This window comes from Tauraco erythrolophus, chromosome 27 (assembly GCF_009769465.1).
Source record: "Tauraco erythrolophus isolate bTauEry1 chromosome 27, bTauEry1.pri, whole genome shotgun sequence".
Lineage (NCBI taxonomy): Eukaryota > Metazoa > Chordata > Aves > Musophagiformes > Musophagidae > Tauraco > Tauraco erythrolophus.
The window spans coordinates 54,198-126,286 of NC_141491.1; the positions used below are offsets into that span (position 1 = coordinate 54,198).

At 40.4% G+C, this 72,089-nt stretch overlaps 1 protein-coding gene and 1 long non-coding RNA gene across 2 annotated transcripts; one reads left to right on the top strand and one right to left on the bottom strand.

The window, feature by feature from the left end:
- Positions 1-2,225: 2,225 nt before the first annotated feature.
- LOC147526805 (uncharacterized) lies at positions 2,226-53,960 on the bottom strand. Its single transcript, XR_015222894.1, has 3 exons — positions 53,861-53,960; positions 18,289-18,372; positions 2,226-2,341 (listed from the first exon to the last, which is right to left on the bottom strand). It is a non-coding gene; the product is annotated as an uncharacterized LOC147526805 (long non-coding RNA).
- NGF (nerve growth factor) lies at positions 38,913-39,638 on the top strand. Its single transcript, XM_009991275.2, has one exon. It carries the CDS (start codon positions 38,919-38,921, stop codon positions 39,636-39,638), a length of 720 nt encoding a protein of 239 aa, XP_009989577.2. The 5' UTR covers positions 38,913-38,918.
- Positions 53,961-72,089: the final 18,129 nt, after the last annotated feature.

The following is a 72,089-nucleotide window of genomic DNA, read 5'->3' on the forward strand; positions in this document are numbered from 1 at the left end:
CTTGCCACTACTTCATCCTCTGCAGCATCCCACATCTCTACTACAACTGCTACACTATCTCTCCTTCAAGCTTTGCATTCCTCCGTCTCACCCACCTCCCCGTTAACCCTTGTGGTCCCACGTAGCACACAAGGCAAGAAAGCCTAGGTCACATGAAAGTGAATCAGTTGAGAGCTTCGCTGCTGACAAAGGCTGAAGGATTTTAATTCTGCAGACTCTGAGAAGATTAACCCAGCAATACAGAGGTGAAAATCATGGTGAAGACATGACAATGAGCGAATTATTACTGAGCAAAAAACCCAGTGCATGAGTGTTACAGTCCTACCAGGGTTGACTCCATGCCTGGTTTTCCTCATAGTGAAACTGAAAAGCTGTGCGTTAATTCAGTTTTGAACTTAGAGTACTTCTCGCACACAGAACTACGCCTTTTACTACAGAACAACTTAACATACATAAGCATTCACACACTGGCTCAGTCCAAAGGTAGTTCTGGCCTGAAGTTCTGTCTCCAGCACTCTCCAGATGTGTAGAAAACAAATGCAAGAAACAGAGCAAGTGCAGAGGAATTCACTCTTTGATATACCCTCCCAGTTTACTGCCTTTTTTAGTAGTAAAGACAAGTTGTAACATTGGCAGGGAGTCCCAGCTTTTTACACTTTCACCAGTTCTATTGTTACACAATACAGAGCTCAGGTCCTGGAAGATAAGTATGATATGAAATACATTTAGAGCATTGCTTTAAATGTAACCATTTGCACTTCTTTTCAGTCTTCCTCCAAAGCCTCTTTAAGATTTATCTCTAAAGACAAGAAGATACTGGACACAGAGATGGTGAAGAGAAAGTCCATCCTTTGAGTCTTCTGGTGTCAGGGTAGGATCCCTCCAACTGAGCACATTCTTTAAGCTATTTTAAAATGTCCCACCCTCAACAGTCAAATGCATCACACTCTGAGTTTGATGTTAAGTTTACATTCCTAATTTCATAGCAGGACTTCCTACTACATCCTTTGTACCCCACGTGGATAGTACTGAAAGGACTACAGCTGAGTGCAGAAGCTAAAGTCAGTCATAGCTAGACGCTGAAATTTTTCCTTTGTGTCTGTACACATACATATAGTCAGAGAATACGTGTAAATGCAGGGGATTAGCCGCATGCTTTAAGATAATATTCAGTCTCATATCTAGTAGGAGAAAGGCAGTTTAAAAAGTTATTAGTGGTGACTACCTTAAAAAAATGGGCTCCCTCCAAAACAGACAGAACTACCGTCTCTTAGCAATGTGGAGTGGTGTTCAGTAGGGTAGGTTGGTGTCCAGTTTGAGGTGTAATCCACATGCCTGAAGGAAAACTGCAGTCAAGGTCTGACCTTACTCCTGTGACAGTGGACAGGCCTCGTCAGTATCTGCAGAATTTGAACCAACAGAAAAGCTGGGAATCAGCCTCACAAAGAGATAGCACTGCTCTTCTCAGTGAATAAAACCCACTACAGAAAAGAGACAACAACTCTGCAGCAACAACTTCATTGTTGTGATTCTGGTCTCTAGGTTGGGACAGTTTCTCTCAATCAGGTTATGCAAGCCTATGTGTCCCCAGAAAGTGGCAGTCTCTTCAAGCACATTTTCCTCTTTAATCAAAATAAAATTTTTAAAAGAAAATTGCCCTGTGACAAGAACACACGACAGAGCAGCAGCTGTAGTGATAAGCTTGTAAGAACTTGCATAAAGCAACACTAATGATCTGAAATATACTCTTGCAGAACAGCAAAATGATTTCTTCACATGGGAGAAGGAGTTCCTTGTTTTTTTTCATGAACATTTAGTGCAACAGATGGCTTGACTACTGTGGACATAAAAATGGTTTTATCAGATGTCTCCACGGCTTCCAAAAGTCAGACAGATATCTCAGAAAATATACATGCCTCAGAAGTCACCTACACAAACCTTGGAGCACCTTTCTGTATCCCCATGCTGAGTCTATGTGCAGTTCTAGTCTCAGGAAAGGCATAGCGGAGTTAGAAAAGGTTGACAGAAGGGCACATAAAGAGATTGAGATGATGAAACAGTTGCCTTATGAGGAGAGACTGGAAAGACTGCAGCTCCTTGGACTGAGGAGGAAGAAGGTGAGGCAGGACATAATGAAGGTTTACAAAATTATGAAGTTGGTGGATAAGGTGAATGTGGAACTGCTGTTCAAGAAACCTGACGTTACTGAAACTTGTGGAGATCATTGAAACTTACGTGAGATCAGTTCAAAACACGTCCCAGCAGGTACTTTGAAGAGATGGCAGAGAACTTCTGGGTATTGTTGCCGCAAAAGGTTGTGGAAGCAAACAGTGCCTGTAGGCTGAAAAAAGAACCAGACAAGTTCATGAACAACAGGTTCACCCAAATATAAATGGAATTAGGGTAGGGGTGTTTTTTCAACATCTCTACTTCAATGACTTGTGATAAATCTTACCTCCTGCTGCCACTTCTGGGGACAAAGTGCATTTTTTATTAACCTAGTTTTGCTGTAGTCATTAAACATTCTTTTCTGTTCTTAAAGCTTTAATGAAAAAAAGAAACAAACCCCACCACAAAAAAATCCCAACAAAACTAGTACATTTACCACAGAATACAGACTAATAAAGCTAATGCTTTCAGGTGTTGATATAAAAAGAGTGAATAACAGTACTGTTTTTAATTACCACCATGCAACAGCGCTAGGGACAGATAACCATGTTTTACAGCAATTCCTAAGTGTGCTCCTCCTTAGAAACATAGAGAAGAACTGGTCAAGAAGAATCCTGTAGATGGGATTCTTTTTCAAAGACTGAATTCAACTTAAGGAAATTAAATCTTGAATGACTAGGAGGTAATACATGGTTCTCCTCGAAGTATGGTCTCTAGCATGGTAATTGATTTATGGTAAAGTACAGGTAGCTCAAAAACTTTGACAGGGCATAAGTGTTTGAAGAAATTCACTGACATTGTAAAGCCTGTCCTGGTACCAGAGCTTGGACAAATCCTAGATGAACTTTAAAGCAGCCATGTAATAGCTGTTATCACAGAGTAATTGCTAACTTTATCGATTACTTTTTTTACCTTGACTCCATAGCTTGGTGAAATTTTGTTAGTTAGTACTTCAGTCTCCTCTGTTGCAGCACAAGTATTCTCTTAAAAACTTTCAGCAAAACTGGTGCCCCTGAGAAGGGAGTTTTAGGACCTCTAATGACCGTGTTCAGACCAAAGAGCAGAGGATATTTAATTAAAAGCCTAATTTTACACTTAAAAAAAAATTATGCACCAGCAAGTTAAATGCCAAAGTGTTTGTTCCATCTCCTCCAAAAGATTTAAGCAATGAGGCAACCTTTCCTGTCAGCACTGAGTTCTTTTGTGATCTACTTTAAGACAGAAGGTCAAGAAGCACCCTGAAATGTTTTAGGGCACACTGAAAAAAGAAGATACTTTCATGAGAGAATTTTTGGCACAGTGCTCATAGTTCCTGTAATATTTCGAAGCCCCTTGCAATTCAGGGCCACTGAAGCCTCCCTTCAGAACAAGTGCAACATGCTGCCTTGTGGGGGTTGCCTGTAGGTAAACTCTGATATATATTATATTCAACGCACCTGTGCCTCTAGTGAGACCTGCTGCTGTATATGAACATTCAGTATCAGAAGCCTGAAAGAAGGGAAAATTCTGTTATGATCATATTATCACTTGACCACTAACATGGCAAAAAGGATCAAATTATAATACTCATCCCCTGTCAATATAAAATCTCTTAAGCAGCTGCCAACTCCCAAGGTCATGAGCAAAGTATGGCCGTACTGGCAAATTATTCTCATTATCTCAGTGCGCATTATGCACACGTGATGAAGCCAGACTTTGCCAAGAAGACAGAGTTTCTATTAGAGCATAGTAGAAGAGTGGTAGAGAGCAAGAAGAGAAAACATAAGGCCTGTTTCACAGATCAGAGCAAAGAGGAGTCATTCTACACTAGAGTCGATACTCCTCTCTGGTCCCAAATCCTTCGCAGCAAGCAGAGGGGCAATGCTGGAAGCCATGGTTTCTCAGGGAATCTGCAAATGATAGTTTCGCTATCCAGCAACAGGTGGCATGTCCAGACCTCCTGAAGAATGGTCTCATTTCATGCTGACATTGGGTCAGAGAGCTTCACTGATAGTGCTAACACCCCCCCAAAAAGGATACCACTGTCAGACACTGTGGATCTCAGAAAGGTTAATGCTAGCACAGTGTTACTAGCATATAACCAGTCAAAACCAACCCAAGCCCAAAACAGGGGCAGCATGCCTTTCACTAGTTCTTGAAACACTCCTGTCATGAAGATGAACGTGAAAGGTACACCAGGCCATGTATGTTCCTTATAAAACTGCATCAAAGGAGCTTTTGTCCATGGAGAGAGACCTCATACAAAAGTCCAGAACTAGTGAACTCTGACTGACAAACTCTTCATGGTTTCCAAGGAGAATTCAGACTTGAACCCAGGTCTGGTTCAGCCAAGTGCAAAAAGCTACATCCTGGGAAAAAACTTTGCAGCTACTAAGCAGAATATCTTAAACCTTTTTATCCTCTCACAGAAGAGGATGAAATAAACATCTGAGTGCTTATTTTCAAAATCCATTGTTCTTTTAATATTTTAAATAGCATACACACTCTCGTTTGACTCTCACTGTCAGCCAATAGCTGAGCGTTAACAAAAAAGGTATTCCAACACAAGTGCAGGCCTTGTGTATTCCAGAAATATTTGTAGTTAGTATATCTTTCTAAAAACTATCAGGCAAAACCTCTGCTGAGTCTGAAGAGTAATGTAAAGCTTTTCTCATAGCTCTGCTCTGTCTATATGTCACTGTCCTTAGAATGATATTCTCTGTAACAGCACTTGAACAATCAACAGACATTTTGCTTTTAGTAAGCTCAGGCTTTTCAGATGTTTTCATTTCTAGTAAAATGGTTTCTTTCTACTGTGCACTATATAACTAAGTGCAAGAGAAAGAAAAGATTAGTGCAAATCACTTCCATAATTCACCATAAAATAACATTTCTAATCACTGCTTGATTTGAATTGGAGTGTATTGGAAATGCATACTGTACAGATCAATTTTCCAACGCGCTCAAGCTACATTCTCTATGTGTTATCGACTCAGCTGTGAAGCCATGTGGCAGAAACAGTTAAGAAAATATTTACAGGAGACTGAGTCCTACAGTAAATCAGTAATGAACTTGTTTGTCTGACCTATTTATTCATGACCCATAAGTGAGCTTCTGCCTTTTTCTAGTAACTTCTACCACACACATAATACTCTAAAGTAATGCTACCCAAACTAACAAAGACAAAATAGACCACTTAATTCCTGTATCAACTTTTCCATTTTTTTCTAATTAACAGAAGAAGCAGCTTAAAACTTTTTCTGCATTCACATCAAAGCACCTCCAGGACACCTAGGGAAAGCGGGTTATTTTTGATGCATCTTTTTTTGTGTATTACAAACTTAGTGTGTATATATATGTGTATATATATAGTGTATATATCGTGTATTACATTACTTAGTATTACACGGAAGTATTAAATGTAACTGTTCGCACACACACATGTAAATAAGCGTCTCTGAAGCAAAAAAAAAATTGTTAACCCCGTCCCATTCCCCTGTACTTTTACGAGATCTCTGAAAAGTGTTTGATGCTCCGCAGGTCCCTTTCTCAGCGACCTGACACCTCCCTGAAATGCCAAGATTTTAGCAAGAGCAGCTGTATCCACGTGTGTTACTTTCAAATCCATAAAGATTCCAGAAATAAATGAGGACTTTCATCATTTTGGGCAGCTTTCCTCAAAGAGTGTTGCTTTTAAACAGGAAAGTCCAGCTTCTTCTTCTCAAACACCTTCCCTGAGACTTTCGGCAGAACAAAAGACATTGACTCCAGCAGGAACCCACCTACAGTCCTCAAGCCCTCTTACAATCCTAAACATATCACATAAGCATAAGGCACTTTATTCATACACTATGCCTCCTCCACTCTCCAGCTTTCTTGGACAGAAGTGCTGATGTGGAAGGAAGACGCTGTGATGAACAACAGTTGCCGTTGTGGGGCTTAGGGCAACACTGAGCGCAGTCTAAGGGTCAGAACAGACAGCCCTACAGTCAGGAGAGCACAAAACATTTTACCTACAGTCATCACTCAACAGTGCTGGTCTTTATTTTGATCTGAGCACTTTTGTTTTCCTGAAATGAAATGTGTTAGTGCATCACATGGCAGTACTCAGGCACACACTGGACTGATTTACTCTTAAGGGGAACTGGAGATATTAAGAAAGCTCATACAAGAGATCATGGGAGACTTGAAATTACTGTAGTAGAGGCAGAGAAATAACTGGATGCAACTCTCTAGAGAACCAGGATTCATTAGTTCTGTGCTCACAGAACTTCTCTTCAGGCAGCTGCATCTCTGACTCCAGAGCACATCTTTCCCTTACTCAGTCTAACATTACCAGTCCCTCACCTTGTATGCAGTGACCTGCAAAAGGAAGAAGATCCTCAGCTCATGGAGGATAAGAGTTAAGTCACCATAGACATGGTAAGACACTTCTCTTTGAATCTGTGGTTCAGTTCACTGCTAAAAGAGAAAGACACATGACCTCTGTGCAATGTTTTCAGCCAGTCAGCTCGGAGCATAGTAGCCTACCTGGGATTAGGCATCCTTCTGCGCACTGCTAGTGTGCCTGTAGGGCCACACCTACTCCAAAAGCTAGAAATAGTGTTTGTTTGGGTTACATGGGAACATAGATTCATAGATTCATAGATTCATAGATTTCTAGGTTGGAAAAGACCTTAGAGATCATCGAGTCCAACCATCCCTAATCCCCATTAAACCATATCCTCAAGTAGCTCATCCACCCTATTCTTAAACACATCCAGGGATGGGGACTCAACCACCTCCCTGGGCAGCTTATTCCAGTGGCTGACAACCCTTTCAGAGAAGAAATACTTCCTAACATCCAACCTGAATCTCCCCTGACTAAGCTTATGCCCATTTCCTCTTGTTCTATCACCCATCACTAATGTAAAGAGCCCTTCCCCTACCTCCCCACCATCTTTTCTCAAGTATTTATAGGCCGTAATCAGGTCTCCCCTCAGCCTCCTCTTCTCCAGGCTAAACAGCCCCAACTCCCTCAGCCGCTCCTCATAAGTTTTATTTTCCAGCCCCTTGACCAGTTTAGTCGCCCTTCTCTGGACCCGCTCCAGGAGCTCAATATCTCTCTTAAAGCGAGGGGCCCAAAACTGGACACAATATTCCAGGTGCGGCCTCACCAGTGCCGAGTACAGGGGCAGGATCACTTCCCTGCTCCTGCTGGTCACACTATTCTTGATACACGCCAGTATCCCATTGGCCTTTTTGGCCACCTGGGCACACTGCTGGCTCATATCAAGCTGGTAGTCAACCATGAGTTTCATGAGAAACAAGAATACAAGATAGTGCTTTTTCCCAGGGACTGTCACAGCTGTCTTGCTTGCTTGCTTCTATCAGTCTGCTGGTGTAAACTCAAGGGATACAAGAATAAGGGACAAGAGGAGGATTTCTTCAAGACAGAAATAAGTGTTTGTGATACAGATTAAGTACAAACACAGTATATTATTGATTACTGTGTCCAAACAAGCTGTTGTGACCACAGTTTTAATAAAAAGCAAGCAGCTCTTGCCAAGAAATCAACTATAGAGATGCTAAACTAAGAGTGTACTAACTTTTAAGTAAAGAAAAAAAAAGCATATCTTTTTATATCTCTGTTTTGATGCTGTTTGCTAGAGTCACAAAGGGCTATAATGCTCTTTCAAATTTTCCAGCACAAAGTCCTAATCTGAGGATATTCTAATGAAGCAAGACAAATGCTCAACACAAGAATAGCCTGGCATTTCTGCAATGAAATATGAAGCTAAGGCCAAAACCCGAGGTCAAGTTTTACAGGCAAAACTTTCAGAAACTCTAATGGTTGGCTGTGTAAATGAGGACATCACACTTTGGCCTGTGACTGCTATCTTGCGTGGAAAGCATTTTTCTTTTAGAAAAACAAGGCGATCTGCATAATCCTGGCAAATTGGGAAGGTAATTTTAGCACTCACATCAAGCATTTTGTGCTGCAATTTCCTTAAGGATATTTCAGGCAATTTTAAATGCACACCACCTCCAAGAAACAGCCTAGCAATAAAGCCACTGTTATCTTGGCACTGTGAGAAAGAAATTTAAGGTTTGTCTACTAGTTTTAATAAAATACGAAGATATGCTTGCTTCAAGTTCAGAAAGCAGCACATCCATGGGGCAAATAAAAACCATTATTATCTCAAAATAAAAACCATTATTATCTCAAAGCTACTTTGCCTTCTTGCTTTATGCCTTTACATAGTACCTTCCACACATCTTTCCCTTTCCCAAAGGATTTTAAGGACGAGTCTCTCCGGACAGCCGCCCTCTTCTGGATGGAATCAAACACTGTTCAATTATTCCCATACAGATAAAATGCAGTGGCTTGCTTTTCAATGGAGGACAACTTAAATTTTTTCCTCATGTCTGCGTAATCACAAAGGTTCCACTATGCCAGAAGGAGAACTATGGAATTCTAAAGGGCTGCTTCCTAATTCTCTACACAGTTAGCCAACTTCTTTTAGAGTATTTAGCCAACTTGATTTTTTTTTTTGGTATCTTATGAAATTTTTCACTTTTGCATTTCTTTCCTATATTTATCAGTGCTTAAAACATACTGTTGTTCCCTTGTAAAGTACTTCATCTTCCTCTACAAAAATAATGGAAAACATTTCCATATCTCTTTGTTCCTCAAGGTAAGCATGTTAAATACAGAATATTACAGCTAGCAGGGTTCTTATATAAGCTTTTCCTCTGCCCAAGTCAGGGTCAAATATTTCTTTGCTACTCTAGATCAGTGTTTGGCTGACCCTTGTTAAAGACAGCTGATAATGGGGACTGCAAAATTTTTGCAGAGAACCCAGTTCACTGCTTCACCAGTTAACTATTAGTGTTCCTATAGGTTTGTTTATAGACTCAGGACATGAGTAAAGGGCTCTAGAGATGATTTTCAAAAGGACCCGTTCATCAGGGGCTCGGAGTTTCTTTCTCTGAGCTCTCATTTTAAATTGAGTGCAAGGATTTAAGATGTAGAGTTGAAACGCTGAAGATAAAACGTCCCTTAAAGAGAGTTTCAGTTCTTGACAGTGGAACCAGGAAGTCGGAGGTTTTTCTCGGCATTATGTATGCAGAGTCATACAACCAGTGCACGCTTTGAAACTTTCACTGCACATCTGTGTATCACTGCATGGACTAGGCACCAAGCCAAAGGCTGAATTCCTGCGAGTCCGTGCAGCTCCCACACGTTTACAGCACTAGGACCCAGAGGGAGCTTAATTTCTGTGAGTCAGTGCAGCTAGCTGAGCCCCGAGAGCAGTGAATGAGGCTGGAAAGGCAGAGGGAATGTGAATGGCTCTTCTGGCTTGGGAGAGTGTCCACGGACTGGGGTGCTACAGACTACAAAACAGCTTGGACAACCCTCCAGATTCCCTGTACCCCTGGCATCCAGCGATACTGCTCTGAGGTAAGTGACCCCACAAAGCCAGTTTTCACAAAGCAAGTAACGCGGCTGTTGCACCAGTTGTGGAAGTTTGCTATCTTCAAAATTAGCCAATGTGTTTTTGCTGTACAGTGATTTTCACTTTCGTGAGGAGGAACAGATCAAATGTCTTTGAAATACCGAGTGCTTGTTGCTTAAAAATAGCATTTGCAAGAAAAGCGTGGTATAGTGAAACTGAAAATTGCATCTATTAATGTGGGTCAAACTGCACGCACATCTGGAAGGTGTTCATAAAGCATTTGTGTTTAAGCTTAAAGCTTGAAAAAAATCTTTAGTAAAAATAGCTTAATCTTAGAGAAACGTTAAGTATTCGTCTCCTTTTTATCCAGGTATATGAGAACTTAGTTTTATTTGCATTGTACAGAAGTTACACCTATATGAAAATTCTTTACTGTCTTTGTTCTCACTATTAAGGCTTACTCAACATTTACCTTTTTTTTCCCTATGATAATTCTACTCTAGATAAGAACTCCTTTCTTTCTTTACTAATATAAATGAATAGGAATTCTGGTAAATTAAAGCATGATTGGCCCAAGGCAGAAACCTTTTAGCTACACGCAGAGCAGTAGTTCTCTAGAGACAGTGCTCCTCTAGGATGTCCACTTGGAAAAGCTTACGAACTCCCTGCTGCCTGCCTGTTAGTGACAGGATGAAACCGACAATGTTTATTGATTTATACCCGTGATAACACTGTTTTATCTGATACACTAGTCAGAGACAAAAATGGGGACCCCAGTCAGGGATACAGAAGGAATTCGTGTGCTGAGAACAAAAAGTTGGCATTTCAGATGCTTTTTTCACTTTAAATTCTCCTTATATGCTCAAGAAGTTTTAGAAAAACAGTGAAAGTGAGCATGCTTGTCAGGCTGGTTTTTCCAAGTTGTCACAAACTTCGAAGTTGCATTATAAGTGTTAGATAATTTATGGGTGTTTTCATGCATTAGATATCACAATAAAGTCTTTTGGGCACTTTTTTGCTAAGCCAAAATAAAACGTGCCAATTATCTGCAAAAAGATAGAGAGGAAGCTAACTTGCTTGTATGTTCATAGTCTTTGCACTTCTGAGCTATTTCAGATATTATGGAAAATAGGCTTTTTAAAATAACCCTGACAACTACTATTTCAGACATTTGTCTGAAACTCTGAAGGTTACATATATTTTCTGCACTTTCACAAAGAGGTTACAGAGATGGAAGTAAGAACCAAATAAAGCAGAGTGTTCACATAAGTATGAAAAGAAAGATTTGGCCTTTAAATATATTAATAATGGTATAGATGACTCATTTTCTAACAAATCTCAGCAAGGTCTGGAGAGGAGCCCTCCTGACGAATCTATGCAGTACAGTAATAGTGATTTCACACCTTGATCAATGCCAGGCACTCACCCTAAAGGGATCTGTCACTCTCACAATAAGGTAGTAAAGAAAGCAACTGTGGCTTTCTTTTTCTCATCCTCTTAGCTAGGCAGTGCTTCTTTTCTCAATCAAAAGCTTAAATTATCTTTTCACGTCTTCATTTATGTTCAGTGGAGAATTACAATGAGCACAAAGGATCATTCTAACCCACACGCTAAGGAAGCGATTGTTACATAGAATAACTAGGCAGACTGTGTAATCACTGTAAGATGTTAATTTAAAAAATCAGGTTAGAAAAATACCTAAAATATCTATTCAGATTAGCATTTTCAAGTGTAAAATGTCTTTAACAAGATACCTAGAACAAGGACCAGATAGAAAACATCTAAAAACTAGATTATTTCAATCAATAGAATAAGTCCCATAAATTTCCCTACTGCTCCACAGCTTTGGCCATAGAAAAATGTTCCTTTAAACACAAGTTCTATTAATTGGTTTTATGTTTCTATACAAAATGCCTTTAGGACTAACATAATATTGAATACATATTAATTACCATTAACTGAATTCAATTAAAGGCCTGGGGAAAAAATCTTGGTAATTTTAAGAAGTTAACATAATTTTGCCATTATTTAAGTCTGTATTTTAAGAACAAATTCTGGTGATAAAAAATAAAATGTTAATAAAATTAATGCTTTCATTCCAAAAGATTCAATATTCTAACAGCAATAGTCAATGCTGGATTGATGGGTTTAGAAATATTTGTCTATCCTTCAAATCCCAGTCCAACAAAAGCTGGTGAAACTCCTTTCAAACCGGCTACAGCAATGGTGACCTCTGCTGGCAACTGCCCTCTCATGAAAAGAAATTTTAAGGGCTTATTCAGTAAGTGACCATGAACTAAAACATTTACTAGATCAGCTGACACACTTAGAGAAATGTAAGATAACATCTCTTCCCACGAAACTTACCTCATGGCAAAGAAAGCGAAAGGTACACATAACGATGTCACTACAGCTGCATTTCTTTCACAGTAAGAAGGAAATTCTCCCTATGCTGACTTTGACTTGAGGCTGGTCACAGAGGCCAATGTATTTAAGAACATTTCTACGACAGAAGCGTCTCCTGCTCTGGGACAGATGTCCTACGGGATGTGTGTGGCTTGTTCTCCTGACACAAGGCCCTTTGTGCAACTCTGCTGAATTCAATAAATATTTCCGTGTGTGTGTATTTATATCAAAAATTATGTGGCCAAGCAAACCAAGATAATTTTTGCTGTTGCCAAGAGATCGTAGCATCTATTGATGTGAGTTATGTGCACTCTTATCTGCCTGGTTCCACTAATACCAGAGCTATGTAACTCAGCTGGCGGAGGAAAATCTCAGACCCGCAATACAAATCTATGCTGTCCCCACATCCTGAATATGGCTTGTAGTTCTGGTCACCATTTACATCTCAGAAAAAGAATAAAGTAAAACAAGAAAAGGTGCAAGACGATGAAAGGTCTGGAACATTTTCCATATTTAGAGAAACTACATAGATCATGATTTCTAAGTCTGGAAGAGAGACGGCTGAGGAGGGGGTATAATGAAGATATTTGTAGTCATAATTGTCCTTTAGATGTTTAAAAGGAAATGGCTGTTGTCTGTCTCCCAGTTCAAAAATCAAGGAGCGGGAAACAAAACTAGCAGGTGGCAGGTTCAAGGCAAACAAAAGAAGGTGGTTTCTCTCTCCATGCATAATTGAGATATGGAATTCTTTTCCACAGGATATTGTAGTTCGCAGGGGTTTAGAAAGTAATCACACAAACAAAAGATGCTACCTGTGGTTCAGGAAATCTGTGATTCAAAAATGAGTGGGAGAGGACAACAGGGAGGTGATCACCATATAGTCTGCCCTATTCGTACACCACTCCCTAAACATTATTAGCTACTGCAGGAGACAGAATAGTGCCCTGGATAAACTTCTGTTCTAGTACAGACACTCCTACCTTGTCCTCAGTGTTTCAGCCTGCCAAATACTTGACCTATCCTAGCAAAAAGAAAAGTGACTATGGGTTGCTAGTTCACCGATGAAAGAATGGTGATTCTGGAAAGAAAAAAAGGTGAAGATAGCATTCCGTATTTTTATTTTTGTTCAAGAATTAAGTGTAGGCATATGTTCACGTAAGTTCCAACCACAGACAGACATTAATGCTGAGATTTACAGTTATTCAGGCAAATCAATGTCTAAACAGATTACGACAGAGATACTGGAGAAAGGTCTATGAAAGTACATAACTGGTTGATCTCGTGAAATTCACTGAAATATACTGCAAATGGGAAAACACAATTTTATCCCAGATCTTTGTGACTTGTTTATTTGTGGAGCTGACACCTTATTTGAAAGTCATTATTGAACTCAAATCTTTTCTAACTGCTTTCACTAAAAATACTACACATACATTTAAGTAAAAAGTAGCATGGAAATGTTACATTATGAATTACACTGACAACATAGCTTTCACTTTGAGAAATGCATCACTCTGCAAAACGTAACAGTCCAGAAAATGGCAATGGAAATAGCGAAACGCCAAGAACCGCCAGCATATTCCAAGGTTGAAAGGCAGAGATGTGAGATGTCAACTCGACTTTGCTAACCCATCCTCAAGTGCAGCTGACTTGTTGTTGATGCATTAAATGTGGGGTTTAGCCTGTCGCATGCACAACAGAACACTACAATTACACAGAACTTCCTGTGCATAAAACTGGGATTTTGTGCCCACAAGTTTTGCTTCTCTGAGATTATTAAGTACTTGCAAATGAGTTACAATGTACTGGAACATTAACACCTGGCACTTGTAAACAACCATGGGGACACAGGAAAAGAGGTGAAATCAAATTTAATGGATACACAAGTGAAGACATAAGACGCTGGCTGCATTGGCAGAGAGCTGGGAAGTCATCAAGGATGGCAAGACTTCTACAGCAATTCACTAGTCAGCACGTCACTGAACGCATTAGCTCCAAATGAAGTACACCCAAGTGCACCACACTGCACAGCTGCTTTCATGTGTTTAGAAGAATGAGAGACAGAAAGATACAGTACTTCAGTACTTGACTACCTTCAGGCATAGTGTCTGTGTGACTGTACTAATGTGAAAGACATTTAGATTACACCATTGCTGTACAGCAGGAGAAAATATGCAAAGTGCTGCTCAATATGCTGAGCCTGCATACTGCTATTAAGATGAAAATTGCTGTATGCATGTAGACATCAGTCCCTACATACATATCTACATGAACGAGACTTCTCTGGCATATTATCTAAATCCAAAATTAAAATGATTGCATGAGGTAGTTTGAAATAACATGCTTGATAGCTTTGCTGTCAGGCTTCTGTAGCATTATTTGAATTTCCTGTGCCATTGTTCAAAGAATGAAACACCTTTGACTTTTCCTGATCTTGGAGGCAATGTAAAGAGCCTTATTTTTTCCCTAGGCTCTTGCATTTACAACAATGCTTTGAGATTTTATGGTACAGTAGTTGACACTATCAGATGATTCAAATCAAGACCTACCAGACACAGTCTCTGTTGCTGGGATCACTTTTATCACATGAACATGGTTTCCACATTTCATAGTGGTATTCCCTGGAAGAAATTGTGAGATGGTGACAACATATAGCAAAAGTCCTGAGGAACTGCCTGGCTTGGACTTTACAACCCAAATCCTAACACAGTCTCCCCTCAGTCTGACAGTCTCTACAATTATTTTCTGAACACAACTCTGGTCACCGTCAGAAATCACACCTGCAGTAGCCAGACCACCTGATGCAGCTCAAGACTTCTCTTGTTCAGGGGTTTTCTAAAACTGAACACTGAACACAGATCATTAAACTGATTCCAAAAAAAATCATTCCCTAATTTATGTTCCTGGCTCCACTATAAAATCTCCTGTTCCCACAGAGTCTGTAACAATGTGCTAATAAAAGATCAGATTCTGCTCCATCAAAACTCCCATTGATTTTAGTGGAAAAAGATTCAAACACAAAGACAGGAAAAAAAAAAACAAAACAAAACAGAAGGTAAGACAATTTCTTTGACTTTGTTTCGGGCCTTGGTTCACCTATTATTGACAAAATCATAATGACCATTTATGTTATGCAAATATAAAGCTCCTTCCAGGAATAAAATGAATGAATAATCGATAAAATGAATCTGCTTCTTACACTCAGGGTTGGTCATTTATTTTGAATTGCTATATTTGTGAGAAATGTTGCTGCATTAAAGAGTATGCGATAAAAATTAATTCAGCTCAGTTAGTTGCTAACTGCTTAGAAAACTAATAAAAGATTAGACTGACAGTTCAGACCTAGGAGTAAATTAGCCCAGTATAAATATCACTGGAAAGCAGATTGCTTCTTTGACAACTTTCTACTTGCTAAGTATGGCTTTGCTAGTTTAAAAATTACTATTTTGATTTTTTCCTATTCTTAAATCGTTTCATATTTTTCCTTCTGTATCGTATAGGCATAAAGGTGACACAGATTTTTTTGTGGTCTGTATCACTGATTGACTTTGATTGTATTGATTTGGTTCTTTACACAGCCATACACAATCCAGGCTCTTTATAAAAAAAAAAGGAGGTCTTCAGAAATTTTTGTGATAGAATTTTGCCAAGCACCTCATTGTTATACATTACTTCAATTATGGTATGTTTAACAGCTCTGGCTCACAAAATATATATTTTTCTATTTTGAAACATATCTTTTATTTTTTTGTGCCAGATGACTCAGGTATGAAAAAAGAACTGTGCTTGTTGAGAAAGAGATCTGCCCTGTGGTGAATGACACAGCCTGCATTTTCCGAAATGCATCACTTCCTGCCCATTGTTGCACGATCCTTTTGAGATGCTCTTATGTAGCATCTCCAGACCAGCAAGGTGTTTAAGACAATTGCACTACCACAGCTATGCAAACTTAGCTATTTATTGCTTAACACATTTCAAAAACAATTCACAATTCTGATTAACATAACTATAAATTTGGTCCTACTTAAGAACTGTTACTTTCACTAATCATGCAAATGATTACACTGTGGCCTTTAGGGAAGGTCAGCAGGGCAAGTCAGCTGCAGTGGGTCAGCAGGCAAGAATTAACTGCCAAGCTGTGCAAGCATGGATGTCTTTTGTCACTGCAGGTGTCCATATCCTTAATTTTCTGATGCTTTCGTATTTCAGACTGAAAATTAACAATTCTGCACAGCAGCCTTTCAACAATTGTATTTTCCCCCATTAATAACGGGCAAGGGGGCATAGAAGAGTCATCTCTGAAAATGTACACATTTTTCACCTTATTTAGATGGATGAATTGATGGACTGCTACATCGCAGTCTGCAGGCAGCTGCTGCTCACAGATTTGTGACTTCCAAAGACAATTTGCTTCAGGGCAGGATGATCTATGAAAGAAAGGGCCAATTTTTTTCAAAAGCAGCTACTAATTTCCAGTTGCACTGTATTTGTGTGTCATATTTAGGACCCACTTATCAGGTTCTGAAGAATCTGAAAATCAATACGGAGTTTGGGAGCACAACAGCTTTGGAAATTTGATCCCAGGAACTGAAAATTGGGCATTTAAAAACTGAGATACCCACAAGTAATGTGTTCTATAGGGCACGTGCTAAGACAAGTATGCCAACTTACATGTACATTACATTACATTCATTGTCTCAGCTTCCACTTGCATTTCTGAAAGTCCCTAGTGAACAAACTGTACATGCTGCTTTTGTGTTTAAATTTGCGTCCATTTGTTTCTAAGGTTTTAGAAAGTTGGAAACAAACAAAAGAAATGCTTTCTAGTAATTCACATTTAGTAGTGTTTCATACTCCATTCAAGGTACAGCATGGAGCCAGTTATTTTTCAATCAATTACCTAACATTCATTCAAGGTTGTATTATACTCACTTCTTCCAATAATAAAGAGTCCAGTCCTATAAATAAGGCTGGTATTCTTTGTTCATCTATGGATGACATTCCTTTATATTCCTACCACACACCGGTTGTTTTGTAATATGAGTTGTTTGCTTATGCTCAGTTTACCAAGTGATCCATAATGCTCTATGAAAAGTTTTTTCCTCTTCTTTGTTTGTCATACTTCTCATATTTACATTAATTGCAAATATTATTTGTTGCTGCAGGTCACGGACACATATGTTAAATAGCTCAGGGTCTACCCTTCTCAGTTCCTTTGGGTTCATGTTTTTATTTCAGTTCCTCCACCATATTAAAACAAGAAGTACAACAAGCAGCAGAAATAATGGAACCTTGTTCTCTGTGGTGGTCAGAGTTTCTGATGTCTACTAAGTTTGCAAGCGTCTGTGAGGTTCGAATAACTTTTAGGACATACAGGTACACATCTGCCCTAACATAAATTCTCTAATCAAATGGACCTCTAACATCATAGCTTTTATTTTGGTCAGGACCTCTACCTATCCCACATTTTCATCAAACTTCTAAAAACATATTATCTTTAACATATTATCTTTACGTAGGAAACTATTAGCTTTAAAATCTCTAACATTCTGTCAGATGTGATTGACACTCAATCATTTCAAGGGTCATTGGGTCAAGGGTTCACAAGTCAGCCTCATTTCACAAGTGCCATTTCTGTATCAAAACCGACTCAAAACAGTCGATGCTCTTTGTTGAACAGTTTGAAGTCTGTGCAGCAACAAGAACTGTGTACTCAGTTATGCATTGTATTTGTGTAGCAGCTCGTGTTTTATTTACAGAAATGTAAGTCACAGAAACTTGGTATGCTTTTATTTTCCATATCAAGAATCCTTTCCATTACTCACCTTGTTATTGGTGGTTTTTAGCAATGTTATAAATAATCAACACCTATGTTTTTGTTCTGCCTAGACCCAAATCCTCCCTGCCCCAGTCATTCTTGTCAAACTTTCCTCTCATCATTTTCTCAGGCACATGCTGTAAACAGAAGAGTGCAAAGGTTCACTGCTCAGCCTCACATTCCAGGACACTTAATAGATGCCAAAAGTGTGAGTTTCTGGCTCTGCCAAAGCATGCAGAATCACATGCATTTGAGGGACTTTGATCCAGGAGTTCTCCCTAGATGCACATTCCTGCTGTAAACTGCCTTTGTAAAATAGAATAGTGCTGTGAAGGACTGTACTAAAGACCACTTTTCTCTGTGTGTTTTGAGAGAGAAAAGCTCATGGCCCTTTCATTCTCATTTCTCCCACTCCTTCTTTTCTCTTTGAAAGGAAATAAATTAGAAAACTATTTAATGAACTGTAGAATTTCTTACCTTTGTTCAACATTTCAAATTTTTAAAAGAATTCAAGTCATCTGAATTCAGTCTTCAGCACTTGACTCACGATTGTGCCATCACCTGAAAGTGAAAGGAAATACTTTCTAAGAAAATAACACATTTCCAATGCCACAGAAAAACTGATTTAATATTGTTGGCCAGATTTAAAGCTCATTTTCCTATCTTTGAAATAAAACAAATATGCAAAAGCTCACTTCCAAGTGATATGTATTTAAACTCTTGACACTGTGCACAGAAACCAGGTACATATCTAATCATCAAAACTTCCCTCTGGTTTTGATTTTAAGCAGGCAGAAGATGATCTCGCAAGGTGTACAACTGGATTATCTGCTTTGAACCTAATATTAATCCAAAAACCCCCACAGAAAAGTGGAAGTATGCTAAATGCAAACACAATAGGTCTCTAAAAAGATTTTGAAGTCAGAAACCTGCTAGGCATATATTATTTAAAACAAACAAACAAAACGCGCTTTTTTCTTACATTAGACAATCTGAAATTGTCACATATTCTTAATCTGATGAAAACTGTAGTAAAAACAGGCAAATATCAAAGAAAAATCTATTCCTAATGTCATGATTCTGACAACAATCTGTGGAGTCCCACTCTTCAACAGCATTTAGGATTTTCATACTACAGATCACATCTGGCTATAAATGTAATCTTTTGTCTCTTTCCACTATATGCTCATGCATACTACCTTCCTTCCAATTCAGAATAAAATTGCTTTCTTGTAACTATTATGATCATTACTGACAACTGATTCAACAGACAAAAGCATCAACAAATAATACTGTAATAAGCATGACGAGGTGCACATCAAACATCCAGACAAAGGAAATAGGTGGTTACATGCAGTATTAAGTGATGTAATGACAGTGCATTTCAAATATGTCAACTTATTTGAGCTAATCAGTATCGACACACAAAATATGGAAATACAGATTTGAAATCAGACTTTTCTTAATGCTTTTTGTGGAGCTAGAGAATGTGTAGAGTCCAGACACAGTATGCTGTCCTGCCTGCAGAAGAGTGCCAAAGACTTTGTGAACGTGTTCACTTGGCACTTCACTTACTGTGCAAATGCATACATTTCACAGAGGATCCAATTTCTATTTTTGACTATGCTAAAATATTTTAGGTATTCTGTTCAGGCAGTTGTTCTCATTCTGTCCTGCACACTGCTGAGTGATCTGCACTAAACTAAAATACGAACTAGAGTCATAATTATGTGGAGAAAGGATTATGCATTTTATTATGCTTCCTCTATTGTGACTAATGACTAGACAACAAAGACCAAAACCGTATCAGATAACTCATGTGTATCACCAGCAGGTTCCCAGCTGACCACAAGCTGTAGGTGCAGTATAGAAGCTTCGGAGTAAATGTGCCTAGATTCTTCACGAAATCCAAATATTGTTCTTCACAGGGTTGAACATAAAGTTAGAAAAAGAAACAATTTTTGGTTTTCATTACCCAGTACAGGAAACCAGAATTGAAAATCAGTATTACAAACAATGAGGGATACTTGCTAGTAAAAGGTTCAGTGTGAATTTGGAGTAAGAATTTATATCCCTTTCCACCTTCCACACTCATATGGGAAAACTCCAAATTACCTGTTCTAGGAGCAATGCAGCATGAAATCGTGGTCAGGCACAAAGCAGAGGAAACAGAACTGAACACCAAAGAAGAGCTCTGACAAAACGCTTTAACTTCTTTCTCCTATTTCCTTCAGCTTTATTTCACTCTTCTCCCAGCAACGCCATCATTCAAAAACCATAAAACAAAAAGGGAAAGGAAGAATCTGCCATTTCCAGCATTTGTGTTGAGTGAAGCCTTAGCATCATGAGATAAATGTATCACCTTGATCCACTGGGGGAAAAAAAAAAAGCTAGAAAGAAAAGTAATTGCTTACTTTGTAATAATGGATCTTACCTAAGGTTCTACCATCTGCTCTGCACAGCCTGTGCTACACAGTATAGTATAGTAGAGCCAGATGAGAAAATATTTAATCTAAGTGCATGATTTGCAGCCAGATGTCTGTGTTGTAACTTTTATCTGTATATGATTGGTAATTAAAGACAACCACGGTGTCACATTGTATTGGGTCACGATTATGAATACATTAACTGTAACATTGTACGAAGGTGTTGAGTGTGCTTAGAATTTCCGATATTAACAAATGTGATGGAATAGCTTCACATGACAAATACCAAAATACTCATCAAAACAAGCAGTCAGTAAAATTGTGCAATCATGTGGGTGCAGGAAAAAAAGATGATTCATTTACATATGTGCTGATGATAAATTTTTCATCATTGCACACAACCTGGGACACATCAGGAACCAGACAAGTATTTAAACAACCACTGTTACTTTCAACTGGACAAACGCTTCCAAAAAATTCCACATAACCTGTCTTCAGCTCCTATTTGAAACAATTTTTGCTAGATGTAAGAAACAAAACCCAGAGAAATATCCTTTTGGGGTTAATTCTCTAAAAATAATAACTGAAAAACCTACTGACTTCACTCTAAAATACCCCATTTCCTTCCCAGGTGTGATTTTTGCTGCTAGTAGTAATATCTGTGAGAGGTTCAGTAGCTTGGTATTATTTATCTTTCTAAAAGTTTCTAAAAACTTGCTTTAATTCCCAGAGGTGCTGTAAATTACCTGTCCCAGAAATGAGACAGCATTGCAGTACCATTCAGAAAGAAGAAAGTGAGAGAGGCCAAGTGCCGTGTTGCAGCCCGTTCATCAGTACATTACAGTACAACCTCATGTAAACCTCTAAAACGGAAGTAAAGTTCTTCTACTTGGAGGGAGCTCTAGTGAAAATCTTCACATCACTGCAAAGAACAATACAAGTTTTCAGGAAGCAATTAACTGCTTGACTGAAAATATCTCTAGTTTTTATTTTATCTAAAACTCATGGATGATATTTTGAAACATTTGATTGAACTCAGTCACTCGTCTGGATTACTGTTCGGCACTTCCCCGTGCATGAGCCGACCCATGCAGAATGCCATTCATACCAACACTGAAGTAGAGGAAGATGACTCAGTTGATTAATCAGCTTTCTTTTTTCTTATTAAGAAGCAAGTATTTGGCTTCCCCAGCTGCTGAAGTGGATCATTGTCAAGCTCATACTATAACTCATGTAGTTTTGGTCACCCCTGGCTCACATTCCAAGAGAAGGAAAGCAACCTGTAACCTATGATCTGTTACACAGCTGTATGACTGATGAACGCAAACAGCAATGCCGGACCCAGTGTTTTCTGTTTGCCATAAAGTCCTTGTCATTTAGGGAAGGAATGTTTACGTTCCTGTTGCTTTCTGATCAAGATTTGTCCCTAATTTGGAATCAACCCTAAATCCAGGGTTTATGGGTTCTGACAGCTGTAGCAATTCCTATCTAGACAAGTAGCTACTCAAACCAGAGCACCTGTATTTTGCTAAATAAATCTAGCCAGTTCCTTAGCTAGAACATAGCGCAGAATCTGCAGATGAGCCATGTGTCTAATTTCCAACCCCAAAATTTGCTGAATTTATTAACCAAGTTAATAGCAGAAAAAAAAAGGCTACTTGTAAAAATCTTAAGTAAACATGGAGCTTTTTTTTTTCTTTTGTTAATAGGTAAATCACAACAGAAACGCAGCAGTGTACAGACAGAGTATGTGATTATTGTCAGGAAATGCCTTCAACGTAAATGGACTTAATGACGAAGTTAAACAAATCTCAATTAAAGGCACAATGACTCCAGACAGACACAAAACATCACTCTCCCAGCTTCGCACTAAAGAGGTCTCAAGCATGGAAAGGTTGCCAGCTATGGAGAACAGTTTAGAAAGTTAATGACAGTAAAAATGGGATTCACTGGAGACTGTAATCCTAACTCCAGTAAGCATTGCCAGAGGCCTGACATGAAGAAACAAGTACTATTCCAAGCAGACCGCAAAGCCAAGGGAAAGATTAACACGTCAGCTGCAATGAGATTCTTATTGATCCTTAAATGTCACGAGAATTTAGAAGGGCTAAAAGGAAATTTAAAGAAAATCACCTATCTGTGGATTTGGTTTGTAAATTTAAAATGCCTTTCCCTACATTTCAGCTATCTATTTTCAAATAGCCGTGTGTGACGTAGCTCAATGTTACAAGGCAGAAGAGGTACTTCTTCCAACTGTATGAAAAGCAGTAGCAGGGAGCAGTTTTGTTGCTGTAGCTAGCGTTGCTTTAGTAGCCTCCAAGCCATTGATTTTCATGTTTAGGTCGTGTTGCTTTGGATTTTCTTTGTGCCTTATCTATGTCTATCCCTATTAGCAAGATTAAGACTTTGCTCACATTCTTCTAATTAAAACGCTGTAATTCTGGGAAGAGCTTCCAAGTTGGTTTTCAGCAGAGTAATCAGTGTATCTGTGAGCTCAAATTACCATTTTTTAACATAAAAGTTTCAGCACAGATAGCACTCTTCGATGCAAGCCATAATAACTCTTTATCCACACTGGTTTGAATAACACACTCCATTTTGTAGTAGTGGTATCAACAGCATTTGCATACCATAGCTGCAGTGCTGCCTCTCGGTGATGAAATTACAGGTTTTGGAATTGCCATCCTCCTCAGTAGTTTAAGCAACCAAAGGCTCTTCGCATCTTGTCATGCTAGGAACATATATGCATTTATCTGCAATATTTTTCCCCTTATTAAACTGGAAGAAGCATGATCTGAACTTCAAGCTGTATTGCACTTAGCAGCTGCAGCCTTCAAACATTATTTACAAGTCATTTTTTCTGTAGCTTCTCATTCCTACAGCAAGTTTCTATTCCACTACTTTCAGAAGTACCTCCTCCCACTCTGACTTCTTCCCCCATATCTTCTATAAGGTATGTAATACAGTACTAGAAGAAGGGTTCTTTTGTCTAATCAGCTTCTGCGAGATTGTTTTGATAAACGTAGGGTGAGAAAACTTGTTACAGCAGTTTAGTCAGCTCCAAGAGTTCACACATTCAATCTATTGATTGGTCTCACTATGGAAATGGAAAAAAGGTTCATACCTAATATAATAAAAGACAGCAGGAAAATAATACGCTGGTAAACACAGTAACAGTAACTTTCTAAACCTGGCCTACTTTTATTAGAATTCCTACATTTCAAACTCTGCATACCAAGGAAGTCAGTGAACCCACAGAAAGTTGAAGTGTGAACAGTGCAAAGATGTGCACCACCAGTGATTAACATTGCTTTGCAATTTAGGCATTCAGATTTATTCAGACCTAGAACAAGGCCAAACGGAGTTCTAGAAAAAGTGGCAGAAACAGGCAAGTGCACAATTAAAAGAAAAGAGATGCATCTTCCCCATTATACTTTTTGACTGTAGCAAAAAATGCATTCAGCAACCAGATGATGCCGGAAAACAGAAAACCTGCAAATGTTCCTAACACAAGCATGTTGCCAAATGCAGATTTCTAAGAATGGTTGAGGCTGACAGGTTAGTCCAACTCCTTGTTTCCTGTTCTCATGCAGAGGTTGCTGAAGCCTGAACTTCATTTAAACTTCTTCGCACTTTCTTTGTTTAAAGGATTCCCATGTATAAGGGAGTGAACAGTGTGAGAAAGGATCAGATCTTTTCTTTACAAACACTTTCTAGTTTAACTGTCCTTTTGCACAAAATAACTGTATGACCAGAAGAATTGTTCAGAGACACAGGCATTTATTTCAGAGACAGCTGCAGACTGCCAGGAAGGGAGGACATCTTGCACTCTGCATCATCATTCAAGCTTTGTGTGAGGTAAGGATGATGCAGAGTGGTCAGGCTCCAGAGGCTGCTGATTCAAGATGCAGGCAAACCCCTTCTCACATTTAAATTTCACCTTAAATTTCATTTCACCTTAAATGTCTGGGAGAGTAAGAAAAATCTCCTATCTTAAAACATTCACAGCAGCTGCCTCCCCTCAAACTCAGACATAATACAAAGACAGAAAACTCCTACTCACCCACTGCTCACTGGGTCTGTGCCCAGAAGCCCACACCATACAGCTAAAATATGGACCTAGTTCAAACTATCTTTGCTCTCTGGGAGCATTAGTCAGATTTTTTTGTGCAGCAGCTGCCTGACACACTCAGGATGCTGGGAGCTTTGCACGCTGCAGAAGTTTGGACTGTATTTTTCTGATCTCATAGGTTTGGTGTCAGGGTGTCAACTAAAGCAGAGCTGAGATTCTCAAGAGCACAGGAATCAAAGTAACCTGTCACCGTACTTACCTATTCAATACAAGGAAATGCAGTTTGAATTAGTTTTTCTGAATACATATTTTGTTGCTAATGTGCAGAATCCACTACATTTTGTTACTACCTCTCTTTATGGTTGCCAGCAGTTGTCTAGCATTACAACTGTGTGGGTCACTGTGCAAGGGGTTAATACAGTAATGAGTAAATACCTTCCACAGAAGATGAAAGCCAAGACGCTTAAGAGAACGAGAGGTCCAACATGCACTGCAGCGAAGATTGGGTAGGGCAGCAACTCTGAGGCAGCTGGTCTCAACGTGTGAAAAGAGAAGGCAAGGACACTTGCAAATAAAGGAGGACACAGTCAGAAAGCACGTGGGGCAGATAGCACTTGGAGCTGGAGAGGAAACAAAAAAGAGTACAGGCATGACCAGGGACAGGACTGAGTTCCAGAGAAGACGATATTTTACCAGCAGGAACATATTGCTTGGTCCTTGAGTGTGCTGCCCAGCAAACCATCACCAGATCAGCACAAATGATGCACAGAACAGCCATTCTGTTTAGACAGGGAACACACAGGTCTGTCTGGCCCTGATGGAATGATTTAGTGCAAGTGCACACCATGTGTGTTTGCTGCTGTACAATTTAGTCATAGTAGCAGTTACAGGCTGGACTTGGGGATGGTCATCCCATTATACCACTGCTTTTTAATCCATTCATTGCATAGACAAAGGTTATGGTAGCAAGCCAAGGAACTGGTATTCATATGGATTACAAACACTGACAATGACATTGACATTGCTTTTCTACCACTTGAGGCACACACACATGCATACACAAAAGTACAATAAACAAATAAGGACAATAAGGCAAATAAAAGACTGTAAAGAAACAAGATCTGTTTCCCAAACATCCTGAACACTTATGCAGATCAGCTTTGCAATGGTTTACCATGCTGACAATCAAGATGACTTCTAAGCTGAAAACAATTCAGAACAGAAAACGTACAGGAAAAAAAAATGTAGGTATGAAGGATTTTGCATAATGTCAACACATTTACACAGAAACTATACTTTAATCCTAAGTAAGTACCGAGCATAAACACACAAAATATGGGTAAAAATTCCAGCAGCACCACAGTTTACAAAACAGCTCTGTCTCTTCATAGAAAATGATGTAGCTCGTTGATTCTGAAGTGCTAAAACTCAAAGATGAAATCCTATTTGCTTTGTTTCTGATCATGTCCAGTTGAGCCAAAGTATTAGAACAAATGGCTTAAAGGTCTAAGCAATAGTAAGGACCTCATGTTTTTCTTGGTAAACTACCCTAGATGTCAGGAGACTCATTTCTCTCCTAAGAACTACTTGTGCTTCCAGAGAACATTACAACAGTTACACAGATGATACTGCAATCTGATAACTCTTTCAGTGTTTGTGTTTTACTTTCTTTCACTTGGCAGAGTTTCCAGATTTTTTTGTGAACAGCTCTATGACCAACCCTGTTCTTAGGGGATTTTACCCTCTCATTTCAAGAATTAGATCAAGTTTTAAAGGGTCTTGCTGCACAGAAAAGTCTTTTTCCACCTCTTTAGTAACTTTCAATTTTTAAGTCACCAAAAACTACTGAACAGTCTTCCAAGCTGAAAGTTTTTCTTGCACCCAACTAAACTATTTGCTTAGTTTAGACAGCAAAACCCCACCGTATTTCACATCTCTGTAGCGGCATAGTTAGGAGTTCTCAGGAAATTATTTTGAACGCAAATTAAATGAGAGAGGCAAGTGGAGTACAATAGTTTGAGTCTCACTACATCTTTAAAATCTTCAGAACAAGCTCAGGCTTTGTAATGAGAAGATATACATATACCTATCCAAATCTTTGCATGTCACCTCATGTATAGCAGGACATAGCTCGTTGCTGTCCATTGCCTATGTCCAGTAGTCATCTAGAAATCATATACTTCTCAAATTTACAGGATCTATCAAAGAATACAGAAGTCAAACTGCTAATGAGCAACAGCCCAATTACTTAGCTTCTTATACAGTCAATTCAACTTGAGGCGTGTTGATTTTTTAAAAAAAATAACATTTTAAATTAAGTAAAAGTATTATTCCTACACCTTACGTGGACTTATTGTAACAAAATGAGTTAAATGTAGATAAAATAAGGGAGGCACAGAACGAATATGACTGCCATTGGGTCAATACCCATTGTCAACTGCAAAGAAAATAAGTCAACTTCTAAAGCTCTCATTTGAGTCTTCTTGTCCCCATTTCCATATTGTCATGTAAAATCATTAGAGAGGAAATTCAATCACTAAGAAGGTAATTGAATTCCATAGGTCTCATGAAGCTAAAATAGATCTAGAAATAGGAAAGAATATCCTACAGTTTTCTGTAAAACAAAAACAAAACCAAAAACCAACACCACCACAACAACAAAAAACAGGGCAAGGGAAAAAAGGAACATAGTTACTGCTTGGCAAGAATCCTATGCTATTCTTCAGGTTCTTCACTTGCTACAGAAGTAGCTTTTACTGACAGATCATAAGCTAGAAGCAAGGTCCATTTGATTAAGCACTTCTAAAATGACTTGACAGTTTTGGATGGAATATCCTACATATGCAAAGTAATACCCAGTTTCAGTATTGATTATTTCTCCACTATCTCAGAAATTTCTAAATGAACGCGAGACCACCTCCATTTAGTAAGGTGGGAGCTTTATTTTGCAATTCTTTTAGCATATCCTTAAGAAAATCCAACATATCATTTTGAACTGCTCCAGCTACAAAATTTTTTATCAAGCGCAGCCAGATCTTCAGCTTCAGTAGAACGTACATTTTAAAGTTCTCTCAACTCTAGCCTAAGATCTTTGCTGCATCTTTCCCTGTATTTTGACTTGCCAAATACAGACACACTTCAACTTCCCTCTGTATTTTCAGAAGTCCTGCCCCATTAAAATACTGTTGAGGCTTTTAAAATAGTTATAAAAACACTAGAAGATTTGTAGAAGATAAAATTCCTTTTTGATGTAAAGAACGAATAAAACAGGAAAGCCTGAAACACACAGGCATAAAGACATGGATGTGATGGATGGACCACTTGGTGAATAAGGAATTGGCTGGATGGTTGCACTCAAAGAGTTGTGGTCAACGGTTCAATGTCCAAGTGGAGGTCAGGGACGAGTGGTGTTCCTCAGGGGTCAGTACTGGGGCCAGTGCTATTTAACATCTTTGTTGGTGACATGGACAGTGGGATCGAGCGCACCCTCAGCAAGTTTGCAGATGACACCAAGTTGCGTGGTGTTGTCAACACGCTGGAGGGAAGGGATGCCATGCAGAGGGACCTTGACAGGCTAGAGAGGTGGGCCTGTGAGAACCTCAAAAAGTTCAACAAGACCAAGTGCAAGGTCCTGCACATGGGGCAGGACAATCCCGAGCACAAGTACAGGCAGGGCGGAGAATGGATTGAGAGCAGCCCTGAGGAGGACTTGGGGGTGTTGGTTGATGAGAAGTTCAACATGAGCTGTCAAAGTGCGATGGCAGCCCAGAAAGCCAACCGTGTCCTGGGCTGCATCCAAAGCAGCGTGGCCAGCAGGTTGAGGGAGGTGATTCTGCCCCTCTGCTCCACTCTCTTGAGACCCCACCTGGAATACTGCGTTCAGCTCTGGGGTCCTCAACACAAGAAGGACATGAAGCTGCTGGAGCGGGTCCAGAGGAGGCCACAAAGATGATCCGAGGGCCAGAGCACCTCTGCTATGGAGACAGGCTGAGAGAGTTGGGGCTGTTCAGCCTGGAGAAGAGAAGGCTCTGGGGTGATCTTATAGCAGCCTTCCAGTACTTAAAGGGGGCCTACAAGAAAGCTGGAGAGGGACTTTTTACAAGGGCATGTAGGGACAAGACAAGGGGCAATGGATTTAAACTGAAAGAGGGGAGATTTAGATTAGATATAAGGAAGAAATTTTTCACTCTGAGGGTGGTGAGGCACTGGAACAGGTTGCCTAGAGAAGCTGTGGATGCCCCATCCCTGGAAGTGTTCAAAGCTAGGTTGGATGAGGCTTTGGGCAACCTGGTGTAGTGGAGGGTGTCCCTGCCCACAGCAGGGGGGTTGGAACTAGATGATCTTTTAGGTTCCTTCCAACTCTAACCATTTTATGATTCTATGATTAAAAGTCATGAGCATCTTTGCCATAATTTCTGTATGCTCTTTGTACTTACATAATGTTCTTTTCCAAATTCAAGATCTAGAGAAACATTACAGGTGATGGAACCTATCTTTGGGAATCTGATCCTGACATACCAGCTCATTTTTATTTTCTACCTCATTTTTGGAGTCACTACATTTTATGCATTACACTACAATACATGTCAAATCACTAAAAACCTCATTTGTTTCAAACTTCTTTGTACAGTGGTAGAAACGTGAAAAAGGATAACAAAAATTAAAATTATGAATTTGAATGAAAACTAAATGCTAGCATTGCTGTTAGGATTCAGCTGGTTCTTATTAATCAGAGCTTGGACAAGAATCAGGATTTATATTCCCTTCTGAATAACTGTAATAAGATCACTAGTTGGAAAAGTTCACTGGCCCTTAAAGATACTGTATTTTTCTGCCTTAACTACTTTTGGCTGTAAGATGGGATAGATGAGATACAATCATTGCAGTCTGATTGTCCTTGTACTTTCTTTTCCCAGATGAATTCCAGTTTGATTTTAGTAGTTTCATAAAGTCAAAAATTCCAGTTCTTTCATTTCTGGTCATTTTGATTTGGAAACCTCAGGACAAAAGCTAGACACTCGGCAGAACCACCTCAAGATCCATTTGGGAAAGGTGTAAAGAGAGAGAAGGACAGGCCATGCACCCACCCTCATGCAGTTCTTTTGGACTTGCTGTTTTAAGCAGCAACTAGGGAACGACTTCTCCTGTTTGGACAGGAACTGTAAGCAAGCAGCAATCTTTCATGCTGGCTGGTAGCTGGGTAGGACAGAGGCATCTGTTTCCATAGATCTCAAAGGCATCCAATTTCATATGGGTGGGATGGATTTATCCTATTTATGCTGCAGTAGTTTTCCTGTCAGTTAGTGTCTGAGGTCTTTAGTGACTCTTTTATGCCAATGAATTTGGATTTATGAAACCCTGGAGTCCTCTAAAATATATATACAGTTTGAAGTCGATATTAAAAGTTCCAAAGTAATCATCACATGTCAATCATTAATTTTATGATTTGCTTTATAGACTATAATACAGGGATGATATACAACTGTAGTAGGCTCAGATAACTTATTTCTAGCCAGTATTTTTATTTCTAGCTCACTTAATTTTACCAGTTTTATGCCATTGAGACCATTGACTTCAGGAGAATCAGATTCGCATGTTCTTCCTAAGGCTGTTTTCTGTCATTTACTTTCAGAGCAATTTCTCACTAGCTTTGATAAGTGACCATTAATTAATTTTTCCTTCACTATATTTAAAGAGATTTTTATCTTGACAGAGACAATTTCTGTATCTTTCATTTAACGATGGTCAGTTTGTCTTTGTTATGTTAAACAGGATAAAATTTTCTGTTCTGTGAAGGTGGCTCTGTGCATATTAAACACTGCATTAACAGCCAATGTGCCACAGCAAGAGTTGCATCTCATTGCAACTTTTTACTGGTATGGCCCTCACGTCCTGAAGATTATGCATTGTTTTCCAAAGGAAGCCACATTTTAGATGACTGTTGATGACTAAATTCACCTGACCGTATTCTACATGTGAGGGTATCACGATGCCAAACATTACATACTTAGAAATAGAGGTCTCTATTATGTTCTACAACTCAGCAGTTACTAAGTGAGGCTTTTAAAGTTGAGATCTGTCTGTCCTGCATCATGAGTCTTCAATACCTACTGCAAGAAACCACCACTTGTTGCTGCAGGCTGGATCTCTCCCATCAGGTAGCTTCACTCGGCACCTGGTGCTCTGAGGGAAAGGAGTATCAGTGAAGGCGATGGGCAACAGACTCGATTTCCTCTTTTTGGACTTCTCTGCAGAGGCACTAGCAATTGAAATATTTATGTACTGGTTCAGGAGGATTGACGTGATAAAATTAGGCTCCTGCAAATAAGCCATTTCCATTACTTACGCCCCAATAAGCATAAAAGAAATCCTAAGAAGTAGTGTTTTTCAAAGCCTCATTGTTTTCTGATTTGGTGAATCCCCACCCTGCAGGTCAAGACTCACAGTGTTATTTTCCCTTAAGTACCCAAAATGGACAGATGCATCATGGGCTATCAAGCATTCTTGTTATTACCCTTGCCTAGCCTAAACTTGAGCCAGAAGTCCAGAGGTAGATATTTGTTGCACATCCTGTGATGACGATGATGATGGTGACGTAATGCATGCTCATTGCTGCAGGGCAGCATTTTTCTCAGTCTGCTTCTCTCCCCAGAAACACTAAAAGGAACATTTCAGTACTGGAGGCGTTTGGAACAAAAGGAAATGTATGAGACACAGGTAGCTTCCAACAGGCTCTTCATCGTACATAAGCTCATCGTACAGGATGAGTCACTGTAGATATAATAGAGGATGAAATCTTGAGTCTGTTAGAAATTCCTATTTCCTTGCTCATCAGCTAAGATCAAGGGAAAGCTGAAATGCAGTGCCTCTGACACTGCTCTTAGTCATAATGGCTTAATGATTCCCTTCAAGCCCTCTCAGGTCTCAGAATTTTTTTCCCCAAATTGCTACTGCTAAATTTTAATTCACATACCTGTTCAAATGTTTCAGTAAGGAAGATGTGCCAGTAAGCACCTTCTCTAACAGCAACTGCCTCCCTCTTTACTCTCTTACTACCAAAAGCAGCAAGATAAAACTAATAAAGTACTTGCTGCTTATCTTCGTGACCTCCACAACCCCATTTGCTGCATAGACAGCCAAGCATTTTTATCTATCATTGCAAATAACACCAGAAAACAAGCTGCTATTGCCTGCAGGCCACCTGCCACCAGTAGCCCTTACTGAAGAAAGCAAGTGTTTCTCATGTCTGAAATGGAGAAGTCTAATCAAATACTTTGGGGACTCTACTGGCTCATTCAATATTCTGAAAACTAGTATTTTTTCTGCTATTATGATATTGGTTTCCTTCTATTTCTTGTAATCTGAATTTTAAAAATTGGTAAATCAGATGTGTGTTCTCACAAGCCTAATCCCTTGTTCTTCCACGCCTTCTGCATGAATTGCATGAGACTTGAGAGTAATTAGGTTATTTGCACTAGGGAGCTCACTTCTGAAATACACATCGTTTCACAAATTCAAGATATATCAGCGTTTCTGTAATCATAAAAAGATTCAAATATCCTTTCTGTTGATTTTTTGCACATCCCTAACACATGACAACAGCTTCAAGAATGACAGAAAACAACACTGCAAATTGTATCATGCTTTAGATTACAACATTCTATGCCTATGTTTATTGCCTATTTTTATTTTTATTTAGAAAATAATGTACTTGCTGTATTTGATTGAGCCAAACTGGGCATTAATTTATCTTTTCTCTTACTAGTGTAGGAGCTACTTTAATGGCATCTGTTGAATGTGCAATCAGAAGGCTGCACTGTCTATTAAAATAAGGAACTAAACATATTCTCTATTACAGACAAACATGTCTCATTTTTACTAACATTTACAGATAGTAATACCACATTGACAGCTCAATTCAATTATAGTGCTTCACTTTACCTAGTCAGGCATTAGTGGAAGCAGCAGGATACACAAGAATCTCAAGACCTACAAGACAGACAGGTCTCACATATCATCATTAGTTTCTGTGCTCTAACAGACTAATCAGTACTCTGGATGCAGGCAATAGAGAGTACGTAGGACAAAAACTGAGACATAATTAAAGCTTTACTGGAACAGTATGGACAACAAATAATAAAAAGGCTTGCCAAAGCATTTTGGGAAATTTTGTTTCTTCAATTCAAGCAGCAGTACACTTCATGCAAGCTGAGGATGCTCCTACCTGTTTAGTACTATGACAGTAAAGTACATGAGGTGTCAGAGGTGTCCTGGTATAAAACCAAGGCTTGGTCTTAGTTTCCACTTCATCCTGGCAGAACTGTAACACAGCAGTATGGCTTTAATTACTGATTGCTCCACTAGGTTTCTATTTATTTTCCTGGTCTTTCAAGTCTTGCATTGTGTTGATGTTTTGCCAGTTACCACCAAGTATATATAATATTATTCTGTGAAAACAGTTGATTTCAGAAGGACACAGAGCTGGAAGGGACCCTCCAGGGTTGGCTCAATCCAGTCATTTCTGTTTAAAATATACCCCCCAGAAAAGCTATCTAAAACATTAGGATTAGGACAGATGTGCAAAAGAAGTATTTCTGATTTGTTCTGACAGAGTTGAATACCTGAGGAAGGAGTTTATGTTGATTAAACATCACCACCAAGGGTCTGCTGGAGTCATGCTTAATCAAGCTTCCATTTCCTCTCCTTTAGAAAGTTTAAAATAAAACATTAACATTCCTGAAGTGAGAAGCTGCACTGTTCAGTGTCCTGGGGAGAAAGAGTGGGTGATGTCCCATCTTCCACTGGAATTCCCACAGAGTCCAATCTTCCATGCTGTATTTCCAGTTATACAAGCAGTAGTCATGAAACAGAACTACTTCAACACAGCATACCATTTTTTCTCCCCACAGTAATACTACTTTATCAATGCTTCCAGGTTTAAAAGAACTGTATCTCAGTATTCTAGCAAAAACAAAGCTGCCAAAATTCAACATCAGTTTTCATGGAGAAGTGTCAAATCTATAAATTGCTCTTGGAATTCCAAAACTCTCATATATATCTTTATATGCTTTATAACCCAGTTGCTAATTGTTCAAGTACTGCAGTCTGAACTGAAATTGATCTGCACTGGAATCAAGAGTTAGGAGTTTGAGGGTTTTACATGGAACAGGGATCTATATAGAGATTTGGCAACATTTCAAGTATTGCTATTTTTATTAGAAGCGATTAATTTGGTAAGTTTACTAAATAAGTTTCCAAGCAACATACCCTTCTCATCCATTCTTCCTCAGATTCTGTGGGATAACTGTTTAAAAAAAATGGGAATTCCCTATACATAACTGTTTTGTTTGGCACTTGTTTTACTTACAGGTGCCTGCAAGCAAAGTTTTGCAAGACAAGGAACCACTTCCTTTTTGATTAAGCCCCTTGTAGCACTGCTTTTAGACTGTTCAGCTTTTACTAGTTGTGTTTTTATTACGTGATTGACAAATAAGCAAAGAAATAGGGAGACTGATCATCTGTATCTCAATTATTGCCTTTTTCACGCAGTCCTTAGATCAGTTCGTAAATATTGTATTTATTTTACTGTAAACCCCTAGCAAGCATTCGAGCGCAAATAGTATTTTATATATTTATAATGTGTCACTACTCCTACTATATGTGCTGAAACTAAGAAATAAGAATGAAATGGGATTTTTTTAGCCTCCAGGTCTGTAATTCTCAATGCATGTAAATTCTGAAGAAATACTTACTTCAGTAGGATATTTTATTAATCTCTGGGAATGGCTGGTAGACAGAAACAGTATACAGATGCTGTCTTCAGCATCATTTGAATAACACTGCATCACTTACTGGATTCTGCCACAACTGGGAATCCGGGAAGGAGACAGTAAAAGAACTTTTTTTTAAAAAAAAACCCTGCTAAAAATAAACTCTTTTGTGGTTAAAAACCAGCCAGTTGAAACTGAAGCAGTGTTTTCTTAGGGTGGCAGAACAGTCGGAAAAGTTGTTGGATTATTTTTGGCAGTGGCTGGCATATTATAGCTCTATCATTACTGTTACTAAACTGTCAAGAGTCCACTGAAAGGGTTATTACTTCACAAGTACATGCTTGCAAAAATATAGCATACTCAGTCTGGTAGCATGACACTTTGGATTTTTTAAATTTTGTTTGACCTTTCTGACACGCTCCCATCACTGTAACTAGCTTAACTCCTAAATACTTCAACCACACAGGTACGGTAGAACACAAGCCATGATCTACGGACAGCAGAAAATTCAGAGTCGTCAAATGATTGCAGAAGTGTTGCACAACGCGATATAACGAGCACGTAACAGATTGCTTCCTGTGCCCTGCGCCGCTTGAAAACAGGCTTGGAAGATCTCAGTTAGATTTTATAAAATGAAGTAGCTTGTATTTGGATCTTGCTAGGAGCCAAACCCAGCGGCTACAGTTACTGGCAGCCAGCTCTCCCATGGACAGAAATTGTGCAGGTGTAAAATTAACCCAGCTCATGCTTCGGCATTAGCAGCATGTTCTTCTCAGCAAATACACTTGAATCTCCACACTGAATTCGGCAGGATCTTTTGCAATACAGGAGTACCTTATTTACCTTATTAAATGGAACAGACAAGCTATCTAAATATTTAAATATTTAAGATTAATAAAATACTATTTCTATCACTTTCAATAGCACTCATGAATTTACAACTGGGAACGTACTCTGCTGAGAAGGTGTTAGCATGCTGGATTTAACTGGTGAATAAAATAATGGTTTTGCTTTGATTTGGGGTCTATATGACATTCACAGTGTAGTAATTAAGACTGGAATTATTTCTGCCTTTACAGTAGCCAGAGGACAAGCATTTAAGTATGTGCCTTCCTGTGTCTGCAAGTTTCGTATCTTCAGTTCTCGTCAAATATCAGTCATGTTCAGATAATTCTCTGCCAATAAATGGCAATCTGTGATTCTCCTTCTGATTATCTATTGAATTGACCAAGAGATTTCCCTGCTGTTGTAGCTGTTGCTTTCAGCCCATTGCTTTCCTCTTCTTCACTAGGCTTCAGCAGCTACCCTTATCTTCCAGCCAGTTTCTGCTAAATCTGGGAGCAGGTCTGCAGTTTATGTTGCCCCTATGAAAAGAGTATCCCAGACAAATAGCTTTACTTGTAACCAGACTTGCTTCCCAGATGAAGATGATGGGGGGTCTGAGCCCTCATTTGTCTATTGCTACGGTGCAAACTGAGCTCAGATAGTGACATCAGCAGGTACTGCTTCACTATGCTGCATCATTCCCGGTTTTGATGAGCCTGGAAGATGCTCAAGAGGGATCAGGAGCAATGGTTTGTTAATGTTGGTCTGTTAAAAATGCTGATTAAAGGTAGCTCTGTCTTACAAATGTGCTGCTCTTGAAAGTCAAGAACTGCACTTCAGACAACCTCTACACTGTAACAGGGAAAAAGGAACAGTCCAGAGAGCCAAGCAAGTGCATTTGTCACTGTACTCCTGCTATCATGTGGAGAATGGTACTTAAGAGACTTATTTGCTGGCTAATTATTGAAACAAATACTTCTACTTCTAGTGGAACGCAGAATAAGCAACTCCCAGACTCAGCTACGCAGTCAAACCGGCCCGATGGCATGCTGCAGCCACCCCAGCTCAGCGTCTGGATGAAATAAAGACCTTCCTGGGGGAGCAGTTTTTTGTGCAGTATACTCAGAGGTAAGCACAACACACACTCTCTTCTCAGAGCAGACTGAAATAATTTATTACCACTATCACACAGTAACCTGAACAGCTATATCAGGCAGGTTTAAACGACACTCGACCAAAATACAAGTGGGGAAGAGAGTTGTCACCTTCAACTTAAAAAAAAAAAAAATCATTGGTCTGTCTTCTAAAGAATGAAGACAAGGGCAAATTGCATTCAACACTCCTATTTTTGGAAAAGCTTAGTTCTTCGACTTACTATCAAGTTGCTTCACTGATACCCATTAGCTAGCTATTGTCTGGCTAAAATAGGAGTTTCCACTTATTCTATCTTCTTTTATTCTGTCTCCAGATATTGTATCTTTTGTGGGGAATGTTTACTTATAACGAGAGATGGTCCACTTAAAAGTCACAAGTCCCATTAAACATCCTCTGTTTTAGTACAGTTTTTGTATTTTTGGTATCAAAATGCCTGTGATCACCTTTGTGATCAACATTACAAAAAAAAAAAACACACCAAGCAGGTGAGCTCTTTCTGAGTTCATGTTAATGGCCGTAAAGCAATCATCTTTGCATACGTAACATAATAAACTCAGAGAAGGGACATAAACATAGCTCTGTTTTGGAGCAGTGAATCTCGTACAGCATAAAACCAGAAACAGCTCTTTGCTAAGATTACAAGGTCTCTTTCCTATAGAAGGAAATAATAAAAAAAGAGGTTATGTATAAACACAATAGGTTGAAGCTGCAACCAGCATGTCTAAATGGTGCCTGGATTTTGTTCCGCAAGCCTTTTCCCTTAACATTCCTGGCGGGAAAGCTAACTCTTTAGAGATGTAACGAACCATCTGATTTTAATTTGGTTGTAGAACAAGGGGTTACTCTCTGAATCATGCATAGCCAAGCTATTGAGCTACACCCAGCTCTATTTCCGTATACAGATGATGATGACTGCTCAAGCACGAAGAGCATGAGGGAAAGCAGCAACTCTCAGCCTTGTTTTAAGCGAATTAAAGTAGCTTTGGAACAGTAAGGATTTTCTGTGAGAGAGATTTGACTCTCCTCATCATCATTTTGTCCCCAATTCTTCTGGCCCAATTGTTGCACAGACAACTGCTAATCTGGATTTTGGCCTTCCTCTCCTTTTCTCCCACTGATGCAGGGACTGTCGCATCTTCACCCTCTTCAGTCAGTACCTTCACTTGGCATCTCCTGCTGATTTCTTAAATGCTTGCCCAGCCCAGCCCAAACACTTCTGTTTATTTCATTTCAGCTGTTGTCCAAGATAAGGCTATCCACACAGGATCCTACAGGACATCTTAGGGTTCTGCATTTTCTACAAGATTGTGCTCTAGCAAAGCTGAAACCCTGGTTGAGTGCTTTAGTGCTGCTTGGGAGTCTAGTCTGAGAAAGCTGAAGGGAAAGCAAGAGGGGGAACTTCAACAGTAATTGACCCACACCCAGAAAAAACATTAAGACTTGCTGGGAAATCACAGTGGAACTGCAGAGCCTGATTCCTCTTTTACAAAACCCTGTTTGTCCAGTCTATGTGCGGCTGCCTGCCTGCTGGCCGGACACAGTGTAATTAAGGGCCAGCTGAGACTTGTCAGGCAAAACAAGGCAAAGAGACAGGGGAGGAGCCTCACTTGGTAGTTTTCTTCTGTTTATACCCTGTCTCTGCTTATTAAGTCTTCACAGAGGAAATACAATGTCTGCCCTTAACTGCAACTTCAGATCATTTCTGAATGTTTCTTATTCCCAGGATGCCGGCTGCTGATTTGTTAACCCAACATGTCACTGAATTAGTCAACACATGGTAGTTTCCTAACAAGGTATTACTGCTGCTGGTCTTCTAGCATAAAATTGTTCTCAGCAAAGTTTTAGACAGTTGTTTTAAGCACTTTTCCACACCCAAACAAATGTGCATATTCTCCAGATGGAAGGAAGACTAGCACTGGCACTGGATCTGCTATGCAGTGACATCTGTGGAGTATGCCTTCTTGCATGGCACTCTGAAAAAAGGAAGGTGTTTCCATCTACATAATTTCTACTACTACAGCCACAATGGTTTTAGCTATGCTATATCTAAGATGCCAACCCAGAAGTAGCCTGTCACACACGGTGTTCCTATGTAACACCCATATTTGTCCTAATGGGCAGCTTGAACATAGAAAAGTCCCATCTGCCCTTGTGACATGTGATGCCGGAGCTCTTCTGGGAAGGATGCTGGACTTTATCCGCCCAAAATCAGCAATGCGGTACCGTCTCAGAATGGCAGATGGGATAGATGGAGGCTTCTAAGCCAGCCAGAGTGGTGGGGCCTGTCCACATAGCAGGTAAGCATGGCTGTTGGGTGTGTGATAATGGCACGATTCACTGGGGCTCCCTCTCTTCCGCAAGTACCCGCTTAATGGTCTCCACCCTAGCCCTAAGGACACCTCTGCAGGAGAACTAACTGAACGGACAGCTATTTTAGTCAAAGGACTGCTTCTATTCTCACTACTCTGCAGGGTATTTGCAGCTAAGAGACCAGCTCTGGCCAAAAACACTGCTGCAAAACTCACTAGAGGTTTTACTCCTGTGAACATGCTGTCACCATATGGTCTCCACATTGATAACACTGAACAAGCGCTTCATAAACAGTGTTCTAATAACAAATACCAGAGGAATTAATAATAATCTAGCTATTATTTTCTAATGTTCTCACTTTCTTAAGAACATTTATGCTGCCTGAATGAGTTCTTCTAGAATAACAAGATCTGGCACTCACATGAACACCTGATGAAATCTGTACAATACTGGGTATCTCATAAATTTATTGTCAGCAATGGCATCCATTTGTGCCAGCATTCCTTACAGTAACATTACATTTTTCTTTTATTCTAGGTGCATAGCGTAATGCCCATGCTGTACTACACTCTGATTACAGCTTTTTTGATCGGCACACAGGCAGCTCCAAAGTCAGAGGATAATGCTCCACTGGAGTATCCTGCAGAACACCCCCTGCTCAATACCCACAAGAGTAACAGACATCACATTCTCAAGGAAGCTCCACAGACATCCCACAGCCACTCTACTTGGACAACAGGTAGAAGAGAAGCTATAAATATCACCATGGACCCAAAATTTTTTAAGAGGCGGCATTTTCGGTCTCCTCGGGTGCTGTTCAGCACACAGCCACCTCCAGTGTCCGGGCAAGGCCAGAATATGGCATTTCTAAGCAGTGCAAGTTCTCTCAACAGGACTGCCAGGACCAAGAGGACCGCGCATCCCGTGTTACACCGGGGAGAGTTCTCAGTGTGTGACAGTGTCAGCATGTGGGTTGGGGACAAAACCACAGCCACTGATATTAAAGGAAAAGAGGTGACAGTGTTGGGAGAGGTCAACATTAACAACAACATTTTTAAGCAGTACTTTTTTGAGACCAAGTGCAGGGACCCTAAGCCAGTCTCCAGCGGGTGCCGAGGGATCGATGCAAAGCACTGGAACTCTTACTGCACCACAACACACACCTTTGTCAAAGCGCTGACAATGGAGGGCAAGCAAGCAGCCTGGCGATTTATCCGAATTGACACAGCCTGTGTGTGTGTGCTCAGCAGGAAGTCAGGGAGACCCTGAGATGGATTCAAACCCCATGAGAACATCCTCCTACCCCCCTACCTCAGTCTGTAAATTATTTTAAGTTATAAAGGATTGCATGGTATATTTATAGTTTATACAGTACAGAAAGAACCTCATTATTTATTAAACTCTTTTGGAAACCTTTTGTGTTTTGAAATTTATTTACTGGCGGAACCCTTCAATAGATGTTCACCTTAGTCTCACTCAGCCCTACAACTCTGAAATGTTCACAGAGCCAATGAACAATCTTAGCTTGCCATCCTACAAAAAGAAAACATTTTTTCACAAAGTTTTCACACGTATTCCTCTCCTTCACAACAAAAGAATTTTTCTCACACAAAATTTGACAGTTTACTGTGAAAATCTTATAGATTTAAAATAAACTGAAATGTTTTGTCCAACTACCAAGAGACTGAAAAAGATCTTTCAAAATTTGCTTCCAGTTTTACTAATTACTCATAAAAATAGTAACTTTATATAATTAATCATCTTAGTGAACTCCTGGCAGAAATACTAGTTCTTCATGTTGCTAGATAAATTTCTAAGTAAGATCTTCACTGTATTTTTTAAAATTGGCAAATTATTTTCACTGCAAAAATAATCCATTCTGAATTATTTCAGAACATTGGTCTGCACAAGAGTAGAATCTAGATGCATGTATTTTTGCATTAAAATGGTATTTTACAGATCATTACTTGTAAGCCATATTAAAGTGATAGGGTTGCAAATGCCAATATACATATACAAATTTTTAAACGTTTCATGTGGCTTTAATTTAAATTTGAAAATTCTCTCAAGCTAGTATTTTGGCAATGGAGACTTGACCTAGGAGCAAGTCTTTCATGCATGATAGAAGAAAATAAAAAAAAAAAAAAAATCACTGAGCCTGTGTTTTAGCAAGGAGCCCCAAAATAACCCTATGCTCCTAATTTCTGTGCTTTGGGGAACACTGGTCTCTAGAAGCACGCAGCGGAGCCTGAGGCCTGTGATGGGTGTTTTTGTCATTGCACGCTAAATAAAGCTGCTGTTTCCCTCCTTGTTTCCTTCCTTGTTTCCTTTGGAAGAGCAGCTGTTATCCATTGCAGAAACTGTTTCAAAACAAATACCATTAGAGTTTTTCAGCTTTCCAAATCCTAGAGGGCACACTTTCACCCTCGCCTTCCCTCACGCACAGCTATTTCGTCAATGAAAAAAGCAGACCTGACATTTGCTTCCTCCACGTAACCAGCAAAGAAGGGCAACAGATCTCTAGAGAAAAAGCATTGTGGTAAAATAGTGCCAGAGGAAATAACCAAACCTAGGCAAGGATACGCTTTCTGGTATGATAGTGCCAGTCTGTGCGAAGTAGAAGGCACTGAGACAGAGCCCATCCCTGAAAAATCACTGGTATGCCAGTTTCCAGCCTCCTCTAGTAGGTGGGTATGGTGTGGGACAGCAATATTCCAGTGAAAATGTTTTGCTCTCTCCACAACAACATATTTGCAATATTTGCATGAATACTCAGTTATCTGAAAGGTCAAGGAGAGGGCAGGCTCCGGACTGTCCTGTGTCCTCCAAATAATGACGACTTGTTCTGGATCAGGGGGAGGCAATGAAGACTAAGGAATACTTATGGTGCAATCACGTAGGCACCAGATGCTCAGACACAGCAGCAGAACACAACAGCAGCAGCGTATGGAGGGAGACCAGTGAAACACAGCATTCTGAAGCAAAGAAAAACGCGGAATTGGAGCAGGGTCCTGCCTTTGTTCTTTGGTGGCCTTAAAGCAATGGATAAAAGTAACAAATCTGTTTTAGAGGTGCTCTTTACCATATATGACACAATGTGACTAGGGAAAAATGAAGCTGCTAGTCATCCAGGACTTCCAGGTTTACAGAGACTGCTGTTATTTTTCCATAGACCAAAAAACCCTGCAACTGAAAGCGTCTCATGAATGCATCTGCTAATACCAAACATGTGTAAGACTTGGCATTTCTTCAAAGAGCTCTGAAACTGACGACTTTCTTCTTAAAGCAACCTTAGGAGCTGACATTCCTCCCACAGCCAGCCCACTTTGGAGTTCCTCTGACTACACCTTAAACAAGGTACTACTACCTATTAACCCCCAATCCGAGGGACAAAAAGCTGTCATTAAAAGCTCTACAAACTACTGTTATAAATCTGGACCTTGATTAAAATTTCTATTAATCAACATTAGCTATTTATTACGGGGGGAGGGTTTATTTAATCTTGCAGATATTGATGTGTTCTATTCCACATTTATCCCTTCAGCTGATTTTTATTTTGTGCCCCCAAGACTGAAACTAGACTACTGGTTCATCCTTCATGACAGTGATGTCTTGTATTATGGACATTTCTTGCCTGTTCATATAAAAGGCCTCAAAAGGGAGGGTGGAAGAGTGAAAAGGACAGTTCAATACATTCACACTGCATCTCGATCTCACCGTTAATTGTAGAATCTGGAATTCCAGACTCAGAGCTACAAATCCCAGCCTGTAACTTATATTTGAAGGCTGTACATCATCACTCTCCCTGCCCATATGTTATTGTTATGCCCGTGTGACACGTTAATGTGACCAATGATCTACTGAGAACTGGTGAAGTAATTCAAGGAATTAATTTAATGAGAATGTGGGGTTTTATGATTATAAAATAAGAAAAACCTAGAAAAGTGCATTCTTAGAGAATTATTGTCATATTTCAATTTTTGTATTAACTGTGTGCTCAGATGGCAAGATAAGGCTCCATCTCTGACCATGCCTACACAAATCCAATCTGTGAGATTCCCTCTGCAGCACTCAAAACATCATTCCACTTACAGATGTTTAAAGACTAGGGTTTAAAACAACAGGAGTCCTAGTCATTCTTGCAGCATCTGGCATCACACTTCCCTGTTACCTCCAGCCACAGAGAAATATTCCTCGCAAAGCCCAAGCCCAGAGTTTCATGCAATCTGAAGAGGTTAGCATCATACAAAAAGGATACCCTGAACAATTAGAAACGAAGTACAGGACTGACTGCCTGGAGGCATAAGGAACTATCATCTCTGGACAGGCCAGAGAACAGACGAGACAAATATGTGCCAGAAATGCTTCTGTCTTGAGTGAGATGCAGGGACTACATGACTTTCAGCGACATTTGCCACAATTTGTGTGCTTCCAGACAAGAGTTAAATTATAACTTTTTATTGAAGTCATGCTCACAGTTGCCCCTGATCTACAGAAAGGCTGAAAAAGAACTTTTGAACATTTTCAGTAAAGTACATGGACCTTGTTAAACATGGTCCCATACTTTTGAAATTTCAATACAAGGATGGAGTACAAAATTCATGCAATTAAAGCTGTGTAGAAACTCACAAATGCTACTGGTATACAGCACAGTAGGCTGGGTTAATAAAATTAGAACAAAATCTGGGAGAGCATTTTTGATACTGTTGTTGATACTCTAGAGGCTTAGCCTTCCAAACCACAGTGAAGTCAATGAGAAGACATTTTTCACAAAGACCACCAGATTACCTCAATTAAAAGTATCTCTTCGCATCCTACATCAGAGACAGGTGAACTGTCATGGAAAACTCCTCTGCACAAACACATTGCGAGTATCTTAAAAACTGGTGTTTCCCACATCATACTAGCAACTCAGAATGCAATGCCTCCAGGAGGTGAACCAGCGTGTGCACTTGTCACTGATTATCCTCACTGCTCTCTGCTTCCTTGGGCAACAACTGGTACCTTAAAAGCAAAGGGCTACGTCAAGATTTATTCAGAAAACTAACTCAGTGCCAGGCTGTTGTTAATTTTTTTTTTTCTTCCCCAGAGATAAAATCCAGCTAGAGATGCCCAGGATAACATCTCAGTGGCAGTGACTTGATCTTTTACATTGTTAGGTTACAGTAGACTGTTGTACAAAATGCTTTCTTGGCCAGAGTACAGAAAAGGGAACAAAACCACCTGTCTTCAGTTTGTTCTTCTGGAAAGTACACCCATGAGGAATACCAGACCAGTATGCAAGAGTGATAGAACTTTTAGAGATAGATTATGCGGAATAAATACCAACAGCAATGCAAATTTATGTATTCTAATTTGAAATTCCAACTTTCAGTGCTGAAGTAAGTAATTTTCCAAACACTTAATGTGGATTGACTTAGTGCTGCTGTTTGGGAAGCTGTGACAGCCATTATCAACTGTCAACATAGTTGTTGTGTTAAGTCTGCAGCTTATAAACATTTTCAGGAACTGTCCTTTATCATGGTTAGCTTTCTTCTGTTTTTTTTTTTTTCTCCTCTGCAATCAAGCATGTGGTAGTCTGTCATTTTATTGTCTGCAACTCACAGTATGATCGATGTCAGGTACAAAGAGGCTTAAGTGCCTTGCTTAAATGCCTTTTTTTTGATACACATTCTGTTATGCTTACTGATTGAGAAATTGTGCTTTCAACAGTGCCTTCTCTCAGCAGCTCAGAGCCACTGACGAAATGGCAGTACGGTACAAACTGCTAGCGAAATCAGATTGCTGGCAATTAGAGCACATAAGGCTAAGAAATTATACAGTACAGCAAAGGTGGAAATCTGTTTTCTTACATGAAAGAAGAAAACAATTACAGGATTACTGCTCAGAAGGCACTTCCTGGATTCAGAAAGAGATCTCTCGTGACCAAACCTATACCACAACTGCAAGAGAAGGGATGAGGGTTACATCACAGCTCAACTTACACTGCTGAAACACTGTTAAAGGCACTCAAAACGGCTTATTTTGCTGCTGTTTCCACTGTAGCCAAGGAATGACAACAGCATCCATATTCGGATAAGTTACTTCCATTTGTAATAGCTGCAGTTTGAACATCCATACTGATTCAAGACTGCAGTTCAGCATGGAGAGCTCTGCAAGGGAACGGACTTGATAACCCCACTCATTTGTATAAAGTGACAATAACTGAAAAACCTACGAGGAAGGATCTCTACAAATCAACTTTGTTCAACATAACTGCCAGCTTGCAGAACACTTCATTTCTCAAGAGTGCCTCTGGTACCCACAGCTTCTCCACTTCTTTTGAATCAAGTGCTACACACCGTTTGCTGGATTTTCTTCTGTTTAAGAAGTCTACCAAATTTCAATTATTTATACGAGGTTAACAACCCACTGCTTTCCTAAAGATGAAGTGCCTTCATTTCTTCTTAAAGCCTTACTTATAAATATATGGATTGAAAACAATTATGGCTAAGAAAAAGGAAAGCGACTTCATATAAAATAAAATAAAATCAACTAAAGGGACTGCTATGAAATTAGTCTCTTTCAATTCTGAGGACAGAAAAACGAGATCCTTATATTTAAAATCAAATCAGACCAGACTTGGTTTCACCTTTAGCCAAACGCCACGTGCATCGCACCAACGATTTCACTACTGCTCATTTGGTCTGACTAAGGAGTGCAGGTTAAATTTTGCCTGGAGGAAAACAGATCGTTCTCAAGAAAGATGAAGGTGGTGTGGACCATAATCAGTTTCCATCACCTAACATGGGATTCATCCTCTCATCACTGTTCTTATTACAGTTTTGGTCTGGTGGTGGTTTTTTTTGAGGGGGAACACAGCAGCTGGGAGGACAACGCATGTCTGAAATCCTACTGGTTACGCAATCATTCCTACAGCTGAGTTGATGCCAAAAGCCTAGAACGCCAAAAGCCTGGAATGCCAAAAAGCCCATCCTAATACCTAGACCTGCAAATAATTTATACTTCATTGGGCCTTGCCTTGATTATTTTTACTTCAACTGCAATACAGACAGGAAATTTTGACACTGACAGAGAAAGATCCAGGTTACATAACAGTTAACCCTTTCTCTATATGCTTCCTTTCCTCCCTTACATGACACTGCTGCTTCGTTATCTAATCCCTTATTGAAACACGCGATTAAAGAGAAATGCTGTAGAAGGCACACCCTTGCCAGCTTTTCTTTAGTAAGCAACATCTTTCACTAGAACAATTACAACTATTGCCAGGGAATGAACTCGTAGGGCTTGGAATCACTGTATATCGTATTTTCACTTTTCTCTGGCTATCTTCTAGAGGAATTCTTTGCTCTACAAAAGTCAGCTTCTACATGCCTACAAATAAGCTATTCTGATATGGTATCTCTAGCATTATCAGATTGGGTCTGATATGCAATCTTGAATTCCAGCACTTGGTCTGTATAACCATTGAAGACTGTACATTGACACTTCAGTAGCATCCTTCCATCAAGCTGCTTTATGAAATGGAAAGAAACCAGCAAAAACTAAGGAACACTGAATGTCACAGCCCAAAGTGGAACAAAATATGCAATAACCACTATACAGCAGTTTAAAGAGAACAATCCAGCAGAACATCTGGGCACAGGAAGCACGATTGAAATTAAGAAAACACAAGACAATTATCCAACTTCCAATCTGACCAGGAGACAGTATCCATTGGTTCTAGACAGCATAAGGGAATCACGACAGGATCAACATCTCATTAGAAAAATGGATGTTCCTTTGATTTGGTTGGTGTTAAAGAGCAAGAGTTCTATAATGGTGTAAAGAAATAATGACATCAGCTGCACCATCTTAGTGCTAACATTTAGAGATGTGCTTTCCTCAGTCAAATCTGCTGACAGCTTTTGGTATTTCCTTGATTCAAATAAGAAAAGGTAAGGTTAACATGCTGCACAGAACAGAAGACAATATCCCAAACATGGCAACAGCAGACAAGAAGGGGCTTTGCAGGTAGGGGGCCTTGCTTGAGAATTCTTAATTTTTTCAGGACAGGGTTCTGACCAGAGAATCACCTCTTTCCTATGCACACAATTCTACAGCAGACTCCAGGCACTGGCCTCAAGTTATCAGATAAAATATTTTGTCCTTATCCTTCCCGTGATAACTGTTCCTGCAATGATTATTTTTACTTTATCAATCTAGTAAGCACTTCCACAGCATTCCTTAGAGTCCTTCCAGACCTCAAACAGCATTAAATACTTCCCGATGGAATCAGAAATTCATAGCTTCTGGAGGGTTTCCCCTAAACTCCCCAAGAAATTAAGAGGAACGATGAAGCTGCAAAGTTTTACTGTGCACCTTTGTCCAAGAAAGCCACCATTTTGCTACCTGTTGTCCCAGTGATGGGGACACTACCATCTGACTATAATTAAAGTCACCCAGGTAGAGTAGGAGGCTCTTCCACTGTGCTTCTGCCAAACTCTTCTGGAGGACATTTTTTTCTTGTTTACACCACAAGAAAACAAAACACCCTCAAAAATACCCATGTCTAAATCAGTTAAACGGATCACTGCTTTAAATGCTTTTTTCTTTTGAAGCGTTGCTTGTGGCATACATGGCTTTTAAATGCAACATTGCCAGCCAGCATTAAAGCACAAAATCCACCATACTTATTCTGCAAACTGGTGCTTCACTTAATACTCAAATTCAGTTATTGTGTGACAGCTCCTTCTGCCTGGAAAAGGCAAGCCTGTACTGAATGCACTGACTCATGGATTGTCTCTTTTGTATCACTTCTACTTACATAATCCAGCATACACAGTAGCCTCTCTTCAGGCATTTAGCAAGACCTTGCCCTTAAGTTTGTGAACCAAAGCACGATCATTTGAGAAATTAATCGTACAGTTTTAAAGCTATGCGGTAACATTCAACCTAGGTAACACCTTTAGCCTCTAACAAACACAGCGCAGATGCTCTCGGCATCTCTATGAAAAGCACGTCTGCTGTTGCTACTGATCATATGGCATCCTCCGAGGATTTTGTTCTGTTTTCCTTTTTCCTCTTGAATAATTTGATTTGGTTAGATTCCAATTCTACTGCACAGAATCCAACTTGGAGAACAAGTTAAGCTGTGGCAGGAAGGAAGGAACGTTCACAAGCCAAATTCCCTTGGGAAAGATCTATTAACCAATAAATAACAAGACTTTTCTTACTGGTTCTAATTAAAACAGAATTTCTCTGATTTAGGAGTTAAACTGTGTACTAATTCAAAAATTCAGTTTGATATCTTGCAGTAACATTTAAGCTCTATTAATTTTCATTTTTTATTGAGTTGATGCAGAGTCAAAAAAGGGAGGGAAAAAAAGTTCATGTCACCAACTGCAAATGATTGCTTTGGTTCTAGGTTCTTCACACAACTGGAACTTAAATTTCTAAAACCCCATGCACAGAGAATCTTTAGACACCATGGGATGACATTTTAAGTGCAGATGAGCGTGCTGAACATAGGAAAGAGCCACTGAATAGGTAAATAACAAAGTGTGTATACAATTCAGTAGACAACGTCCACTATGTCAAGCCCGTAATTGTAAGATCCAAGTTTTTATTCTGTTTTCCCACAAAAACTTAAGAATACTTTTCAGAAAGTCATCAAAAACAATTTCCTATTAAGGTAGCAAAAACCTTAGCTGGCAGATTTTGGACAAATTTTTCAATAGCTTTTGCATCAACTGATGACAATTATAAGAAATTTCAGCCATAAATATTGTTTAGCAAATATTTAGGGTAGGTTAAAAATAGGTTAAAAATATTCTTAATATTAGGTTTAAAATATTCTTTAGGTTAAAAATATTCTGAATCAGAACAGCTGTATGTAACCAGCTAAGATGAAGAACTGAAGGCAACCAGAATGCAAAAAGTGTACGAAAAGTCTCTTGTCCTCCATTAGTTTCTTAAGTCTATAAAATCAGAATAGACAAGGAAAGCAAAATGAAGATTTTAGTATCATAGAAATAAATCTAGGTGAGTAGTAACACAGGAAAGGGAGTATCTAATGGGAAAGTGCTGTTCTAAACTGGGACTGTTTTCTGACTAACGATGGAAGTTCAGTTCTCTCGTTCTAGGAGGACAAGAGTTCTTGAAGTTCTCTTTCCAAGTGCACTCACAAAGTAGATCACTGAAGCCAAACACAACAAACTTTGCAAGGGCTATTGTTAGTCTGACGCAAACAACTTTTCAGATGTCTGACTGAAGTTATTAAATAAGCTAAATTCAGAAGAGTTGGGCACTAACACAATTTTCAACAGCCATCTAACATGTGTCTCTTGCAGAGTTCTTCACCAAGTACAGTATTAGAATTACTACACACAACTGTATCACTCAACTGTAAAAACAGGCAAAAAACAGACAACATGCAGCTACTTTTTGCCACAAGATAGCTAGTCACTAGCTGATGTAGAAAAGCCATCTTTAACAGACAATATCACCTTCTTGCTTCACTCCTTGCCACGTAAGTATAGTGACCTACACACAATGCAGCTTGCGTGTATTGAAAGTACTGTTACAATTAACGAATAACTGCTGAGATATAAAACAGGAAAAAAAAAATTGTTTACTTGCACTTAACAACCTTCTGTTGAGGTTTTCATGCTTTCTCCATGTTGCTGCTGCAAGAGAGTTCCTGGAGCCAGAAGAACTGTGGCAATAAAGTTTCTGAAAAAAGTTTAAGGCTTTCTGCTGTGTCCCCAGTTGAATCAGTTACTCTAATTACAATTTCCACCGTCAGGATGAAAAGGAGAGTGGCACTAGGAAAATTACGGCCACACATTCCAGGAGTAGCAGCTTTCTGTAGAAGCCGAGCACTACTGACAAACGCACCACTTTCCATCCAATTAAGTTACGTCAAGAGAGTTATCTTTCTGAAAGTGGAAGATGGTGGCCCCAGCAACTTAAGCTATAATCAACCTAGAAACGTCCTTCCGATTTGCACTTGAAATACTGAATTTCTCTATTTCAACTGCGTTTTAAAGACATCACTGGTCCTAATTTTCTGTTTTGTTTAAAAATAACCAGCTGTTTCTTTGGAGAATTTAACATACAGACTGTCTTGTCTACAATGGATTTGGGACAAATTGAAACAAATAATATTTATCCCATCTTCCCTAAGTTCAGGTCATCTTCAACTTTATCATACTGCTTAGACATTGTCTAAGGCAGGTGAACAGATGACTCATTCAGTGATTAATAACTTCCAGTACAGCTGTCATCTGCAGCAAGGCTTAAACACTGACTTCTGAACATCAAAGCTGTGCAAGGGCAAACAGGCATAATCAAATTAATAAATAAAATTTTGCAAACTGGAACTGCTCCTATCTTCTTCAGCACTAGGCTGAAAAATGATGTTTATTGTAAGAGTTTATTCCTGATGTTCATAACAACCATTCAATCTTCAGATAAAGTATACACTCACAGCAGTCTTGCCATTTATCTGACAATGCAAGACAAGACAACAAATTCTGTTTTTCTGTTAACTAGTTCTAACAGGATCTTACGTTTCAGAATTACCATAAAAGGTAATTTGACAAACATTTAATATAGTCAATTTCTCAACATGGCCCTATATTTACATACAAACTGTTGACTTTTTTTATAATACTGACATATTTAGGAAATGGCTGTACTACTAAGCAACCAGCTGAAGCTAATGACTTAAAATCAAACAGGCTGTCTTGCAGTTTGCATGTGTCCATTTTGTTTTAGCAAATTTTCTCCATCTCATTATTATTTCTCTTTATTTTCATGTACTAATTTTTTCCCCCCTCAGGATCTAGCTTATTAACATTATTTTTGAAATGTTCCTCAACAGCAGCAGTTCTCATTCCATTTTTCACAATACTTACCTCCTTTGCACCTAATCCCCTAAATCTTCACTTCCTATTTTGTTGCCCATTTGTTTCTCAAATGGTCACCCTGATGAAGAAGGCTCAGCAGATGCCATAACTCACTCACCAGACAGGTGACCCTGCACAGCAAGGCCCAGTCTGCGCCTTGAAAACAGGTATCATTCCTTACCTAAGGATCTTGCCTGTCAACACCCTAAACTGAAACAGCACTTGGAGCAAGAGCAACCAGGCCACAGCTTTAGCTGCTCAGGATAGAGCAGTAGATGAAGGAATGAATGCAGGTTTCACCCTCCAAAGCTCACGCAGGAACAGGCTGTGACACCAGTGGTGCCTGCCAACATGCTTCACCCTTTGCCTGACAGAGCCTCTGTCATCCAAATACCTTAGATCTTTCCCTCAGATACGTATGAAATGCTGTATTTTGCAACTCGAGGATCAGTTACATTTGGAGACAAAAACACCACTCTAGAGTGGTCAGAGCAATCTACAGAGACTTCCTTGGTCATCTGCCCTGTTCGTATGGGAGAGCTGCAGTTCACTCTACTGGAAAAAGGCTAAATACACCTCTTTGCAAGGCTGATCATTTTCAGATACCTTGTAGACGTAAGGAAGTTACTATAAAAGAAATGAACAATGATTTATGCTGATCTGAGGCAGGACTGAAAGTGAGCAAAAACATGTAAACATATGGCATTTATTTTATGTTTGACAATTTCCAACTGGCAGTCTTCATGTAGGTACCACATCTCAAGCAATCATTGCAAAGCCCTAAAATACTCTTTCAAAGAAAATGTACATGTTTTTAAAAGGCTTTTTTTGTGATTTTGTTTGTTTGTTTTTTGAGTTTTTTGTTTGTTTGTTTGAATAAATAAAGTGGCTATGAGGATAAAAAAATGTTTCTGGGCTGACTCCAGTTGCTTTCCTGGCTTTTTTCCAACGATGTTCAAATCAAGGGTTGTTCAAACTAGCAAACAGTAGTTTTGTGGTTTACTTATACAAAAAACTGGGAGCTCTGGTATTTTTTTAGCACACATTACTAACAGGGTTCAAGAGTACCCTCTCCTCTGTCATGTGGTTCTGGCTGTGCATAAACATTGGTTTGACCAATAGGGGCAAATTTAGATACTTCTCAGAATGATTTGTTGCATTCTCACGACAGTTGCGATCCCAGACTGGATCAGATCCAGTGGGAAAATGTTTAGACAAAGTACTACACCAAATAACACTCCTGAGAGATGTGCCTGTGGTTTGCCTACAACAGAAAGTAAGGTTACACAAAGACAATAAAAAATGTCATGCTATAATTGTATGTTTCAGAGTAAATGGCCTATTCACAGGGAGTAATACTCCAAAGAGATTTCAGGCCAAAAAAATTGAGCATCCAGCAAACATGCAGTCATGCTCCTGATCTCTAACACCAACCGTTTGGTTCAGCTCTGTATAACTCAAAATATCACGGCAGTACAGAAATGAAAACCAGAAAAAGAAAGGAGGTACATGGGAAGACTAGAAAAAGAAGCTATCACTTAACCCTCTCCTCCAAACACTCTCTCCTGACCTGCTAGATTTTAGGTTTCGAGAGTCCTTAGGAAATATTTAGCTAAAAGGACTGTACTCCTCATTCAGTGATCATGCACGAGAGGTAAGCATGTGGGGACTCGGAGCTGGAAAGTGCAAATGCAACATGAAACTGAAAGGAGGAGAACGATCTTGGCAGCTCTACTATGCTGCACTAGCCAGAGCATAATGAGCAAGTTGAGATAAGCAACTACTCCCCTATATACAATAGCTTCCACAGCAAAGAAAAAAGATCGAGAGCAAGAGCATTGCGATCAAAACCACTACAGGGGAGTACCAAGAGTACACAGTCACTATTACTAGGACCTCAGTGAGTGGCTGGCTTTGGATGCCAGGTACAGTCAGTCACCTAAGTAGTTTCACCTCCTCAAACGTTTCTACCTCCACACACATTTTACTTAGAGATTTTGCAACAGATTTGCTTCCTATTTACTGCAAAGTTACGCCAGAACAGCTAAAGTCCAACCATGACTGCTTTTGTGCAGTCAGAGGCAACATGGCATATTACAGTTTTCTACCAAAATAATTCTGGCAGCAAGAACAAATGAAACAGCGAATGCAGAAGCTCCACTTCCTTAACGTGCTGGTTTGGGCTGGGACAGAGTTAATTTCCTTGACAGTAGCTACTATGGGGCTATATTTTGGATTTGTGCTGAAAACAGTGTTGATAATACAGGGATGTTTTCATTATTACACAGCATCAAGGCCCCTTCTGCTCTCACACCGCCCCCCAGCAAGCAGGCTGGGGTGCACAAGAGCTGCGAGGGGACAGAGTCAGGACAGCTGACCCCAACTGACCAAAGGGATGTTCCACACCATATGACATCATGCTCAGCATCTAAAGCTGGGGAAAGAAGGAAGAAAGGGGGGGACCTTCAGAGTGATGGTGTCTGTCTTCCCAAGTGACCATTATGCGTGATGGAGCCCTGCTTTCTTAGAGACGACTGAACATCTGCTTGCCAAGGGGAAATAGCCAACTAATTCCTTGTTTTGCTTTGCTTTCATGCACAGCTTTTGCTTCACCTATTAAACTGTCTTTATCTCAATCCACGAGTTTTCTCACTTTTACTCTTCCAATTCTCTCCCCCATCCCACTGTGGAGGTGGTAAGTGAGCGGCTGTCTGGTACCTAGTTGCCCGCTGGGGTTAAACCATGACACTTAACTACAGTTTGGCTCCTTAACAGCCTTTGCCTTCTCAATTCCCAACACTTAAACCTAGCCTACACCTCTACTCATTTCTTCTCACTAACCAGTCTGGAACAACATTTCCAAACAACTGCTTGGGGTTCTTTTCTCCTTCCTACTGGCTTCCCTATTCTTCTTGCATTAGAGTTGTTTCGACTCATTCTACTAGCATAGATTCCACTCAAGACAATGAAGTTATTTCTGTAACACTTCTCACTCAAAACATTTCTACTCTCAAAGGCATTTTTGTCTTTGCCTTCAATTTGCCTGAATGTAAGCTGCATAGCCTTTATTTTTAGCCCCTTCAAGTGAGATTTATCAATTTTTATTCTTCTTATTGGTATAGTAGATTGCTCTGAATAGCAATTACTACATGCACACATTCACACAGCACAGAAATAATGAATTATGTCTGTAAGTTTGACACACATGATGTTAGAAGTTCATTAAAACTACATTCTTACAGTCATATTGTGATAGTATGCTTATGAATATATTTTCCGACTCAGGTGACACCATTATTCAGCTTTTCTTATCCTCTTTGTTTCCTGGAATGTTACCTAAAGCTGTTTAGAACCCAGAAGATGTAAGACATTGAAATCCTCTGGAGACAGCTTCTTGCCTGCAACTGATCACAGGTAACATTACAAAAACTAATTCACTATTATTGTTAAATTACTGTTAGATGTAGTGCCAGTTACTTTCATTCACATCTTTGTGAATGTACAAAAGATCCTTTGTAAACCAGTGACTAATCAATAGCAAAAGAGAATTTGTAAACCAGAGACTAATCAAAACAGCCAGAATATGTAGAAATGACTTACCAGTCCTTAAACTGTATGTCCTTTATTTTATGTTTATTCTCAGCCTTTAAATCGACTTCTTTTCTAAGCCAGAGGTCACAGTGAAATTTCTGGTACTTATTTTCTCAGTATGCTGGAATAAGCAGAACATCATAGCGTTACTTTATGACAAATCATGTTAACTCACATCACATACAACAGCTTAGACTTTATCTGAGGTGTATTTTGAAGCAGTAACAGCACAAAGCTGAGACCACTTTTCTCAACCTGGGAAGCTGATAATTTTGGCGCCTTTGTGGACAGTCTGGTCCAGGAAGGAGGGGCTAAACTTTGAGGTTCATGGTCAGTAGAGTTCATTTTATCAGGGTGGGAAAAGAAATTAGAAAAAAAACAGAGACAAGACATAGAGGACTTCTGAGCCAACAGCAGTGAAACCAAAAACCTTCTCCAGCTTGCCAAAAAGTTTCTGCGGCTTTTAGGACCTAAACAAGATTTTGCTATTACCGTAGAAGTATCTATGCCTCTATTTAGCCTCTTCCTATTGCATAAATGTAAGACACTGAGGGAGCTGGGAGTGAACAAGAAATCAAATAAACATTTCGGCCTCTGTATTGAACCACATCACCCAAACTGGCAGCCCTGCAATGAGCTGTACTCAGGGCGGTGGGGGATGCCCTTAGCATACCATGCCTGCTCTGAAAACACAGACAGCGTCTCTATGAAGCAGACAACATTCTTATATGTAAAGACATAAGACGTGAAAGTGGGAGAATTCTTGCAAAGAGGGTCTTGAAGCTGGTTAGTATGACTCAGCATCATCAGTACAGATTATTTTCATACCCCTAGATAAAAAGTAACATGTAAAAACAGTTAAAGCTCAATGGCTACTTATGGGAATTTAGTGGGGCAGTTGGTTCCACTATGGCTCATCCAATGCATCTCACTACTTCTACATTAGGTGAGAAGTCTATTTCCAGAGCATCAAATCATTCCTTTCCTTTGTAAGAGAAAGGTATGTTTTAATGTACTCATCACTCTGAAAGACTGTTTCTTACACCTTTAGAAACTAACACCTACTCAAGACACTACCAGGACTTGATCTTACTCATCCACACACACATATTCCAGAGCTGCACAGCTTAGGCCCCATTTTATATAAACAAAGCACCATGAGACACAAACGCACAACCTCTTCAACCCAGCTACAAGATCTTTTTCTGAGATAAATACAATTGCTTGAAGTTAAATAATATGCATAGCAGAAAGAAAATAAATAGATGAAAATCTGATTTAGAGTCATAGAATGGTTTGGGTTGGAAAGGACCTTAAAGATCACCCAGTTCCAACTCCCAATTTAACCGAATTTAACTGAAAGAAGAGTCCTCCCTTAAAATTCCATGCTGCCTGAAGCTCCAACGCACTTTTTAAAAATGTGTTTAGACCATTAAAAAGAGTCTGAGGTATTCAAGTCAGACCAAAGGTTTCCTATTTCAGCACCTTGTTTCTCACAATGGCCAAAAGTGGATGCCTACAGGAGAAGAAATGCTGGTATGCATCCTTGCTTATTAGCTGGTAATTTAAGTCCCAAACAAAAGAACATACAGAACTCCTATGGTTCTGAGATCTGTGAGGTGTGACGAATCTAATCAATAGCACATATCTTGTCACTCGATAAAGAAATACTTCTTATGCTTTTACAGGAAGAGGAAAAACAACAAAAATTTTATCAAGTCTCAGAATCTATGAAAAGAGGAGGAATACAGCAGGAGAAAACGACTAGCTAGCAGCTCCATTATTACATTATCCTCATTAAGACAGCTTCACTGAGAGACAACTGTAAATTTGTGTTTGCTAAGTTATAGGCTAAATCACAGAGTAACAGATTTTATTAGCCGCCTGAACTCACAGATGATGGATGTTCAAGCAAATCTTTGTCTTGAACAGGCTTAGAGTGCAAGCAATCTATATACACTATTATTCATTGCACTATGACCAAAAACGCTATGGTTTCGTAATCAAACTGGGGCTTGAGGATATGCTAATGCTACCAGCACTCTGGGAAACACATACCTAGGAAAGACAAACGCCCTTCAACACTGGAAAGAGTTCAGTCCCTTCTGAATTCTTGAGAAGGACACAGCAATGTTCATTCAGTTGCATGACACAAACCTACTGTAGCAGGAGGCAAAACGCTACAGAAAGTAGCCAACTAAGAGACAAGTACACACCATCCCTCACCATCTTTCTTGCCATGGCTGGCATATACAGAATATATCATTATAATCTTCCATTATCACGGACTGCATATACCCTATACCATTATCAACATATGTCATAGGCCTTACATTGTCATACCTTTGATACCTCCGCTATCGACTCCCTTGAGCCGTATCACTTGATAGGTTAACAGTGACATATATCACATTATCAACAAATTATGGAGTTTGTCCAACTAACAGGGCAACCTTTTCCTATTTTAAACAACAGTGGGCCCCATTCGCATTGCTGGAAGGACAGACCACATTACTGTGGGCTGTTAAGATGCAAATAGTAGCAGAACACTAGCTTATACAAAACTCAGGGTACAGAGACAGCAAAGAAACTTGCTACTGCCCACTACTGTGGCATGTAGTCCAAAAAAAATACCAAATATTATCATATTACTCTTACATTTGAAATTCAGTTCCACTTTCACCACCTATTCTCTATATTCCCCTTTCCCTTCTCTCAACTTCTCACCATCTTTTAATTTATATACAACATTTAAGTTTGTATTTCAAAAACATACATGCTTTTCGCCTCTGAAAAATCACCTTTACTTCCCACAATGTAGACTCAGAGTATCTAAAGCATATTTGCTTGTTATATTAATAGAATTCAGAATATTGCTCTACAAAATTCCTAAAAGAGAATCGGCCAAAGTTAGACTTGGCATCTGCACAAGTCAGTTATTTTTTGGAATACTTTGACAACACTATTGTGTTATTGTCTCCCAGTTCATTTTTCTGCTCATGTATTCCCCAAAGAAGGAAAGAATGGTATTCCTGTTCTCTGAATAAGGACACATCTTGCTTGTTACAGTTATTTAATTATTTCTTTTCCCTTCTTCTTGAATTGTTGGATCTTTGGATCATGAGACTTCAAATCCTTCTAACTCTTGCTCTTCCACATGAAGGCACAGAAGTCATGCTACTGCCTCAAAGTAAAAGAAATAAGAACAAAATTTTACCAGCAGAGGAGACACTTGCTTTCAATTTCTGTCTTTTCAGCTGGATACTGCAAAGACAGCCTTCAGCAGCCACAAAAAGCCTGTTAAGTTTCCTAAATCTAATTTAGTGACACGGAAAACCTGAGCTATTCCATGCTGGGATGAGCAACTTTGCAATGCATACTCCCAGCTCCACAAGGCTCTACTCTGCTTCACCTGTGTGCACCTAGAGACAAAATAAAGGTTAAGTATAAACAGGGTTACCCTCCTATAAAGCTGCTTCTGAAGGAACTCTGCTGTCAATTGAGAATATTTTCATTTTCTTTCTTCCATTTGATCTTCTCTGCAACATATTTCTCATATTACTCCTCACATTTTACTTCCATCTGGTTTCAGCTGTTGATTAGAAACTTGGAAGTTCAACTTTAACAGCTCAGTGCAGAGATCTGACCTGCTTCCAGCCATTTTCCTCCTTGGAGGATCTTAATTCAGTCGTATGGTTCTTTTTACTGTATCTCTGCCCACACTGGAGGCTATATCCGTAGTAAGTAATTTGCAACTCTTGCCAAGAACGAAAGGCCCAAATCTCTGCAAACATAGGAGGGTTTTGTTATCCTGAAAGAAACAAAACCTACAAAACAGATGATACTGCTTTAAAAAACACTTGCTATACAAAGTGTCATCACAGGGAAGCTGCAAATTGTCAAGTTTATCAGACAGGATACAATATACATTTAAATGTTAGTCAACACTTTCACCAACAACAAAGGACCAATAGCACCTCGGATATTTGAACTCAGTCCAGAATTCACTAGAGTCACCAAAAACCAATGTCCAAGTTACTGCTCAGACAAAAAGTATTAAAAATGTTCAGCAATAAGAACTGTTTTGATGAGATATCCATGTCCTTCCCTGTACAGGATCAAGAGAAGCTAGCAGTCATCAGTTGCACAGTCAGGAAAGGCTGGTGGATGGTCCTATTTTCACCCCTAAAAAAATCATCTTTACCTTAAAAGCATTGAAACAGCATACTGAATGAGAACAGACTGATCTATACCTACTCGACATTTTGCAATGGGGCATGCCTATGAAGTATACAACAGGCAGGCACTTAAACACTCAACATACATGTGAACATAAAGACAAACTGGCCATTTGGGAACAACGACTCTCCTGTAACATCTGTGCCAGGTTTATGTGGTGGGGTTTTGGTGGCAGGGGAGAGGCTGCAGAGACAGCCCCTGGAAGGAGCTTCGAGAAGTCTCCCCGGCTCCAAAACCAGTCAGACTTGTCTCTGGCCAGGGCCAAGTCAATCAGCACCTCTGTGAATGTCATATTTAGAAGGGGACAAAGGAACCCGCACCATGAGGGCGCTGTAGTGAAGAGAAGGGGGAGGCAGTGTGGTTGCCCCCCTGTCTTGGGGACAGCTGACTGCGCTGGGCCACCATCACTTGACTGAAGATGGCCACGGGCGTGTGGCTTGGAGCACTCCAAAGCGCCCTGCTCCTGGGGTCCCTGCTGGGGGCAGTTCCTTCCTGTCAGGACTGCCAAGGTTCATCCAGCCTGGCGTGGCTGCAGAGCAGAGAGGACTGAGATCTGAGAGAAACAACCAGGCAGGCACCAAGGTGTGTGAAGATGGAGCGGGAGGAGGTGCGCCAGAGCTGAGATTCCCCAGAAGCCCGTGGTGAGACAGCAGGCTACCTCCCCACAGCTTGTGAGAGAAACCGCAGAGCAAAGATCAACGTGCACAAACTTCAAAGAAAAAGATCACCACAAACTTCAAGCCATACTATTTGCTTAAAAAAAAAAAAAAAGAAAAAAATATATACATATTTTTGCAAAAACTCCACTCAGCAGAACAAGGGAATTCTTTCTTATTCCAGACATAAAGAGCTCCTCCTAAAGAGGTAAACACTACACAATCTTAAAAGATAAGCTCCCTTTTCTAAATAGATGGAATGAGTCATACAGTAATACAATAAAACAATACAATAACACAAGAATATAGTGAGCATTAACCAGTACTTTACACATTGGGATGAGTTAGGGAACATACGTCCATCCTTGCCCATGGCAGAGGGGCTGGAACTAGATGATCTTTAAGGTCCCTCCTAACCCAAACCATTCTGAGACTCTCTATCTCATGCCTGTGGCTGCATATTCTGTGATCAAGTTCCCCAAAGATACAGCCTACGTAGCTCCGATAGCTGACCCTCATAATCATATTCAGTTCTAAAATTTAGAAATTAATCAGTTAAGTGTGATACAAGCGTGCTGAGAGTTTATCACAGCCTTCTGGAACAAGAAATTTTATAACTAAAGTTTTATACAACTACAGAGCAAAACAGTTATGAAAAAACATACAGTGAAGTGTCTTGTGAAGTTACAATAATTATCGTTCTGCCTGATGGCATCCGAGAGATTACATTCAATGCCTTAGTTTGGTAACAGCAATTTTTTGGTTTTAAAAAAAAAGACAAGATGGCAACAAGACTAAGTTTTCCTTCTTTGCTTACCCAGTCCTCTGTTTAAAAGGTTAAGCCTTACGATCATCCCCATTCACAAGTCTCATTCACATTAACTTTTTTTTCTTTTTAGCACTGCTTTTAATAAAGTACAGGAATCCTTATGCCAGAGACCAGCTAAACTACAGCAGTGTGTGGTCTGCCCATGGCCTTGCAGTAACTCCTAGCACTAAAAAGGTTAAGCATGTAGACAGACAGGTTCTCGTGTACACAGCACCATAACCATCTGTGCTGGGTTTATGTAACGGAGTTTCGGTAGCAGGAGAGGGGCTACAGGGATAGCCCCTGGAAGGAGCTGCTAGAAGCTTCCCCGCTCCAAGTCGGACCTGTCTGGCCAGGTCGAACCCACCTCTGGCTAGGGATGAGACAATCAGTGCCTTTGTGAATAAACATATTTAAGAAGGGGACAAAGAAACTCCCACCATGTGGGATTTCCAGTGGAGAGAGGGAGAAGGTGGGGGCTGCCCACACTGAGCTGCTGCCACTCAACTTGTGACAACTGTGGGGGCACAGCTTGGAGCACTCCAAAGTGCCCCAGCTCCCAGAGCACCGACTGGGCAGAGTTCATTTGTCCTTCCAGGACTGCTAAGGTTCGTCAGGCCAGTTAGGCCCAGTGCAGCTGCAGCAGAGAGAGGAGTGAGATGTGAGAGAAACAGCTACGCAGACACCAAGGTCAGTGAAGATGAAGTGGGAGGAGGTGTGCCAGAGCTGAGAATCCTCTGCAGCCCATGGTGAGACAGCAGGCTGTCCCCCACAGCACATAGACAGAGATCCACCTGCAGCGTGGAGGACCCCACGCCAGAGCAGGTGGCTGCACCCAGCCATGACTCTGTGGGGAAAAGCCTGTGCTGGAAGTCTGATGGGTAAGGACTGGATTCTGTGAGAAAGATTCATGTTGGAGAATTTTGTGGAGAACTGTCTCCCAGGGGAAGGGACTCCATGTTGGAAGGGAAAAATGTAAAGAATCCTCCCCTGAAGAGGAAGAAGCAGCAGAAATGATGTGTGATGAACTGACCACAACCCCTATTCCCCTGAACTGCTGGAGGGAGGAGGTAGAGATGGGAAGAAGAGAAGAACAGGGGGAAGGTGGTTTGTAAGATCTGGCTTTGTTTCTCATTATCCTCTTTGAATGTGACTGGTAACAAATTAAATTGAATTGTGCCCAAGTCAAGTTTGTTTTACCCAGGGCCAGGGTTGGTGGACAGTCCCTCTCTGTTCTTATCTTGACCCGCAAGCTTTCTGTTGTATTTTCTCCTCCCCAACCTTCTGGGAGGTTCGTGGGGTGTGGTTGTAGAAGTGAGCAGCTGCATGGTGCTTAGTTGCCAGCTAAGGCTAAACCATGAGCTCATTCATGAAGTTACAACAGATTGACACCTTTTACTACCCATGTGCTTTAAATTCTGATTACAATTAAACTGAAAAAAAACCTGCAAGATACTTCAAAGAGAAGCTTTGCAAATGCTAATAAAAACTGGAGGATTCAGGTGCTCAGAGTTTCTACTGGTGTGCTCTTATGACATGGGTAAACAGGACATAAACAGAAAGCAAGAGATTAGATCAACATGCTTGTAGTAAAAAGGAGGCATGTGTCCCCATCCACTCTATTCCACTCAGGTTTTTGCACTAATCTCGTTAACAGTTTCCAAGCATAACCCAGTAGCACTCTAAAGAGCAAAACCAGCATCTGCCACAAGACATTCTCCCTCTTTCCTCACCCATGGGAAAACAGATGGAGGTACTCAAATTATTTCGCTCTGTGCGTAGCTTGCTACTGGAGTCAGATCAAAAGAGCACACCTTGCATTTGAATGGAATGCAAAGAGATCTGAGCTGGTTCACAAATCCTGTGAAGGCTTGTCCAACAGCCTTCCGCCCGCTATTAGCAAAGCTTTATCCTCTGCATACAGTTTTTCCTTGCTACAAGAAACGTCATACACGCATGTCAGACTGTCGAGTAACGTGTCCTACCTCAAGCTACTGTGAACAGGAAAGACTTCCCCCACTCTGACTTGATGTTCATGAGAAAACAAGTACAGAAAGCCAAAACTGACAGGTCAGCAATATAACTTTTTTTTTTAAGAAGCTTTTCCCAACTTCAAATTGTTTGACTTAATAAGGGCAAAATGGCAACCAACTAACTAAATACAGCCAGCCAAGCCAATTTACCTGGCTCCCAGAACGGCCCTTGCACCACTCTCTGATCAGAAGCTGCATTTCCATATGTTCGTATGACGCTGGGCTTATCTGGAAGGCCATGCAGCTGGGAACTGAAAAAATGAAATTACCATTTGGTTGGCTCCAAGTTCCTCTCCTAAGGAGCACATCCTTTGGCCACCTGAAATAAGCTGAGCATGTGTGAGTGAATACGGAAAAGTTTAAGGAACTGGATGCAAGAAAACAACCAGGGCCGATGCTGCGGGCGACACAAATCAGGACCCGAAGCAGATGTAGACGAGAGGAAACAAAGAGTAACGAAGGGCCAGAAGGGTCAGGCATTAAAACACTCCACACAAGAGAGATTTGTAGGAGCACAACGGGAAGGAGACTGGAAAGAACCAGGAACCAACCGTGCAGCAAGGGCCGCGCGCCCAGCGACACGGGACGGCCGCAGCAGTCACAGCCGCTGCCGGGAGCCCGGAACTTTCCGGGACGGCTCCGCCGCACGAGCGCGGCGCGCGCCTACGGACGCTGCTGCCCCGCCGCAGCACGGCCCTCCCGAGAAGGGCCGCGGCCCGCAGGGCGCCCAGCGCCGCGGGCACGGCCCAGCGCCAGGCCCCACCGCCGCGTACCCGCTGCCTCCGCTCCAGCCTGGCGGGCACCCCCGGGCGGCCGCACGCGCTGCGCCGGGCCGGGCCGGACCGAGAGCGCGCGCCCCGACCCGCTCCTTACCGTCCAACCACGTGAGCGCGCGGCCGCCGCACGTGACGGGCAGTGCCCTCGCGCGTCGCCCCGGCGGCGGGAAGCGGGCCGGGGGCGGGGCCTGCCGGCGCGTAGGGGGCGGGGCCTGCGGCCGCGCGGCGCGGGGGGCGGCGGCTCGGGGCGCGGGGCCGTGCGGCGGGGCCTCCCGCGGGGCGCCGAGGGCACGAGCAGCGGCGGGGAACCGCCGCCCGCGGAGAGAAGCGCTTTGAACGCTCCAAGGGCCCGGCTCAGCCCGCGGCCATGCTGGAGAGCTGCGGCGGTGCTGGGGCTTCTGCGCCGTACTGGCGGGGCCTGCCGGGCGGCCTGCACCGCCTTCCCGGCCGTCAGGTGCTACTGCAGATGCTGTACAGGGAGGCTGTCAAAGGCTGTTGGTCCCATCTCCAGCACAGCGATCATCTGGGGCATCGCCCTGTGCTTGGGGAGGGGACAGCCCCGGAGGGAGCGAGCGATACAGCGGGAGCAGGCGCCAAAGAGCAGCTCAACTCTGTACGTTAGCTCTATTTGAGACTAGATTTCCTTTTAAAATCCCCAAATATCCCGTGTTTCTGTGGCTGATCCACGTACAAAGACAAAAAACTATTGCAATCAATCAACGATCTTTCGATTATTTGCTCCTAATTGCTTACATTACCCATAAACAAAATTTACCTGGAAATTTACACCTGCTCCCCCACAGTAGGCTGCTGGGGAAAATCGCTAATTGTTCCTCCAGTCTAACAGTGACAAACCCGACTAATTCCCATGCTCAGTTCTGTCCACTGCTGCTCCTGAGTAAGCATCCTACTCTTCTGACCTTTACCTACTCTGGAAGAAGCAGCTCAAGTGCCCTCTAGTGTGGTTTCAGGATATCTAGTCCATACTTTTCTCACTTTTTCCATACTTTTCTCACTTTTGTGGGACTAAATGAGAGGGGGTTTATTTTATTTTTTCCATTTTAAATTTTATTTTTCTTTCTACAACATTTTTAGTAGCTTTTTGGCCACAATAAAAATTTTCCAAAATGCTCAAGTGATTTACTTCTCTATTTGAATTACTTTCCTAGCTGATTGAACCCTAAGAAATTTGGACCTTTTAAAGCTATTCACAGTCTGAATGATAAACATGCTTAGATCATCTCAGAGCATATGTTTCTGGAAGCTTTCCTGGCTGTGCTGCACAGTCTTTGAAATAAGCTTTGAAATAAATACACTTACTTAGCTTCAGTAGTGCGCACACCGTGAAAGCTAATAGACTCTGGCACCAAACGGGTTTGTTGTTTCCAAACTAAAGGTAGAAATAGGAAGAGCACAGGCCATGGACTAATATAATTTTTCGGACCTCTTGCAGACTAGTGAAATTCTCAGAACTGACTTGAAAGAAATGCCAGATATACAAACGTGTGCTGGTCATACCAATAGTCCATCTACTTTTATTGGTAGCTGCCAGTAAATGCTTAAGGAAACAGCTTGAGAATGTAAGTGTAAGAAGAGGGGGAGTACTTTCCTAGTATTAGCCTTCTGGAATTCAGTAATGTTTGTTTTAAGAAGTACAGGAAAAGATTTAGAGTGAGAATAGTGGAAATAAAGGACAGCCCAAACTATCCAGCTGTGGAGTGGAATGATTTCAGAGGAAGAGAGTCCTGTCATTTGGTTCATCTTTACACAGACAAATTTCAACACTAAAACTGTGTCTCTCAATTCTTCTCTACAGTTCACAAATGGTAATGAAACGCCAATACCTTTTTCCCCATTTTTTCTAACCATTTCATCCTATTCCATTTTAATGGCCTTTTCTATTATTTCTAAGACCTGGGAAAATGTAGAAGTCTATTTAAAACACTGGCAACTTTCCAATCAGCAGTAGCAGCTGTGGCTAGGATCAGCAGCTCTCCCTGACAGAAATTTTTTCTTGTTGAACGCATACAGTATCATAGTATGATTGCATCAATAGATTTCCTTCAGATTCTCTGTTTCATGTCTTTTTAACCTCGGCCTCATGTACCTTCCTTCCCCTGATCTCCCGCATAAACTCCATATTCATGTTGCATATGTGTCTGTGTGCCAGTATGGTCTTTGCAGTAGTATTTTCCCATCACATCATTGTGTATCTATGCACACATTTTTGCCCACCTGTAGTCTCCTTGAATTCAGAAACAAGTGAATCCCCACATCATGGGAATTTTAACCATCTTTAAAAGCCAGCTAGTGACTAATTCTGAATAAAACTATTTAGACATAAATTCTCTGTAAAATGTGTGTTCTGATAACTGAGAGTCTTCTGAGGAACAGCCCAGCTATCCCACAGCTGCTGGTGGGATACCAACATTACTGCTGAATAATTCTAAAACTTCCATTAAAACAGCCTGGATTTTTTCCCTTGCCTGTTTGGGTGTTATTAAAACATTTGCTTCATCAAAATTCCCTTTTTAAAAATTCTGAGCAAGTCAGGTGTGAGACTAAATTTCCCCTTTTGTTTTCTAGTGTCATTCCTGTGAATAGTTCCCACAACATGCCTCATTCTTGTCATTTTTGTAAATATTCAACTCTATTTCTTTTCTTAAGTGGTAATTCTTTGCATCAATTTGTTTATATGACTGTTATGCATAATGGCTTTCTCTTCATTCTTTTGACGTGTCTGAGATTGGCGTGAATTGTGAAATTTTCAAGCCAGAAGCAGAAAAGCAGTGCTCAGGGAGCCATGTGAACAGAAGAGTAAATCAGATTCTATGATGATTGGAATAAGGATGTATACGAAATAGGATCAACCTAGTAAAGTATGTCCTAGTACTGCTGTGATTTTCCTTTTCCACACTGCAAATATTTTAACTTAACAGTCCCTAATAAGTGCTTCTTACAGGGGTTAGTAAGAATTAGGGAAGGGGAAGAGGGTTACAAAACTCAGTAAGTTTTGTATACTTAAGCATACAATGAACTGATTATAGACAAGAGCAAATTTGACTTAGTATGAAAAAGGAAATTTTGGTCTTAGTGGAGGTTCTTGAGAAAAACATCAGCCATTACTAGCACCTGACTTCAGTCTTAAAATCAAAAGTACTTGACTCTTCTACCCAGATACATGAACAGTTGAACACCTTTATGAGTTGCCAAATATATCTGAATTTGTATGAATACTTTTGCTCTGGAAAGACATTTTGTACATCTCTAACATGCTAGTGGTTGTTACAAATGCAACAACTTTGTATAAATAGGACAAGAATAACTTTGGATACATCATTTTTTAGAGTTCCTCCTCTTCTCAGTTCATCTGCTTCCTAGCAAATTTCCATGGAAGATGCATGCAAAACTCAGCACCATTTCATTTTATTTGAGAAGCAAGCATTTACATAACAAATTTACTCTGTGAGTGAGGAGGAGGAGAAAGGCACTCCTGGTGCCAGTCTTTCACATGGCTAAGTCATGCTATTGGAAGTGGAGCCATTACCATTATGTAACCTGTAGAACAGATTAAATAGCAGAGAAATCTTCCCCAAAATTAATAAAATCATTTACCGTAAACTGTTCGATTGAAGATCCCTTGCAACAACAGAAACCAAAACTTCTTTTAGATAACTGAACTCCGTGTCCAAATTCCTTCTGATACAACGCAGGCAGAGTTTTCTGTGCCAAGAGAAAAATCACATTTTGTAGTAAGGGTATAGCAGGCAGGTTGGTGATCCCCCAGATGTAACACTAACCAAATGCTACTAATGGTGTAGCTTTTTAACAACAAATTATTGTTTATGTGTTCTAGAAGCTCTTTCTTGATTGAAAGCCATCAAGCACTCTGTGTAACAGAAAAAAAAAAAATGGGCTTACTAGACTATTTCAGTTCCCTTGTTTTCTTCTAGTTAACCAACAAAAAGAAAAAATTTACATTCTTTAAGACAATAAACAATACATGTTCAGATATCTGTCTTGGGTTTTAGTGAGCATTTCTCTGTGATACTGAGCACCTGCTACCGTTCATACATTATCTTCTGCTGCCATCATTATGTGGTGAACTCGAAAAAATGTCTAAACCTCCATCAATTCCTAGCTTAAAGTAGTTCTGTGGGAGCAGACACTTCTCTTTAAAGACTTCTGATACCTGCTGGGCTACCCCATCCACCATCATAATGAGATGCAAGCCCTGCAAGTGCTACTGAATCCCTGCTGGCTATGATCTCCATTGCCCATTGCTGGAACGATTGTGCCGGCTCGATGTAGATCTGAACTGAAGCCAGAATCTGTTGGTGGGAGTATGCCGGGCAATATATCACTCATTCTTTCCCCAGGAGCTGACCCAACTTACACAACTCACTGGTGGAACTGTTATTTCTCATCATGTTACAAATCACCACTGTCCTTAATGTCAGTAAAGTGAAATGCAGAAAATATGTGGCACGTTTCACCACTCAGTTCTCTTATTTCACATTCCAGTCTTGACGTGTTTTTGCAGGACCACAGAAATGTGTAGTTTAAAACCTGTCTAGTAAACTTCCTTGATCCTGAGGCATACGCTTTGAATTTAAGTTACATTCTTTTTTCCGTTGCCCTTTGGAACAGTTTCCTTTTCCTACTTGGTTCAAACAATTTCAAAATCAAGGCAGCAGCAACAGCACGTTCCATCCTGCGATGCAGATTGTGAGTCAGGGCCTTAAGGACCACTGTACTGACTGAATGAAATTACATGTGCCCCAGGCAATTGCCCCAGGGGTATTCCTGGAATGGCTGGCAATGCTTTTGGTACAGTGCACTACCCTGAATTCCTGCTGCTGAGACACAGTACAGGAACCCTGTTACTTTCCAGGCAAAGAGCAGAACTGCACACCCTCCCCTAGGTCATACAGCACAGAGATCAGCAGAACTTTTTATAGGCTTTCTCTAATGAACAGTCCCAGACCACTATGAAATAAGTCACTCTTAGACCCTTTTGTATGTATTAGATTTTAATTCCCTAAAGAGAAGAACAGATTTACATAGGAGTAAACCGCAAGGCTCAGCTAGAACAAGTACTCAAGAACTTACAGTTCTGAGATCACTCCAGTAGCCCAGTCTGTACAGGAAATCTCCCCTTTCATGCTGCGCCTCACACTGCTTGTGATACGTGCCTCATGGACCTGTGAAAGCATCCTGAACCTGGAATAAATGAACACACAAAAGCCAGAAGCTCTGGAAAAACAGCATTTTCATATGTCACTGGGCATTAAGACCATGGAGCACTGGCAGTAGCTCAAGGCATTCAGTCTGTAAGAATGAGCATTATAATGTCAGTCCTTCACACTGAGAAAGAAGTGTGTAAATACAGGAGAAAAATACACGTGCAAGTATGCGTCCACTTCTTGGTATTTGCAGTCTGTAAAAGACAGTGTTGAATCCTGTACTATCCTTCCGTAGTCTTTTATTTGTACTATGTCACATTCTCCACCATGGCCAGTGTAACATATTTGAATAATAAAATGAATTTTTAAGGCTTGATGCTTGGGCTATATGCCTGAATAATTACCTGACTTTGACACTACGAGAATGCATTTTAGGATATTATAGTTTTGGAGTATTAAGATCTTACAACGAGATGTACAGGTAAGGATCGATCTTTATGCTTTTGCCAGTAGTACATAGAGCAGGGTTCATAGTTTCTACCCTGTGGTATTTTTAGTTTCAAATTGAAAAGCAGCACACTCTTTGAGTTTGGAGGGACAGGGTTCAGGTCGAACAGGGCATTCTTATTAGTGGTGGAAGGAATGCTACAGCACGAATGTTTTTTAACATGCCGCGTGTAAGTGAACATACCACAAAACAAAACATGCATTTGGATCCTCTCCTCTTAGGTCATGGGAAAGTGTTGACTACTTCAGACTAGCATGTTCTCTATTGCAAAGCAGCATGATAAAGATGAACATGGCTCCTCTTGGAATAATTATCATGAAGAAATCTGCCTCAGCTCCAGAACAGTTTCAGTCATGATGTGAAAGAGCACACAGTAAGTCTCAAAAGAGAACATGGAGAGAGAGACTAAGGATCACATAGGAAAAGAGGGAGTAAAAGAGCACGTAAGCAGTGCCAGAATATGTTGTACTTCAGGGAGAGCACCTCACCTCTTTAAATCAAGGCCCATTAAAGACTCATTCTACAGATGCCCTTTTCAAAACATTTTTTACTTCATGATTAAAGCTTGTGTTGTAATATGACATATGTCCTGGAGATTGCCAGTTTATAAGGACAGAAGGGCCACGTGAAGAAACTGTATCTCACACTCTATTATTGCTGGCATGTTTTTTAAACTATGTAAGGGGTTTGTGTTTTAAAGCATGGTAAAAAATCAAAGAAATGTATATTCAATAAGATGAAATCAGGCTGTGCGCAGGCAAATGCCATTCACTTCTGTGGTCTAAAGACTCATATTCAGTAGTTGGTCACACTGTAATCCACAACAGAGACTCTGAGGACTAGGCCAAATAAGTTTATCTCTGTACAGCTGTTCCAGACCCCCTACAACTCATCACAGAACTAGTCCCATACCTCATTTTCCATGCCGGCCCAACCAGCTAGATTAGCTCAAAATGATCTTAGCCATCATACATCACAGAAGAATTCCTTCTAATTAAACCTTGAGCAATAGTTTTAATAACCTGGTTTTCCTTAGTATTTTTCAATTTGACAGATCATGTTATTATCCTCTAGCCCAGGTTTCCTGGGAAACAAAGCATCTCCTTACTTTTCTAACCCTTCCAGGGAAATGAAGCCAAATTAAAACATTCCATGGGCGTTCATTACATTTTATCATAGATAGTTCATCGATAGTTGACCTATTGATGTCAACTGCCCAGAATGTGCTACTGCTTAATGGGTAGCAGAAACAAATAAACTTGCTTTTTGTAACAGTCACTTCTTGTCCAGGGACAACATTAACCAGAGACAAAGCTTCCTTTCTGGGCAGTGCTTTGTTTCATCCCAAGTCAAGGAAACACTCTCTGCTTCCGAGCACTGGATGTTGCTATGGCAAAAACGCGTGAAAGGGGACCTTCACAAGCACGCGAGCCAACTCCAGCTTCCATTACATATGTTGGTCTCCTTTGATTTTTCTGGAGGGGAATGCATTCTTTTAAGTTAAAAGATGACAGCAAATAGTTCAGCTATGATAGGGGAACTTATTTTTATTCTTTCTTTAGCTAGGGAAATCTTAGTGGAAATATTCCTTTGGAACACACGCAATCACGCCTAAGAGGCTGTGCATGCTGTGACTTTCTACATGAGCCTGCAAACTATGTCGTCATCAGTTTTTCTGCAGACATGCCCTGTTCCCTGAACTCACACATGGGATGGTCATGTGTATAAATGCTATGGACCAGTCATCTGCACCTTGCAGAGGAACTTACCTTAGTAGGAATTGTTGCTGAATCAAAGTGGAAGTATGGAACTTACATAATTGGAAATCTACCTAAATAGAGAGAAATTGGGCCCAAAGAGCAGAAGGAATCTGCAAAGAGTGTATTAACTGGCAGTTGGATGCATACCTCTCATTTCTTTAGCAGAGAGCTGGGAGGGGACTCAAAATGCCAAACTGGGACTGGGAGCTGCTTACTGGGAGAGAACGGAAAAGAAAATGAAGTATTCTTCTATCCTTATTCCCATTTTGGCCATTAAGGGGAAATGCTAGAAATAGTACCTGGATCACGTTTGCTGTAGAAATTACATAGTTTACAGGATTATGTGATTTTACAGACTTGCAATGCTTTTTCTGAAAAGCTTTCAGAGATAGGCCAGGATTTGAAGCACAGCAAATTCTGGATGCTCCTGAAAAAAAGGAAACTAGGCCAGTGCAGTTGTCAGGGGATCCATCCATAGTTCTCAACAGTCTCGTATAAGCTTTGCAGACTGATCTGTCCTGCGAGTTCCTGACGCAAAGCAAGTAAATATATTAAAAAAAAATAAAAAGCGTGGAAGGAAACAAAGGAACAGACTATTTGCTCAGACAGTTGGAGAAGCACAGCCCCTTCTAACCTCCTTTGTAGTCCAGGGAGCAATGCCTGAGCTGCATTCTGAGACAGAAGCAGTGTTGCCAGGCCTAGCATTCCAGCAATTACTCAGTGGAAATGGAAACAGCAATACAGATGCCAGCAGTATGATGCAAGTTTCATTGTCCCTGTCAGAATGGCAGTCCATTGTGGTTTCTGGGCTGTTTGCTTGGAATTTAAAGTCAGTTGTCGTTCCATGTCAATAACACGTTAAAGCCAGGAAATAAGATATCTTTTTTTAAGGGAGCTCCTCCTCATTCCCTGGCCTATGCTTCTCTGAAGGGCTATTTTGGACCTTAAGCAGAGAATTTGAGCTTAGCATGCATAGAAAGAGCGGAGAAACAGGAAACCCAAACAATCCTCTGCAGTGCTAAGAAGCATGCATATGAAAGTTTTGCTGTTCATAAAACTAGAATAAATGTAGGTGCATGCTTGTAAAACACTTAGGAAACAGTAGAACACCAGGAAGAAATAACAATATTGTGCCCTCCTAATCTCTCAAAGGTCAATGGGTCAGCAGAGAACAATTTGGAAGACAATGAAAAACGGGAAGAGTAGGTCAGACCTGGAAGCAGATTAGTAAAATTCAGGCCTGTAGGGATACATTTTAAATGTTTTAATTCTGAAGGCAGTTTAGGGATGATCTTTATGGGATTAAAAACTCAGGCTTTCTTCTAGAAATTGAAATTAAGCACTTGCTCAAGCAAGGATAGTTTCTTATCCATCTGCCATTACAATAAAAGTAATACCATATGTTTAGCTGTACCTAAACATCTAGTGCTACAGTTGGATAACACTTCTTTCAAAAGTTTCCCAGCATGCTCTGCAATGAGAAAATAACCAAAACCAAATGGGCTTTGCCCCAGGACCTGCATAGTTGTAAATCTAACTGCAAAGAAATTTCTATGTTAGAAAGCTGTTACGAATATCCATATGCTTGTTTCATCTAAGATATACTATGTAACAACCTATGGGGGAAAGGACACTTCGATAACAGAAGCCTCTTTGATATATAAAGCAACACAATCTGCGGATTATGAAGCTGGACATGTTCAAGGTGGAAATCAAATGTCAGTCTTCACAGCAAATAAGACTAACTAGCACAGCTGATGAAATAATGTTGTGAATTGTCTTCCAACTGAATGTTTACTTCACAATTTGTTATCCCTATTGACAAAAATATTGTAAGTCCCTTCTTTCCTTAATTACATTGATTGGTTTCATAATAGCCTATGAAATGAAAATATTAATCAGCTTTGTAGTTTTTCTCAAAAATTTCTCCATGAGTAGAAAACCTGGAAATCACAAACATCATTATAATAAATGTCAGGGTTGCATAGCCACTGTTTACAGGAGAAAAGCAGAGAACGTGGGGTGGAGTAAGAGGGAGTACGTAAGGTCCCAACGCCTTCCCACGCCCCGCGCCCCGCTCCGTCCCTCGCCTGGCGGGGCGCCGCGGCCCCGGGGCGTTCCGCGCGGCGGCCAGCAGAGGGCGCTGCCGCACACGCGGCCGGCTCCGGCTCCGGCTCCGGCTCCGGCGGGAAACTGCCGAGACGCGGCCCGCTCCTGCCGCGGGTTTTGCCCCGGCCGCCCGGGGACGGACCGGCCGCTGTGCCGCACGGAG

What these genes read in the sequence shown, in the direction of transcription:
- NGF (XM_009991275.2), top strand. Translation starts at nt 38,919, where the DNA reads ATGCCCATGCTGTACTACACTCTGATTACAGCTTTTTTGATCGGCACA.